Source organism: Lissotriton vulgaris, chromosome 8 (genome assembly GCF_964263255.1).
Source record: "Lissotriton vulgaris chromosome 8, aLisVul1.2, whole genome shotgun sequence".
Lineage (NCBI taxonomy): Eukaryota > Metazoa > Chordata > Amphibia > Caudata > Salamandridae > Lissotriton > Lissotriton vulgaris.
The window spans coordinates 1,009,858,419-1,009,930,507 of NC_141696.1; positions in this window are offsets into that span (position 1 = coordinate 1,009,858,419).

Below are 72,089 nucleotides of genomic sequence, written 5' to 3' on the forward strand. Positions count from 1 at the left end.
GGTCAGCAGGGCCCCACAGCTATGTGTCGTTGGCTCGGGATGCACAGAGTTAGTGACACCAGAGCAGTTTATTGCAGTGTTCAATCACCCCCATAACGAGGATCCTATTTTCCTCCGGACTGCACCACACCTTCTTCTTACTCCTCTCCATGCGTATAATGATATGAACTCTGCCATACACAAATCAAGGCTCAGTTCCAATTGTGTGTCCTACTTGACCGCAGTGTAGGCCGAAGGCAGTAGTCAGCAAGGGACCACAGGCAGGTGTTGTGCGGATGCTATGCACAGAGTTGGTGGCACCATATTGTAGGGAGTACAGTGTTATAAACTGCCATAAAGGGTGTACTCTGCCATTGTGTAATCAAGATTCAGTTCCAAATGTGTGTCCGACTTGGCAGCTGTGTACGCTGGTGGAGTATATCAACGAGAAAGGAGTACTATGGCCCTGTGTCACGGAGGCTGTGATGGTCTGAGGAGGCTACTAAGCTTGCAGGCCTCAGGCTTGTGGCTTGCACCTGCACATGGTGGGCCCTCCTTGACACACGCCAGTATCGGCAGGTGAGCAGTGAGGACTTGGAGCGCAGGGGGGGCAAGAGGGGTTCGGGGACAAAAGTGCAGGTGTGCAGCAGGCGCACAGGATCGCAGGCAACATGGCTCACCGCAACAGCGTCAGCCTCATTGTGGGGTGAGAAGCGCCGCCCTGGCAGAGACGTTGGGCATTCCAGAAGAGAACCACGCCCAGAGCTACATCCTTAATTGAGTGAAAAAATACATTTGTGATGTGTGGTAAATGCACAAGTGCAGAATTATAAGGAAATGCTGCAGCATGACACTGTAAACTGCCGAAGCACAGGGATGCAACATATGTATATTTAAATATGTTGCAAGTCTGTGCTGTCCTCTCCACAGCTGCTTAAACTGCAGCCATGTGGTGACACAGGCCACCTTGCACCATGGTGCAAGGATGTCCGTGTCATGTGGAGATTGTTTTTGTGCACAAAACAATCGGTAAAGTCATTTTCCTCCTTTAATATATTCTGTGCATTGTAGCATATGTTGAAAGTGAAAAAATGAGGAGAAATGAAAACAATTCTCCTTGTTGTGCTTTACTGCACCAATTGCAGGATGGTGCAGCATTCACAAACATGTCCAGATATATGATTTCTGATACATCTGGAAATGTGTCTTGTTCAATGAGTGTTTTGTGCAAACACGCAAAGCTAAACCTATAGAAGGCCTTTTCAACGCAAAGTGGTGTGTATAATGAGATTATATTTACATGGAAAACCAAAGTTATACAAAATGCCTTTCCCTCACCTTGTAAATTAGAAAGAGAGTTACTGGGTAGGCCAATTCTTATTATAGGAGTACATTTCTGTACTGCTAACAGAAAACTAGAAAGAAAGTTAATGGGTAGGCCAATTCCTATTACAGGAGTAAATTTCTGTACTGCTAACAGAAAACAAGATACATTTATTAGAATATATGTTTTAGAAAACTTATACCACATATTTATATATGACTTAAAAAAAGGGATGGAGCCTACTGTCAAATGTGGAAAAACAGTTAGTGATGTGCTTTAAGTTAAATTGTTTTATTTCTTATAATCCTAAATTACCAAGACCTACAAGACCACCATATGTGTCATTGTGTACTATTCCATATATCTTGCAGACAGCAGTTCTAAAGCTGTCCCCTATATCATTCCTGTCTGCACTGGAATTCTCTGGCACAAATCTAGTCCATCCATCTTCCTTTTTTTTAACTGTGCGTAAACACAGTCCTTTGTGCATTTTAAGACTTACTTAAACTTACCTCAACAGTAATACACCTACAAAATGCTACACATTTTATTCACTTGTTTTCTATAATCTAAATTGTGGTACATTTCATATTTTAAAATTAGGATCTATAAAAGAAAAGAAAAATAGTTATAACATGTAATATTATATTTTAACAGCACAGCATAAATTTAACATTTTCCAAAGTAATTTCTTTGCCTTTTTTACTGTTCTCAGAATATATTGAATTTCACTAGAAATAGTGATTTCAATCGTACTCAAAACATAACAGCGGGCAAAAAAAACCAATCAATTAGATTGTTTAAAAAAAACAGCAATCTATCTATAGTAAAATACTGGATAATGCAAATCACACATATATAAAATGAATACTGCTAAGAACATGTTATAACATAAATTTTATAAACACTGTAAATGATGTCAGTTAAAATTATACACCGAGACAATGTGTAACAAAAGGTCCATAATTCAAAGAAATATCTTTCCTTGAGGCCAATTATATTTTTGCTGTCATTTTCATGTAAATTGTCCAATGGTAATCCTGTTAAGTCATAATAATTAATTCCTCAGAGGCTGAATTATCTTGCTAAAACTTTGGCTTTAAAAATATTAGGTAGGAATTTGTTAATTCAAAGGCAAAGGTTGTTTGAAAACCAACTCAGCATCATTACAAAGATTTCAGCCTTTCTCTCTTTTTAGATAGGCCATGTAATGTCCAAATGTTGTTGAAGGACCATCATGGAAAATTATTGCTACTGCTGTAAAAGTCCTTCCTGATATTGATAGTTGTGTAGCTACAAAATGTTTTATTAAAGCGTCCAATTTTCTTCTGTCAGCTGTACAACGTTGCATCATTAAAATTATATATTGTGCATATCTTTGTATAAATATTGTTTATAACATTTCATTTCTGATTTGAATTGGCTACACTCCATGTTTTGATTTGCACCTCTAACTAATTTATTGAAAGACGCTGATTTACTGTCTGGTAATGTCAAATATAGAAATCTTTCAGTGTCTACATTAGTGCTACATGTATACATACAATTTTCACAATAATCATCCCATTCATAACAAAGGCCAAAAAAATTCTCGATGTCTACACCTTCATTTTCCAATACAGTAAGCATATGCATTAGAAATTCCTGAGCATCTTGTTGGATATTTTGGGTAAATTGTGTAGAACCAGAACATACATCTAAAAGGTTACGAACATCAGAAACAGTTTGTATTTTACTTGTATCAGTTCTTAATTTTTTAGAATGTTTTTTCCTTTTTCTTTTTGCTTGCAATCACAACATTATCTTGTTTTTTTCCTTTCTCTACATCTGTACTACAGATATTCTCATACCTTCTTTTTTGACCAACCACACGCTTTTCAAATATAAATATATTGCCCTAATTAGGAGCATATGTTCTTCTTAACCTATTGTGCTCTTTCACACAGTTGGCATCTGCAGTAATCTTAGTATCATCAAAATCAACCAAAAACAAACCAGATAATTTTCTGACTAGCGACAGAGCAACATATGCTAAACCCTCTTTAAACACAGTATTTCCAATGTTCACCAAAGCACTGTCAACACTTAAACCCTGAGATTTATGAATAGTCACTGCACATGCCAGAGAAACTGGAAACTGTTTTCTATGGACATATAATTCTTTAACAAGCAAAAAATGAACTGAACAACGACCAATTTGTTTAACTTCTTCAATCTAATCAAATTTAATTTTTAAGAATTCAATACCATCTTTATTCTGATAATTAACAAAATCCACAACTTTGCCCATTGCTTCATTAACTAAACCTTTTTCTACGTCCAAATTACGCCTTAAAATGACTCAACAGTTTCTACATTCAAATAGTTTCTTTTCTAAACGAGCAGTTTTAGATATTGATTTTTCTAAATAATCCAATTTTGACTTCAATTTTTCTTTCAAAATATTAGTGAGTCTTCATGCTCTATTTTATCTATTACTTCCATTTTTATTATTTCTTCATTTTCCAATTACAAAAGTTGTTCGTTGAATGTAGAACTTACACGCAGTGTTGGCATTAAGCAGATTACAGATTTGTTTTCTGCAATTTTCATGTATATTTTCTCAGAAACTACATTTTCATTTGGAAACAATTTGGAAAGTAATCGACTCTGCAAAGCTTGTTTGCCATGTTCAGTCAGTAGTCCAATTCTTATATCTTGGAGAATAGTTCCATAATCAACATCATTTGATTGTTGCATATTTGTAATGAGTTCTTTGTATTCAAAATATGACCAAATGTTCACATTTCCAACACTACCAAGAGACTTTCTGGTGTGTTCATTCACACGTTTTCTAAATACTGGTTGTCCTTTTACAGGAGTCAGTTGCAGTAAATCTCCAAAAACTATTATATGTTTTCCTCCAAATAACACGTTGTACTCTGTTTTAAGAATTTGCTGCATTCTTAAATGCACAAAAGCAAGCATTAAGTTTGTTACCATGCTTACCTCATCAATAACAAGAAGTTTCATTTTCTTCAAGACTCTTCAAACTTCACAACAAGCTTCTCCAGATAGCTTGTGGTATTCTAATTTGTTTTCATGCTCTACTGGTAGCATTAGTAAACAATGTAAAGTAATTCCTTTAATGTTGTGTGCTGCCAACCCAGTTGGAGCAGTGACAACACAAGACAAATGTGAGTCAGTTGCTTTCTGTAGATAACTTGTAATTACGTTAATTAAAAAACGTTTTCCTGTTCCAGCTTCTCCACTCACGTACATTTGGATAGGTTGAAATGAAGTGCATGAGCACTCTTTGTTTTTATGAAGTAATCTATGGTCAATCTGTTGTTTCACTTGCTCATATATTTGTTTTTGCTCAACATTTAGTTGTTCTTCCACGTTTGCTAAGTTTGTTACATCTTCTTGAGCTTGATGCATTGCTGTTTCCACCTCATTCATGGTGATTGCTGCTTCATTTTCAACAATTGGTTGTCCTAGTGGATCTTGACTCAGTGAAGCAGAACTTTCACTGTCTTGAGAACTGTCTCTAGCAATCTCAGCTGCAATAGTAGCTTCTTGATCAATTTCATTGGTCAACATTTTCATATAATTTGCAACAGCACTGCATTGTATGCTATCTTTACAAGCATTAAAGGAATCTTCATAGCTCTGGAAATCTCCAAGTAAATCCAGTTCTGACGCCATGGTTTGAAGAGTTGTAAAAGGGCTAAATACTAAAGTTCCCTTTTATCCGCAGTGTCACAATTCAGCTTTCTGTGATTAATCAAATTTACTTTCGTTTGTTTCACCAAACAACCTTCAGAACCAATGACTCCATCTGTGTGTGCAGAAAGAGGCAAGAGAGGTACAGGAAGAGGAAAGAGAAGTACAACAAGAAGCAACAGAGATGTTGCGAGAGGGAAGAGGGTTGCAGGAAGAGGGAAGAGAAGTGCAGAAAGAAGCAACTGAGGTGCAGAAAGTCAAGTCAAGTCAAGTCATAAAATTTGTATAGCGCACTACATACCCAGAGGGTTTCAAGGCGCTTAGGAAGGGGAGGAGGATTATTTGTCAAATATCCACGTTTTAAGCTGCTTTCTGAACGCTAGGTGATTCTGGGTGAGGCGAAGGTAGGCGGGGAGTGAGTTCCATGTTTTGGCAGCCAAGTATGAAAAGGATTTGCCTCCCATGGTGGTCTTGTTGATGCGAGGTACAGTGGCGAAGGCTTGGCTGGAAGAGCGAAGTTGGCGGGAGGGGGTGTAGAAGGATAGTCGAGAGTTGAGGCAATCTGGACCGATGTCGTAGAGTGATTTGTGTGCGTGGGTAAGCAGTCGGAAAGTGATCCTCTTATTGACGGGTAGCCAGTGGAGGTCTTTAAGGTGACCAGAGATGTGTTCGTTTCGTGGGATGTCTAATATGAGCCTGGCTGAGGCGTTTTGGATTCGTTGTAGTTTCTTCTGGAGTTTAGCGGTGGTACCTGCGTAGAGGGTGTTTCCGTAGTCCAGTCGGCTCGTGACTAGAGCGTGGGTGACTGTCTTCCTTGTCTCGGAGGGTATCCAGCGAAATGTTTTTCTGAGCATGCGAAGAATGTTAAAGCAGGAAGAGGATACGGCGTTGACTTGTCTGTTCATTGAGAGTGAAGAATCCAGGATGACGCCAAGGTTCCGTGCGTGGTCTGTCGGGGTGGGTGCTTTTCCGAGGGCTTCCGGCCACCAGGAGTCATCCCATGCAGAGGGGGATGAGCCTAAGATGAGCACTTCTGTTTTGTCTGAGTTCAGTTTCAGACGGCTTTGTTTCATCCATTCGGCGACTTCTTTCATTCCTTCGTGTAAGTTAGTTTTGGCGGTGCTGGGGTCCTTGGTGAGAGAAAGGATTAGTTGAGTGTCATCCGCGTAAGAGATGATGTTGAGGTTGTGTTGGCGGGCGATGGTCGCGAGGGGGCTCATGTATACGTTGAAGAGGGTGGGACTGAGTGAGGATCCTTGAGGTACGCCGCAAGAGGCAAGAGAAGTTCAGAAAGAAGCAGCAGAGGTGCATAAATAGGCAGAAGTGCAGAAAGAGGTAATGGGGTACAGAAAGAGAGAAGAGGGGTACAGAAATTTACGAGAGGTCCAGAAAGAAGCAAGAGCAGTACAGTAAGAAACAACAGAGGTGCAGAAGGAGGCAAGGGGGGTACAGAATGAGGCAAAGGAATAGTAGCAGAAAAAGGCAAAAGACTGCAGAAAGAGGCTGGAGGGGTGCAGAAAGAGGCAAGGGGTACATAAACAGGCACTGGAGGTACACAAAGAGGGCAGAAGGTTACAGAAAGAGGCAATAAAGGTATAGTAAGAAGCAAGAGAAGTGCAGAAAGAAGCAACAAATGTGCAGAATGAGGGATGAGGGCACCCCCCCAACTTGTTGCAGACTGGTACTGGTGGTTACTTACTCTGACCAGGCCAGAGCCAGTGCTAGGCTGAAAGACACTTAGAATACAGTGAAAACACCTACAAACACTAGGGCACACTATGGGTTGTGTAACCCCCTGATTGGCATGACCTCCCCTGTAAGGCCCTAGTACGTATTAGGGCACAAGGATTAAAACTACCTCTAATTCCCTAGCATATAAATGATATGCTAGAGAATTAGAGGTTGTTTTAATCCCTCTGCCCTATTATGTACTAGGGCCTTACAGGGGAGGTCATGCCAATCAGGGGGGTATGGTCTGTCTGGTTTTAAGTTTAAACCTATTATAACTGATAAAACCCCACCGGAAGGGAAATAGCCTCCCCAGTGTAAACATATAAACACTGAAAAAACCACCGCACAACCACAAACTGAATGCTATTCAAAGAAAGGAAAAGGAGAGTGAAAGAGTCATTTTTATTTTTTCCTGATGGGCCAATACAATGTAACTATGTTATATGATGTAGCAGTAAGAAATACTGGGCTAACATTATTCTGCTTGAGTTTTGTTGTTTAGGGATGTCAGTAAAATATTGTTTCTTCATCCTTTTTTCAGTTTTGTGGTCTTTGGTCTGAAGATACAGGGGTTAGAAGCATGTTTTAGGTGTTTTTTTATTAATTTTATAAACTGTACAGAATCAGGAAGTATCTATTCATATTTGATTTTTTTGGCTATGTTTCATTGTTTCAACAATAGTAAAAATGTAGGTTTCATAAGAAGCTTTCCCAATATGTACCCTCACATTTACTCACAGTGAATGAGTAAAATCCCTTGATACATCAGCCCCCTTTTCTAGTGACTCAGTATTGATAGTAGGTGAATTGCCAAACACCCCAGGCTTTAAACATTCAATGCTAGGTATAGTGACAGACATATGTGAAAAGAGTGCAGACTGGGATACTGGTAAAAACATGACACCATACTTTTGGAAAACATGCAATGCATTGTCACTTGGAATGCTGCTGCAAAAAGTTCTTACCAAGTTCAACAAAGATTGGAGTGGTATTGTTTGTATTTACCGGATTCGCCTCCTTGAGAGTAAGCTGTGTGACACTTTTAGTGACTTTGGCACTGAAACATGTTCCATGTTAGAGTGCTTGCCACTTGATAAGCAAAGAAATATTGAGGAGAAATTCAGGAACTTTTATTTTACAATGTATGAGAAATAGCCCTTCACCAACCAAGGCATTTGAAGTCAATGAAGCCTCACTGTGGTAATCTGCACAAGTTATGGATCCCTTCCGTAAAGGGAAACTTTCTCCGGAGTTTCAAAAGTGCTGCCTCATTTATGACCGTTTCATTAACTCTGAGAGCATATGCACCCAGTTCAACGCATATGTTGCAGACCCTGTCGCAGAGAATCACAATCTTCAGGTGCATCAGTATTGGCATTGAAAGCAAAGCCAGTGGTCAAAGTTAGCAAATTGTATACTGTCTATTTTGGTGTTGCCTGTCTCAAGTGCCAATGTTGAGAGGGCCTTTTCACAGATGAAAGTTAACATGAGAAGGAAAGAGCGAGGCTGCATGGCCGAAGACTCAATGATGTATTGTATGATGTACTATGATAAGTTTGATTTGTAAAAATAAATTTGGACCTCATATACACTGTACGTAAACTGTCTATATACCATGCACTATCTGTGCAGAAACAAGCAATAATAAAAGCAAAAAGTTCCATAAACACCGGGAAAACACTGTTCCTGTTGTTTTTAATGGCACAAAAATGTGTAACCACTGATAACCACTGTTTTTTTAAGGTATTGAAATCACTGGAAAAACACTGAAAACACCCCACCAGAATTTACCAAAAATAGAAACTGAAAAGTGGAAAGCCTATTTATAATAGGACATGACAATTTAGAGGCCAGCAGCCCTTTTCTGCACTTGCACGTGTGCAGTCCTGAGCCTGAGGTCAGTTTAAAAATAGCCCTGTGTGTGCATAAAGAAGCAAGAGAGGTACAGAAAGAGGAAAGAGAAGTACAACAAGAAGCAACAGAGATGTCGCGAGAGGGAAGAGGGTTGCAGGAAGAGGCAAGAGAAGTGCAGAAAGAAGCAACAGAGGTGCAGAAAGAGGCAAGAGAAGTTCAGAAAGAGGCAGCAGAGGTGCAGAAATAGGCAGAAGTGCAGAAAGAGGGAATGGGGTACAGAAAGAGAGAAGAGGGGCACATAAATTTACAAGAGAGGTGCAGAAAAAAGCAAGAGCTGTGGATTTTTGAAACAACAGAGGTACAGACGGAGGCAAGGGGGTACAGAATGAGGAAAAGGAATAGTAGCAGGAAAAAGCAAAAGACTGCAGAAAGAGGCTGGAGGGGTGCAGAAAGAGGCAAGAGGTACAGCAACAGGCACTGGAGGTGCACAAAGAGGGAAAAAGGTTACAGAAAGAGGCAATAAAGGTACAGTAAGAAGCAAGAGAAGTACAGAAAGAAGCAGTAGGCTGGCAGAAAGGGGGAGAGGGATGCAGAAAGAAGTGAGAGCAGCAGAAAGAAACAAAAGAAATGCAGAAATAAGAAACAGATGTGAAGAAAGAGGCACCGGGTGCAGGGAGAAGGGTGTGAAAGAGGCAAGAGGGGAGCAGAAAAAAGTAAGAGAGGTGCAGAAAAAAAGCAACAGAGATGCTGAAAGGGGGAAGAGGGTTGGAGAAAGAGGCAAGAGAGGTCCAGAAAGAAGCAAGATAGGTACAGAAAGAAACAAATGAAGTGCAGATAGAAGGAACAGAGGTGCAGAGAGAGGCAGGAAATATGCAGAAAGTAGGAAAAAGGGTGCAGAAAGAGGCCAGCGGGGTACAGAAATAGGCAAGGAAAGTACAGAAAGAAGCAACAGAGGTGCAGAATGAGGGAAAAGGAATGCAGAAAGGGGCAAGAGAGGTGCAGAAAGAGGCAACATAGATGCAGAAAGATGGAAGGGGGAATGAGAAAGAGGCAAGAGGGGTACAGAAAGGAGCAAGAAAGTTGCATAAAGAAAAAAAAGAAGTATGCAAGTACCAGAGGTGCAGAAAGAGGCAAGGGGGAGTAGAAAGAGGGAGAAAGGGTACAGAAAGAGGCACAAGGGTTGCGGAAAGAAGGCACAGAGATGCAGAAAGAAGCAAGAGAAGTGCAGAAAAAAGCAACAGAGATGCAGAAAGAGGGATGAGAGTGGAAAACGAGGCAAGAGAAGTACAGAAAGAAGCAACAGAGATGCAAAAAGGGGAAACAGGGGTGGAGAAAGTTGCAAAAAGGGCGCAGAAAGAAGCAAGAGAGGTGCATAAAGAAAAGCAGAAAGAAGGATTAGAGGTGCAGAAAGAGGCAAGAGAGGTGCAGAAAGTAGCAAAGAGGTGCTTGAAGAGGGAAGAGGGGTGGTGAAAGCGACAGGAGAGGTGCAGAAAGAAGCAATAGAAGTGGTGAAAGAGGCAAGAGGAATGAGAAAGAGGCAAGAGGGGTGTAGAAAGAAGCAATCGAGGTGCAAAAAGTAACTAAAAAGTGCTGAAAAAGGAACAGAGGTGCAGAAAGAGGCAAGAGGAGTGCAGAAAAAGAATAGGGGCGAAGAAAGAGGCACATGGGGTACAAAAAGAATCAAGAGAGGTATAGAAAGACACACAATAAGTACAGAAAGAAGCAACAGAGATGCAAAAAGAAGGAAGAGGGGTGGAGAAAGAGACAAGAGATGTGCGGAAAGAAGCAATAGACATGCACACAGGGGGAAGAGGGTGGAGAAAGAGGCAAGCGTGGTGAATAAAGAAGCAGGATAGGTACAGAAAGAAACAAAAGAAATGGTGAAAGAAAGAACAGGTGCAGAAAGAGGCAGAAGGGGTACAGAAAGAGGGAAGAGGGGTACTGAAAGAGGCAAGAGAGATACAGAAAGAGGCAAGAGGGGTGCGCAAAGAAGCAAGTGAGGTGCAGAAAGAGTCAACAGGTACAGAAAGAGGCAAAAGAGTACAGAAAGAAGCAACAGAATTGCAGAAAGAGGCAAGAGAGGGACAGAAATACGCAAGAGTGACTTGCACACCATTAGTGCCAATTTAACACCCACATTTAGCAATAAGTAACATGTGACCATTCTAGATTTACAAAGGACCATCCACCACGCTGGAAAACTTGTTGTTGCATTTTTGGTAATGTTTGAGCCGTTTGAGCTAGAAACAAGGCTTTTTCTGTTCTGATCTGCAGATTTGGCAGCACATGATGAATATGTGGATAATGTGGATAATGTATAATTGTGCAAATGTTGGTGCAGCCAAGCAGTAGCATAATTCCAGTGGTCCTGCTCTTACTGCTGAATAGGTCCAAAGGTTCTCCTCAGTGATTCCTTCATTTTTTTGTCTCATTGAGTTCACAGTTTAGCTTCTATGGAAATGAGGAAGACTAAACCTGAGGTTACCACTCCACAACACAGACTACCATACCACATAATTGCTCTCCATAACACATAATCCCACTCCACATAATTCCTATACACTAAATACCACATACTTTCTATCTATATAACTTCAATACACAACATACCACATAATTCCACTACACTCAACGTATATCCACTCCAGTACAAAAAACATTAGTAAAAAACGATTACATTTACAACGCCAATGGCACTAACTCTTGCAAAGGCGAGACCTATTAAATTACCAATGCTTCTTTAACAGTTAGTCACATTTGCAGAGTGGTGGAGAAAGGGGGCTTGGCCTCCAACCAGCGCTCAGGAATTCCACTGTGTAGGACTTACAGGAGACATCAGGAGGGCTTCTTGGCCCTAAAGTCCCTCAGGAGTAAAGTGGACTTCATCCCCCCAACAAGTACTGAGCTAAGAGGTGCGTTTACAGGTGCTGAAGAAAGGGGGGATGCCTCCGAAAACCTCTTAGCAATCTCGCTGTGTTGGACGTAGTGGAGGTAACAAGAGGGGTAGTTGGCCCCCAAGAACTACCCCTCCTATTACCTCCAGTAAGTCCCACACAGCAGCATTGCTAAGTTCTCATAGCAGGCCACGCCCCCTTTCCCCACATCTCTGCAAATGCACTCCCTGGTGAACTCTTGGATGGGGATTAAAGTCCCCTTTGCTGCTGGGGATCCTTAGGGGCCAACTAGTCTACCTGTTACTTCCAGTAAACCCCACACATTGGGATTGCTGAGAGGTGGTAGCAGGCCACACCCCCTTTCTCCACCAGTCTGCAAACATGCCTCCTGACGCATTCTGGGTTGGGGGATTAAGTCCCCTTGAATCATGAGGGTCCCTAGGGGACAACTAGCCCACCAGAAACCTCCAATAAGCCCCACACAGTTGGATTGCTGAGAGTGGTCAGAGGCCATGCACCCTTTTTACAGCACTCTGTAAACATGCCTCCTGGCACACTGCTGCTCGGGTGATGAAGTACACTTTAATCCAGAGGTCCTCAGGACACAAGAGGATCTCATCACCCCACCAGCAGTGCACCAAGAGGCACGTTTGTAGAGTGGTGTTAAATGGGGCATGGCCTCAGATCACCTTTCAGCAATCCCACTGTGTGGGGATTATTTGAGGTATCTGGTGGCCTAGTTGGCCCCCAGGGACCCTCAGGATTCAAGGGGTCTTAATCCCCCAACTTAGAACATGCCAGGAGGTACGTTTGCAGACTGGTGCAGGGAGGGGGCGAGGCCCTTCGGCGAGATGGCGATTTTTTTCTTTTGCTAGAAGGGGGGCTGTGTAATGCATTTCTTAATTCTTCCAGATTTGTATACTTTTACTTGCCACATCATCTCTTCCTATTGAAAACAACCAATGGGACAGAGTGGTCTGACAAGGTTGGTGATGTCAAAGGGTGTTACCCTAATACTAATCTAGTATAATTGCCGAGATTTTGGAACTGATGATGACTTGCTTTCCTACCTTGCGACACTGACACTGACAATTTAGACTTTCAAGAACAATATGAACTGTGACTTAATACTACGATCTGCTGCTTGCTGCTATGCTACTGTAGTGGAATCTTTTTGGCTGAAAGGGTTTGCATCATGCCACTGTGACACTAACGTTACAGCAAACAAACAGAAACATATTTCCTTTCTTTAATGAACTGGAACTTGTCACTTAGAACAATTGAACTTTCCGAAGAGTTTGTATGAGGCTCAACTGATTACCTAGTGATCTGCATCCATTAGTTGATCAATCTCCATCAGCTGAGGAAGATCAATCCCTACATCTTTGGATCATGCAGAGTATTGTAAATGCTTTATTAAACTCGAATTAGCTTAGTTTAGGATTATATGTTATTCATTTGAAGGCATACTAACACTCTCAGATTTAATCAAAACTATGCTGATTCTGACTCTTTTTTATTGTGGGTAAATTTACTTGGCTGATGAGTTGAAAATAAAATCATATGTAGCAATTATCTTATTCCTGGTCGTCATTTCATAATTGCGTATCCTCCAAATATTCAGTCCTTTTCAGCACAAAAAAATATCCATCAGAGGACCAACTGAGTAAGTGGTAGTCGGAAGACAAAATGAATAAAATTAAACCCTAGACAATATATGAAAGGTGTATGGACTAGCGTGCGTGCTACAACAGTACATTGCAGGGATAATGCAGTGCTGTATAGTGCATGCATGGTAGATGCATTTGCTGGATATGTGTGTGCCTGTGAGTGGCACAATACATAAATGGTATAGCGTTGTGCAGTACATACATGGTAAGTCTATATGTTGTGTGCATGTGTGCCTGTGAGTGGTACAGGAAAAATACAGTGCTATGCAGTGTGTGTGTATTGCAACATTCCCGTAAGCTGGGGGGAAAACACTGGAGAGTGTACACTTCAAAGGGTGCTCTTCGATTCAGAGAGATTTTATGTTATGTTATGTTACGTTAATAACAACTTCTAAAGCGCACAGTCGCCCGTAGGTTTCATGGCGCTAATCGTAAGGAATGTCGCAGCAAATTAACTATGCATAGGTCTGCTCAAACAGCCAGTTCTTCAAGGCTTTCCTGAAGCTCAGGAGGTTGTCACAACTCCTAAGTGCTAGGGGAAGAGAGTTCCAAAATTAAGGAGCGAGGTAAGTGAAGTGGCAGCCTCCTTGCCATTTCCATTTAAAAGAGGGAGTGGTGAGCAAGTGGAAATGGGCCGATCGGAGACTTCATAAGGGTACGTGCTTAATGATCATACTATCATTGAATCTGGGGCTTTTACCGTGATAGCCTTGAAGGCTAAGCAACCAGTCTTAAAAGCAACCCGCTGGGCCATCGGTAGCCAGTGGAGTTTCAGCAGCAAGTGTCTAGCTGAGAGCCATTTTGGCTGTTTGTGAATAGGTCTTCCTGCCTGGTTTTTAACGATTTGCAAGCATCTTAGTAGAAAAGCTGGCAGGCCGAGGTAGATTGAGTTTGAGAAGTCAAGCCACGAAAGTACCAGAGCTATCACCACCTGTATGAGAGCTGAATGAGTCAGCAAATGGGCAATTTTCTTGATTTTACGCAGTTGATGGAAGCTTGAGGAGCTCACCGCTCCCACCTGTCCTCTGAGAGAAAGATCTGCATTGATGGTAACGTCTAGACTTTTCACAGAGGGAGATGGAATTCAGTGGTGACCCCAGTTCCACCGGCCAGTAGTGCAGGCCCCAGCTAATCTCGCTCTTCCCAGGCAGCACTAATTCCATTTTGCCTGGGTTGAGTTTCAGGTGGTTCAGATCCATCCAGCGCTGGATGTGAAGCATGGTGGCCTGGAACTCAGCAGCGAAGTCAGGGGAGTCCAATGGGAATATAAGCTGAAGGTCGTCAGCATAGTTGAAGATGGTGATCTTTCTATTTTTGGATCATGGGCCTCAGATAAAGATTGAACAGCACCGGGGAAAGCGAGAAGCCTTGTGGGACTCAACATGTGGAGGTGAGCTTGGGGGCGTTGAATGTTCCGAGCCTTACAGATTGAGTACGATCAGTGAGGAAAGATTTAATGCAGCTAATTGACTGCTTCCCACGCTTCAGCCGCTCTTATGCCCAGACACGCCTCTAGCTCCTCCTCCTTATGGGCGATTGGCTAAGGCCTAGGGGATGGAGAGCAGGCAAGGGACGTTAGGGCTTAGCGGTGAGTATTTCAAGTTTTAGTTTCAATTCTATGTACAGGAATTTTAAAACAAAGCAAAAAGAGACTGATGCGATTTTAAAAACAGACGCTGGCAGACAGAAAAATGCGCAGCAACACTCAAGATGTTACAAGGAAGGGACATGGACACATCTCAGGAAGCAGATGGAGCTGATAAGGGAATCATTAAGAGTAGTGTTGTGGCCCTGGAATAACCATTTTATACATATACTAGCAGCCTGCCCTAGCGTTGCCTGGGGCAGAAGGGGGCTAGGGGCTGCATTTTTACCCCGGGGCAGAAGGTGGCTGGGGCAGCATGTTGAGCGATGCACCCGCCGACTCCCTCCCGCCCCCCCCCCCGGCCCGCCCCGCCTCCCGCCCGGACTCCAGCAACATCCGATGCAGCCACCGCGGTGCACCCGCTGACTCCCTCCCGCACCCCGCCCCAACAACATCTCCAGCCACGTACCTCTCACTGCTCCTCCGCTTCCCGTCGCTCCTCCCCGCGCTGCCACTGCTCCTCCGGTTCTCGCCGCACCGCAGCTCCTACCGGCGCTGTTGTCCTCCGCTCTTCCTGGTTCTGGTGAACGCCGCTCCTCCACTCACGCAGACGTCGCTCATGTCTTCTGCTCTTCCTGGTTCTGGTGAACGCCGCTCCACCCCTCACGCAGACGTCTCGGCCGGTGCTAGTTGCAAGGGACTACTTTTTTAAATGTATTAATATTTTAAACAACGTTTTATTTTTATTTTTATGTAGCCTATGTCCTTCTGCTTGCCCTGAGGTTTTCTAAGATGTCTTGGGTGTGTAGATTGGCGCTGTGGTTCCCGAGATTACCTTGCCAAAAGGTGCAAGTTCTTTCTTTATAATAGTAGTATAGATCAATGTGTCTGACTTCCAGGTTTGACCTCTAATCACTCCCATGGCCTGTGTTATGGGGCGAACAACTTTAGAGTTGATCCTGCTGAGACAGACTGCTTTCATGAGGAAGAGAGGGCAGATGAGTCAGTCAATCAATGAATCGTTTGTCAAGTGCAGCACTGTCACCCTTAAGGGTATCTAGGTGCTGAGGGTACTGTGTCTCCAGATGTATGACATTACAACGCATGCTTTTACCACGCATGCCTTTACAACGTGGTTTTTACAACGAAAACCTTTACAACGCATAGCGTTTTGGGGTGCTGGATAGTGAATAGTTTAATACTATTCCAACTCTAGTCCCCGTGGACAATAGGGAAGGTGTTGGATAGTATATTAAACTTATTCCCTTTCCTAGAGCGCCCCCAGCGCAATGCGTTGTAATGGTTTTCGTTGTAAGCGTTGCGTCGTAAAGGCACTGCGTGGTAAAAGTTGCGTTGTAAAGGATGTTTCCTGTGTCTCCATTGAGAAGCCAGGTCTTGAGTTTCTTTCTAAAGTCTACCAGGAGAAATGCCAACAACTGGCTAATTTCTTCCATGATAAAATCCGAACAATTCTGGATTCAATTCCCCCCTCGAGCCCGTGTGAAGAAACCGTTCTCTCATACACGACACCTCCCACTTGTCTCTCCACGTGGGGCCAAGTTACTATAGATGAAGTGAGAAATACGCTTAACTCCATGAAGAGCGGTTCCCCTAGGGACCCTGCTCCTCTCCGGATCCTCAAGGAGGTAGCCCCCACAATCATCCCCCCCTCACTCATCTGATCAACGCCTCACTCCAACAAGGAGTTGTACCCCTGAGCTGGAAGACGGCCGTCGTAAAAGCCCTATTGAAGAAACCTTCCCTCGACCCTGAGAATCTGGCGAATTACAGGCCCATTTCCCTACTCCCAGGAGTCAGCAAAATTGCAGAAAAATTAGTCAATAGGATACTCTCGCACTTTCTGGAGGCCAACAATAAACTAAAAAACTCCCAGACGGGCTTCCGACCAGGGCAGGGCACTGACATCGCCCTCCTGGCAGCGGTAGAGGAGGCCAGAGCGCTATTGGATGGGGGAGGATCAGTGGCAGTGATCCTCCTCGACCTCAGTGCGGCGTTCGATACCGTTGACCACCAACTCCTCATTGAAAGACTGAAAAGAGTTGGTTAGGAAGGTACAGCCCTATCCTGGCTTTCATCCTTCCTGGCCCAACGGACCTACCACATCTGGGAGAAGAACGCCCGCTCCTCCGAAATGCCCCTCCAATGTGGTGTGCCCCAGGGCTCCTCCCTGAGCCCCACATTATTTAATATCTATATGTCCACATTGGAGGAGGTTATCACCCCATTCGGAGTGAGCGTCGTCAGCTATGCTGACGACACGCAACTAGTGGTGTCTTTGTCCCACCCCAGGCAACAGACAGCTGATCTATTCAACTGCCTCACGCAGGTCCACCGCTGGATGAATAGATCAGCCCTAAAGCTAAATGGGATGAAAACCGAGGTCCTCCTACTTGGCCCGAAAGGAACCTCACTCTCCACGGACATGTGGCCAGCCTGTCTGGGCCCTCCCCCTGATCCAAAAACAGAGGTAAAACGTCTGGGTGTGTGGATGGACTCCGATCTCTCATTCGCTACACAAGCAAAGAAGGTAGCAGGGACCTGCTTTGGTCTCCTAAAATCTCTGAGGAAAGTCCTGCCCCTCCTACCCCCCAAGTCCCAAAAATTGCTAATCCAAGGCCTCATAATATCGAGACTGGATTATAGCAATGTGATTTATCTGGGCGCTCCTGAAGCGACCCTCAACAAGCTTCAGATAATCCAGAACACCGCTGCCCGGATTATCACAAACACCCCGCCAGAACCCCTGCTAAACCTGCTCTCAAACTCCTCCATTGGCTCCCCAGAAGGGAGCGAGTCAAATTCAAAGCCTTATGCCTTGTCCACAAAACATTGCATAACCAAGGCCCCCCAGTCCTCAGCAACTTCATCACCCCCTATAAAAACACAAGATCCCTCCGTTCAGACGCAGAAAACCTCATCAATACCCCAAGATTCAAGAAAGCCCGATCAGGAGGAAGACGCTTTTCGGTACAAGCTGCTCGCCTCTAGAATTCACTCCCTCGCGACCTGCGACTTGAATCACAATATCTGCGCTTCAGGAAGCAGCTAAAGACTCATCTCTTCCCCTAGTTTTTTTCTAGGCCCTCCCCTCATTCTGAATCTTCATCCCCCCCCCCCTCTTCCTGTTCTCTCTGCCCCTGGCCCACTGGACTGTAGAATTAGGGTTCCTAGCGCTGGGATACCTCTGGGTGACTACGCGCTCTACAAAAATAAATAATAATAATAATAATAATATCAGCGAGAATGCTATCCGGAGGCGGAGGGGAAGAAGCGGCCACCACTGCAACAGTCTTGGTTGTGGTGGGGTGTGTGTGAGGGAGAGTGAGGTGGAACACAGGTTCCTTGAGGTCTGATGATGTTCAGTCGGTGGTTGATGTCATTGGTAGTGAATATTTTTGATGCTGTGTGTGTATCATGAACTGGCCTTTCTTCTGGATGGGGAGCCAGTGGGGTTTTCTAAGGTCTGGAGTGTTGTAGGTCCATTCGGGAAGGTCCAGGATGAGTCTGACTGCAGCTTTCTGTATGGTCTGGAATCTTCTAAGGACCTTGGTGGGGATTCCGGCATATAGAGCATAGACCTTAAGACCCAAGGTTGTATGAAGTTTTTAATGTCACTGTGTAGTACGAGCACCAAGGTCCTGAGGAATTGCTAGTTTAGCATGAAACATGTCGACCTAAACTGAGGGTTGCAGATATCTTTGCCACATACTACCGTAGCATTTATCTCCCCTCCCACCATTTTAATAAAGGGAGTTAGCCACGTTAATAAAATCCCTTGTGGACTAGCCCACCTTTTTTAATTAATCACCCTCTATTCACGACTACACATTCATCTATCCTCTCACACGCATGCACCATATGGCTGGTACAAAAGATCTCCGCTAAAGAGCCCCTTCGCGGGTGCCGGTCGGACATTGCAGCACCAGTCCGACGAGGAGCAGGACCCAAATGATGTAGCATGACACCTAGCTTGCTGGGTGTGTGAGGGTTCTAGTTCCCAAGAGGGAATTCCCCTTTCCCTTCCCTTCCCTCTTGGTTTTTTGCTTCTACTCCACACCACACACTCTCTTTCCCTTCCACCCAGTCCTCCTGGGGAACTGTGTGTACTTTCTTTGTTGCCATTGCCGTAGTCATGTCTGCTGGTGATGAGGGCCTGTGTGACGTATTTTCTGATCTTGATGGGGATCTAGCTGAAGATTCTGCGGATAATGGAGAGGGAGTGGAAGCAATTGGGAGGTGACTGCATTGACTAGTCATTTCATGGTCAGTTGGCTGGTAAAGATGATGCCAAGGTTGCATGCATGATCGGCCAGTGTGGGTCCGAGTTCTGCAGACCACCAGATGTGTTCTCAAATTGAGGTGTTCTTCCCAAAGATAAGGACTTCTGTTTTGTCAGATTTGTGTTTGAGGCAGTTGTCTCTCATTCAATTTGCTACATTGGTCATGCCATTGCAGAAGTTGGTGTTAGCGGTGGAGGGGTCCTTGATGATGGAGAAGATTACCTGAGTTTGTCTGCATAGGATATTATGTTGAGTCTGTGAGCACAGATGATGTCTGCAAGGTGGATCATGTAGATGTTGAACATTGTGGGGCTGTGGGATGACCCTTGTGGTATGCCACATATGATGTCCTTGGGCGTGGAGGTGAAGAAAGGGCAGTTGGATTCTCTGCCTGTGACCTGTAAGGAAGGAGGTGATCCATTTGGGTATTTTGTTGTATGCAAATGTTGTAGAGTTTGTCGATGAGGGTATGGTGGGACACCGTATGAATGCAGCAGAGACGTCAAGCAGGATCAGGGCCACAGTTTCTCCACAATCAATCAGAGTTCTTTTGTCATCTGTGGCAATGATCAGCATGGCCTTAATGCTGTGGATGGCACAAAATCCTGATTATGAGGCATCGAGAAGGTGATTGCATTTCAGGTATTCAGTGAGCTGTTGATTGATGGCTATCTCGAATACTTTGGCTTGGTATAGGAGCAGGGAGATCGTTCATTAGTTTTTGGAGTTCAAGGCTAGTCTGACCTCTGCATGTTTCCAACTTTCTGGGAAGGTCGCTGGGGAGATGCAGGTTTTGATGATGCTGGTGAGCTCCTTGTTGATCTGGTTGGTTCCTAGGTTCGCCAGATGGCAGGGGCAGGGGGTGGTGGGTGCCCCGGAGTGAATGGACAACATGATGGCTGTGGTGGTTCGAGTGGTGAGTGGAGACCAGGTGGCGATCATTCAGCTGGTGTCTGCTGGGAAGTTGATGTTGCTGAGACTGAGCGAGGTGGGTTGGGGTCAAAGTTGGAATATATGGTTGCAATTTTGCTGTGGAAGTAGTCTGAGAGGGTGTTGCAGAGTTCTTGGGAGGGTTGGCTGCTATTCTCTGTGGTTGTCAGGTTGGAGAATTCCTTGACTATTTTGAAGAGCTCCTTCATGCGGTTGGCTGTAGTATCGATGCGGGCAGTGATGACTGCTCCCTTAGTTTCCTTGAAGCGTAGGTGGTGGTTGCTGAGGGCTGCTTTGTGAGAGGCTCTTCCGGAGGGTTCTTAGAGGTGAGCCATATCTTTTCAAGTCAGTAGCCATTGCATTTGGTGGTTTTGAGCTCTGGGGTGTACCAACTTGCTTGTTTTGAGGCTTTTTTGAGATCTTATGTTGCTGGTCTGCATTCATATTTAAATGAAGGACATTCAGGTTTACTTATCACATTAATAGAATCCTTCATTTATGAAAAGCCAGGTTTTCAGGAAAAAGTAGAAAACCTGGCTTTTCCCACCATAATTAGGTGATGGTCAGCTCTTTACTGTAAGAATTCTCTTTAGCGCTGGGAAGCCCCTGGGCAGCAATGCGCTCTATATATCCAATAAATAAATAAGGTAATACATGCACATAAGGCATTAAAATATTGTCAATATATTTTGACCACCTTTCAGTTAGAATTCCATTACTACTGATGATTGGCCTACCAGATGAGAATTAGTGACGTATGCTTGTACTAAAAGATTGGCCAGAGATAGATGTTTACCTTCCTCATATTTAATGATCACCAGTTCAATCCATTTGTCTATCAAGATTTTCAATTCAGTGTTCAAATCCTAATTAAAAATAGTGTATTTCGATTTAATCTGATGTAACATTGACTATCACCTATTTGCTCATCAGCCTCTTCAATATTCTACTCTTTTGACATAATAGCAATATTGCCTTCCTTACCAGTGGGCTTAATACTAATTGTTTCATCTTTGAATAATATATTGAGAGTAGTGAACTCTGATCTAGTTATATTATGTTCACGTTTGTAATAGACTTTTATAATAGACTACTGTACTATTCTCAAACGGCTTCATATGAGCCTCCCAAATGAGATTCCTCAAATGCAGTAATTAATGAATCATTACATGAAAGTTACAGTCACTGTTTATTGACCCATTCTTCCAAATCGTTGATTCTCTTCAGAGATTGATACAAATGTGAGATACTATGTTCTACTACTTGCAATTCTAACACGATTGACAAATTATTGATAGTAATATTACTTTCAGGAGATACAGCATTCGATGATTTAGTAAGCAATGGCCTGGAATAGTAATATTTTTTCAATTGTTTATTCCATGTAAATGCAAACAGGTCTATGTGGTGAGAGGCCACATTAATATCACTGCTCTTTTTTAGAGTTTTATATAGCACAAACTGGAACCGAGACATGGGGTATCAGAGCGCTTTACATGCGTACCAGTTTCATTACAGATGGACACATTCGTTTTTGTGGGGAGATTAAGTGATTTGTCCAGAATCACAAGATATTGAGCGTTGTTGACGAGACTCAAACCCGGTTCCCCTGCTTCGATTTCAACCCCTCTAACTGTGAGGCTTCATCCTCTCCCACTGTTAAAGCAAAATGATTGATCTTTTTTACATAGGTTAAGAAACTACATGGCAAATTTATCACTACTAATAAGTCATCATCACAAATAATATCTATTGATTAGCTACATGCTGGTTTTGATATAGTGATCTTAGTGTATCACTTAAAGATGTCATAGTTTGATCCATTATTTTTTTATTTTAATACAGATAGCATTTTTTCATGGAAAGTACAAAGTCTCCACACGTCATAATCCTAAATACGTGATTAAACGCTTTCGTAAACTGAACTCATCTTGATATTTAGCTGCAATATTGTGCATCTTAACATACAAATCCATAATCATTTATCCTGTTGTAATGAGTACATTTCTTTGTGATTTCTTTTATTTTTTCAATCATAATTTGCCCCTCAAGTTTAGCGTGCTTCATCAATCCGCAGAGTAAACATGTGGAGGAATATTTTCCATCAACTTCCCATAGTTTTAATAGAGCCAAATTTACTTCTGCATTGGTGGGAAAAACAGAAATTCACAAATCTCTTGGACTAATGTCATGATCTACAACGTTCTGAAGAGAGACTTGTCCCATCATTTGTTGATGTCTTTATATTTTAATTTTATTAATTCTTGAAGAAGCACAATCTCAGGGGTTCACCTATTCCGATGCTGACAACAGACCATACATTCCCTGCAATCCTGTCTTTGCTGAAACGTGCTGCAATAGGAAACATGATCTCTTTTCCCTTGTTAACAGGTTAGTTATCCTGAGTGTGCATTCTGCATGATATCACTACATGAAAACCGGGCTCAAAATGTGTAATGAACATTTCAAACTTGGAAAGCCAAGGACTTTGATTTAAGATGAGTAGGTTAGCCCAAGACTGAGTCTTCTGACTCACACTGAAGATTGTGATAGGGTTCTTGACAGAGTATATTGCAAATTGTTATTATCTCTCTCCCAAATGGGGCTAGCACTGGGCAATCAATGTATGAAAGGGATCAAAGCTGCTTGCAATTTTTTTGGGAGACTACAAAAGTGTGACTGTAATAGCATATCCCCCACTCGAGGAATCTTCCCCTGCTGGAATTGTATTGGATCAATTTCCTAATCTTTGGAATTGTAACTTGATTCACTGTTGGGTGGGTACATACCTCTTGGAGGTCAAAGCTAATTGACTGATTCAGGTGAGCAAAAAAACTATTTTGTTTTCAATTTCATGATCCATTTAGATCCTTTTCTGACTTGGGTCTTTTTTTTACAAAGGGTTCTCTTCCGCATCAATGCTGGGCCTGGCAAGCTGTCATATGTTCACTGAGCTGGATACTGGCTTGATATCCCTACACGCTTGTCCCAAGTGGATCTGTCAAAGAAAGAAGAAGTGAGCAAGACAGCATAACTTATTCTTCCATCAGATTGAGCACTGTAAAATGCCCCATCACTCACTCAGATGTAGCCAAACCCTTCAGAAGAACTATAGGTAAAGCAGCAAGCAATGTCAGAGAACAACAGTGGTTTCACACATTACAGTCTACAACATTCAGTTTTCCCTCTAGCAATAATGATTGCGAGTCAGCAATGCAGATATAGATACTAACTCTACAGCCTAGAAACTAGCATCTTAAGGCAAGACAGGAGATAGTGCTGACAGGAGACACTGGAGTCTAAACAGCACATTAATGCAATCTCCTCTAGAAATAAAAATTGAATTTAGGACAAAAGAGATGAAATGCCTCAGAAAAGGAAGACATGCTTTCAGGTACATGTTTCTACCTTGAAGTGCTCTTATAACACTATTGCTGGTCTTGATCTTTCCTCTGAGGGCAGCCATGTATGTAATTCTTATCCTCACAATGCAATTTCCACCTCCTTGTTCACCAAAACTGTCAAAGTCTTTCTCTAAGGAGAGAAGTTTTGCCCCGGACTTGCTGCATAGGGGTCGTGGTGCGTACATTATACAAAGTATTTTGGCGGACTTGTAGGCATCTACCTGCAAAGATAGTTGCAGTATTCTTTAACCATGCTTCCACGATGAGATGATCTGCCATATCCAATCACCAATTTAACGTAAAAGTTCACAATATTCAAGCAAATAGGGACAATTATATTACATGAGTGTCAAGTTGCTTGGAACAAAAAAAATCAGCATTCTATGTCACTTAAGTGAGAGTCAAAGCAACTCACTTATATCTTTTATTATGCTCCGATCTGCTTTACTGCCAATAGAGTTTTCTTGTTTAGTTGGTTGCCTCTCTGGAAGCTATCTCAATCAATCAGTAGTTGTTAAGTACTGCTTATTACCCCAGGGGTATCCAGGTGCTAAGGTGCAGTGAGCATCCGTCAAAACACCAGGTCAAGGGTCCTTTCCTGAACTCGGGTGAGGGGGATTTTCGAAGGTGGAGTGGGAGGTCATTCCAGGACTTGGCGGTGAGGAAGGAGGTAGAGTTGCTCCCACTTTGGCTCCTCCAACAGGCAGATAAGGTGTGCAAGGGTAAGGGAGGCGGATTTGAAAAAACAAAAACCTGCAGAGGAATGCGGGTCATACAGGCCGATATCTTTGATTAATGCAGATGCGAAAGCGTTTGCTAAGATTCTAGCAAACCGTCTGGCTCCCCCTATGCCAGAACTTGTTAACATGCAACAGCACGGGTTTGTTATGGGCAGAGACACCACGGCCCACGTCAATATGGCCATTACGGCCTTTGATATAGCCAATACTAACTACACCCCATTCGGTATGATTCTTCTTGATGCTGAAAAAGCGTTTGACCCAGTGGGGTGGGAGTACCTATGGGCTGTGCTTGATGCATTTGGTATTAAGGGTAGATACCTTGGCTGGATCCAGTCATTATATGATCACCCAATGGCCACGATTAATTATGCGGACAAAAGCTCTGCATCTTTTTCAATAGAAAGAGGAACGAGGCAGGGGTGCCCTTTGTCGCCCCTGCTATTTGCTCTGTCATTGGAACCCTTTCTTAATGCTCTGTTAATATCTAGCGATATTATTTCTTTCAATCACAAGGGAAACAGCTTAAAAATAACCGCGTATGCGGATGATATTGCTGTATTTACTACTGATGTATCTAAAGCTGTTCCGGCTTTAACTAAAGAGGCAGAAAGATTCAGTAACGTATCCGGCTATAAACTAAACGCTAAAAAAACTCAGGTGGTTGCAAACTATAACCCAGTAGGAATAGTATCGGGTATATGTAAGAACGCTACCTATCTTGGTGTCAGGATATCGGCCAAGTTAGAAGACGTAATAACCCTCAATTATGACTTGCTTCTTAAAGAAACAGCTGCATCTTTAAAAAAATGGCACAAGATTCCATTAAGTCTTGTAGGTCGCCTTAACTTAATAAAAATGAAAATACTACCTAAAGTTCTTTACCTATATAGATCAATCCCTTTGCGTCTTAATACTGTTTTTTTTTTAAATCTCGATGGTATATGTAGTAGCTTTATTTGGGGCTATAAAAAAGCGCGAAGAGCTCTTAAATCAGCTGAAACTCTCAATTGATAAAGGGGGTTTAAATTTTCCTGACTTCAGACTTTACTTTTTTTCCTCTTTTATTGGCCGTTTGTGGAGTTTACTATGTACTGAAAACCCTTTCTTCTATCATAAGTTTATGTTAGGTCAAGATAGTAATCAATTTCTTTCTAGAGTAAACGACCCTAACTATTTCAAAAGAGTTAAGTTTAAGACTGCTAGACACGCCGCCCAAATTTGGAAACAATTACTGGCACATGAGAAAATCTCTTTTTTTAATGCAGAATTAAGATTATGGGAAAACCCTGGATTACCTGGAATTTTTTCGGATGGGGCAAGAATAGCTTGGACAAGCCACGGCATAATCACACTGGGGGATATGTATGGCACTAACGTTTTTTTAGGATTTGAAGCACTAAAAAACATATATAAACTGAATGATGGAATGTACTTCAAGTATATGCAAATTCATGATTTTATCATTCACAAGATGAAAGTGAGGGAAGTTCAACAATCAGACATTCTTAAATGTGTGTACTCAAAACGGACTAAGTCACTTATCAGTGAAGGTTATTATAACTTGAACAAAGATAAAAAAGATGATTGTGGTAAATTGGCTCTTAAATGGTCCGATCGACTGGGAGTTTACATTTCCGCCAAACAGATCTCTACTACACTCACTCAAATCAATAGAGTGGTGCATTCTTCTAACATTAGGCTTCAAGCATATCGTACGGTTTGTCAACTTTATTACACCCCAGAAAGGATTGCTAGCTTGGCTCTAGAAAATCAGGCTAATGAGCGCACCAGGTGCTCTAAATGTTTATTAGAAGCTGCAAATATAGAGCATATGCTTTTTTCTTGTCCCGCTTTAACTAACTTTTGGAAAGGACTAGAAATGATACTTAATAAGAATTTGCTTGTTTTTCCACCATTATCTGCTCATCTGATTTTATTAGATATCCAGGATGAGAACAGTCCAAACAGGGACCTTATTTCAATTATTTTTGCTTGTGCCAGACTAACTATTGCCAGATCTTGGATATTGCCAGATCCTCCTCATACAATGGAGTGGTGGAGTCTAGTAAAGGAAATTTACACAATGGAGATTGCTCTGGCGAGACTAAGGGGTCTTAACTCTTTGAAGAAAAAAGTGAAAATCTGGATTCATTTATTTGGATAAGATTTGGGGAAGATGTTGGTTGGCTATCAGAGACATTTTTGCAAACTGAAAGATCATTGTTTTTTATGTTGTAAATGATGTGTTAACTGGTGTTACCTACTTCTGTTTGTACATATTTTGTTTCTCTTTACCTCTTGCAATATCAATAAAGAGATTTAAAATAAAAAAAATAAAAAAAAATTTAAAAAAAGGGTAAGGGAGGCGGATCAGAGTTTTCTGGTTGGTTGGTGGAAGGTCAATCTAGAAGGCAAATCAGTTATTTTTAAACTGTAGTTATTCTATATATTAAAAGATTTGAATATAAAAAAGCACAAAAAAAACACCCTGAATGCTGGTAAAAATGTGAATTGTCAATATACGTCGGAAGTCAATGTCCACAAAAGGCAATGTGTTGGGTGCCTCAGCGTTCTAAAATGTCACTGTTCACTTTCAGTATCTGGTCCACTTCCACATCAGTAACAGTAGTGTTTGCATCTGATTCAAAATATAGGTAAATTAATGATATGCGGATAAACACTGAACAGAAGGGAAAGATAAAACGCAAAGACAGCAAAGAATGCTTAAGACACATGCAGTTGTTGCAGAAAGAAAATACATAAGAATTGACAAGTCAAACTAAGGAATATAGGGGCTTATTTACAAGGCCCTAGTGCCACTTTTGAGCCATTTTTAACATGGGAAAATTGACGCAACAGTGGGGAAAAGGGCTTGTAAATCCGCCCCATAGTTAGCTAACATTGTCACAAAATAAAAATTAAAGTCCCTTGATCGGTCCCAAAAACTAGGCGCTGCCTGTTCAACAGTACTAGGTACAAATGGAGAACCTCAGCCACACTCTCCACTTTACAGATAGAAAGGCAGATAACCAGTTGGTGCAGAGATCAATGTAACAATTTCACAGTCTCAAGATGGATATCATTATCGCTTGGAGAGAGTCTAAGGCACTACGGCAGATACTGTAGCAAAAACGTATTGGGCCAACCCAGTGCTTGTTTTTGTTACAATTATAAAAAATACTACATTACAGAAGCTTATTTCTGAAGCAAGAATTGGCTATCACAAGCAAAATTACCTGATGGAGTCAAATATTTTGAAAAGCAGGCAGAATATCGCTGTGAAGGCCTTATTGAACAATGTCACCACTGCCTAGGTTAGGAGGCATAAACAAAGTTTGATTACACTGCAAATCATTTAGAAACATCGCTGTGACTCACGGGGCAAAAGATCTCCTTTTATGGCTGGGAAGACAAGCCACTTTCTGCCAGTGTCGAGCATCCAAAATTGTAGACCCACTGAAAAATCCTAGGAGTTTAATTTCCCTCTAAGTTACGGTAGTAATGCAAAAGTGCTGTGGTCGACAGAGTATTGAAGGGACAGCAAGGGCGCGAAGATAACGCAGATGTTCACTATATTCCAAAAGTGATGGATGCCAAGTTTAATAGGCACCAGCAGGAAAATATTATATCACTTACTTGGGTTTCTTCATGGGTATGTGAAGATTTATTAGATCACCTTGAAAAGTAAAACACATACATAATGCCATGTTTTGCTCTTCAGTCAGTTTCAGCAGTATTGATATGACATCTGGTCTAAAATATTATAAATGTGCGGGAATGCAAAAATAATGGCCCAAAGTAATAATCACAGAGCTTTTAGTCACTGTCCCTAATATATGAGGGAATTGGGTCTTGGAGGGAGGTACCATATTCGGTGTCCAAAAAGATCACACTCCACGTGAAAGGTCTATGTCATGACATAAGCCTTTCTCTTGGAATGCAATCTTGTTGGACGGGAAGGGCTCCCAAAGCGCTAACCTCATAGTGGTGAAAAGCTCCTGCCTTTATTAAGAGTTAAGCAGCATGAGCGCAATGGTGAAAGCATACCGTATAGTGATTAGTAGGAGTGAACAGGTCCTTGTTAACCTTTGTCACTGAAATGTGGCCTACAAGTTTTGCTCCTGTGTCTTTAATTCACCCCTTGACCTAAATCGGGCTGTTGTGAGCAACCCTGGGAGTAGCACTTTGCTTCGCCCACGGAGTGGACGTAGTGTTGCCTACTACGCCATTTGCGAAGTAGGCGTAGCAGGCAATACTACGCCCACCCCGTGGGCGTAGCGAAGTTGCCCGCCACCCGCCTCCCTCACGCCCTCCCTAAATACTTAAATAACATTTTAGAAATGATTTCAAACCACTTACCTTGTCCGCCGTGTCCCCGGGGCTCCCTCTCGGCATTGCGCGATTCGCGCCACCGTCTTGGATAGTAATGCACATGCGCCGCCAGCCGGGAGGGAGGTGGGTGGCACGTAGTGGGACTATGCGAAGTGCGTAGGTGGACGTAGTGTCTCGCCCACTTCGCGTAGCTTCGCGAAGCCCCACTACGCCCAGGGTTAGTTGAGAGGTGCTGTGCCTTAAAGGTGTGGTGTTTCTGCGCTGGGTGTATCTGTGTCTGGACAGAGTAGAATACAGGGATAATGCAATACTGTGCTGTGTGTGCATGATAAATGCATGTTCTGGGTGTATATGTTCCTGTGAGTGGTGCAATAAATGAGGGATGTAGTGCTGGACAGTGTTTGCATGGTAAATGCAAATGCTGAATGTGTGTGCCTGTGAGTGGTACAATACATGAAGGGTATAGCACTGTGTTATACATGCATGGTAAGTGGAATCACTTACATAATAACAATCCTGCAAATATCGAGTAACACTAATATCGAAAATGCAATATTGTTAGCAGAAATATTGACTCCTTATACTTAATTATTAACATCACTAATATTGAACACACAAATATCACTTACAACAAAATCAATGATATATATATTGATAACAAAAATATCAGAGACACATACTGCTGCCCATAAACATGTAAAATGTAAAAAATATCCATTGACACAATATTTTCACAAATATAGGTAGTACATGCATCCAAAAATACAATTTTGATTTAAAACAATTACCTCAAATAAACCCACACTTCATTAAAATAAAAATATGTAACATTAACCAATAATTAAACAAACACCTACAACAGGCATGTACCTAAAATACATATAGTTAAACATAACAAAACTATTATTATTAACTACAAACATACAAGCAAATTCATTAATATTACATTATATATATATATTCACTGAAAAAAACATGTTATAGTTAGGGATTAGCATTTAAAAAACCTTAGAAATTCACTGAAAAAAACATAGGTTTTAGGGCTGTTATAGTTAGGTGGACATTTCACTCGTACAAAACCATTGAAATTCTACCATTACAGTTAGTTCTGCTAACAATAACTCACGTGCCCGCAATCCACTGTTGATGATATCACATATCACATCATTCATGACATGGTCAGTGACATCACTGATGACATCACTGATGACATCTCAAATTGGACTTTACCTGTGCCCTCCCCCCTTGGAGCCTTGATGGGCAGCAACATTGGGCTGGAGAGGGGGAAGGAGTGAGGGCTCCTGACAAGACGGCGGAGCACTGTGGAAGGTTATAGCTCAGACAAGACGAGAGGACGGCCATCAGTGCGAGACCTAAGTGGGAAGAGGACTGAGTGGAGTCGCAGTAGAAGACATGGGCTGGAGCGAACGGCGAGAGGAATCATCAGGTGGCCAATACAGGTGCGGAGTGGTCCGCGCCACTGGAAATTGGTCAGGTGCCCGACCATTACTGTATATGTGATGTGCCCCGTGGGACTCTGCAACAAAGGGGACGCAGTGGCTATCGAAGGTAGACCCTGACTGAATCGCGCCACTGGGCGGGGGCCTCGGAGGCCTAGCTGACAATCGGCCGGAATCAAGAGCTGGAGAAGGAGCAGTTGCGGAGACAGGTGAGGAGCAGAATGCAAATCTGGCTGGGGTGGACTCCCGGAAGGGGACGCGGAGTGCCTACGGACAGTAAAACTGCCACGCCTGCACTGGTTGAAGAGCGGGGACCCGCCAAAAGGTCGTACTTTGAGGGATCATGGGTAAGCCTAGAGGAAAACGGGTGGGTGCACCGACGGAACAAGAAGAGGAGATGACTTCTGGAGCAGATCTCAAGGGAACACAAGTGCAATCGGAGGGGATGCTCCAGCAGCAGGTCGATCAAATACTAAAGACCATAATGGATACCAGGGAGGACATGCAGTTGGATATTACAGATGTGACACAGGGATTGGGGCTGCTCCGGGTGGACCATGCCAAACTGGCACCAATGGAAGCAACGCCCCTGGGGACCACGGGGGAAGTGGCAAGGCCAGCCTGTGGGGCAGTGGGAACAGGACGATAGCCCGGTGTTGACACATGGGCGAGAATAGGTGTAATCTGGGCTGTAATGTTTGCTCTGCCAACATTGTGAAGAAAAGGGCCTGTGCATTGTGCAGGCTCCAACAAAGGCAAGTGAAAGGGAGAGCTGTTTCTGGAAACAATCACAAGCCTGTTGGATATTTAGATGCGTATTCATTAGCCACCTGTTAAACTGTATGGGCCCGATTCACAGAATGAACTTACTACTTTTGGCATTCACAGAATGCACTTACTACTTTTGGTATTCACAGAATGAACGTACTCATTTCGGTATTCACAGAAGTTAGGACTACTAACTTTAGGACTCCTAAATGCCTTCAGTGAATACCGAAAGTCTTAAAATTAGGATTTTTCTCAATTTAGTAGTAGTAAAGTTAGGACTACTAACTTTAAGAGGCCTAAATGCCTTCTGTGAATACCGAAAGTCTTAAAATTAGGATTTTTCTCAATTTAGTAGTAGTAAAGTTAGGACTACTAACTTTAGGATGCCTAAATGCCTTCTGTGAATACCGAAAGTCTTACAATTACGATTTTTCTAAATTTAGTAGTAGTAAAGTTAGGAGTCCTAACTTTACTACTACTAAATTGAGAAAAATCCTAATTTTAAGACTTTCAGTATTCACAGAAGGCATTTAGGCGTCCTAAAGTTAGGAGTCCTAACTTTACTACTACTAAATTGAGAAAAATCCTACTTTTAAGACTTTCGGTATTCACAGAAGGCATTTAGGAGTCCTAAAGTTAGTAGTCCTAACTTCTGTGAATACCGAAATGAGTACGTTCATTCTGTGAATACCAAAAGTAGTAAGTGCATTCTGTGAATGCCAAAAGTAGTAAGTTCATTCTGTGAATCGGGCCCTATGTTTTCCTCATCTGCTTCTGTATGCATATGCTTTTAATCCTGGATACTGGATATACACTTGTCTACTAATTTGCAAAACTATATCAGTTGTGTAGCGCCTTAACACCCTTCATAGTGTCGAGAACAACAAAACTGTGAATAAATAGAACTGTGTTTTCGGCTTCAGGCCTCAAGCAGGACCAGCCGGTGTGAGAGAAGCAACGATCCACACTGCACAAACCTGCCTGATGTCCTGAGCTCAAACAGTCACATGGTCTCTATTTCCTTGTCACCCTGTGATTTTTGCCAGCCTTTGTCATTAGTAGTCTTCACTGCTGACATTGCTTGTTTGCGGCTGCAGGATTCTGACAGCTCTACCAATTGTTTTTCCCGATGTTGTTACTATTTAATAACCCTGGGCGTAGTTCGCGAAGTAGCGCTACGCGTAGCTACGCGAAGTGTACTTCGCACTATGCAAGCTACACGTAGCACTACGGGAACTGCGAAGTGGCCCGTTCGCACTGTGCAAGATGCAGTTTTCAATGATTGCACAGTGCGGACAAGTATCTGGCACTGTGCAATCATTGAAAACGGCATCTTGCACAGTGTGAGCTGTAGTTTTCTGCCGCTCGAGTAGATTTTTACTCGAGCGGCAACTTTCTCAACGCAGACTGGTAGTTTCTCATTGCGAGCGATCGCGAGCATAGGCGACCACTCGCAATGAAAAACATGACCTCCTGGCATTGAGAATCTCACCGGGAGGTTTATTTTCCACTCTAGCGATCGGCAACTTGATGTTGCTGATCGCGAATGAGGAAAAAGTCTGGCCAGGATGTCATTTTGCTTGCTTGCGGTCGCTACCTTGACGTTGAGGACCGCGAGCATGCAAAAAATGACCGCTGCACTACACTACGCGTGTTTGCACTATGCTACGTGCAATTCGCGCAGTGCGAAGTAGTGGAAACTTTGCATAGTATGCGAACGTAGCGTAGTACCTTGCCCAGGGTTTCTTTTTAAACAAACCCAATTCAGAGTAAAACAATGAAGCTTTCTCTGGGCCCAGCGTGTGCTGATTGGTTAATTTCCTTGAAGTGAGGACATATTCCATGGCTAAAACAACTAAAAGACTCTCTGAAGTAAAAATCCCACAGGATGAGAGATGGGTCAGTTCCTATGGTGTTGTGTGATGTTTAAAGCGGGTATTTGCAAGGATTGTCCAAGGCCTTTGGCCTGGCTTCTATTGTCACAGGTAATACAAACATTTTGTCAGGCGCACAATGTGCTCTGTTTGACACAGTTTAATGGCACCCACCACGTCCAGCAGCAGACAGGCCAACCGTGCTGCCACAGTTAGTGCTGTTGTTCCATACCCGTTGGGCCGCCCACTGCCTGTAGAGATACAGTGACACTTCCATAAGCCATTCATGCACTGCCTATTGTGAGAATAGAATAACGTCCATTGGCGACCACTGCACTATATGTGTCAGAGCTCCCACATTGCCTGCTTGGTTGATGAGGTGGAGATTATTATTGCACTTGCAATCCTCGATTTATACAGCCAATCCCAATTGTAATACACAAGGGAACCTTTGCCGGAAATGAGACAAAGATACAGCTTGTTGTCTTTCAGAAGGCCTTCGAGAATTAAAGGGTTCACCGGTCCAAGAAAGCTGACAAACATGCATGACAGGCACCAAGATCCTGCAGATAGATCAGTGGGTTAATGCGGACGACATTGTGCATAATCTCGAGCTCACGGGATTGACTGAGAATGAATATCACGTTAGGTGCCGAAAAGGGTCACCTTCGTGCTTTCCTGTCTGTACAAATGTGGCCGAATAGTGCAGAGTGGGCACCAGATGAAATACAACCTCACTTTTATTAGAAGAACTGCCCAGCGTATATCATAGCTGTGTAAAGAGACGTCCTCGAATACATGTGTTTATAGCCCTCTGCTTTTATAGCACCTTGATCTAGAAACGAGTTAGTGCTGGAAGTCAATCGGCAACACACAATTCAGTTTGGGATGTGCACCATTTAACTAGTAATAACAATAATAATAGTTATATTTGTTATTAAGATCACTTACAGTCCGTTTAGATACTGCCACCACATCGCATACAGTTTGAATGCTTGACTATTCTTCTTACTATGACACTGTATCATAAACATGCCCTTAAATGTGCATACAACCCGGCTGCACTGAAGATGAATGGGGGGGGCCGTGTAGGTGGAAAACGTGCAGGTTTATATGATTTGTGTTATGGAAATAATTTGTATCACACAAACATCTAACAGTGTCTTGGAAAGAGTGACGACACGAGAGTGTCACATCGCTCGTATGCTCACGTTTATGTATGTTGTGAAAAAACGTCCTAGGTACTAAAAAGGCATTCTTTTTCATTCTACAAGGCGCTCTATTAAAGATGGCCTACATAGGGGTAATATAGATAGCAATAATTCGGATTTCTAGCAGCTTTTCACATCAGCAAATACAGTGAATGTCTAATTGAATATGACGGAAGACAGAGGCAGAAGAGTCACATATAAAGCGACTCACTGTGTGTAAATATTGTGACTGTAATATGTGTACAGACCGCGCTTTTTCAACAATCAGGCTGCGTCTTTCAATCGCTTCCAGCATTTTTTTTTAGATTGATCTGTTGCACAATTTAAATGCATTTCCGTTGAAAATGAGGGGAATTGTGAAATACATTTGTGCTCCTCTTTACTTATATATTTTGTACTGGAATACATATCATAGTTTGAAATATTAGATCGTTTAACGTACACAAACAATACTTACCCAGTTTGTGTGGGCGAACGAGAGTATGTTTTAACAAATCTATCTGGAGGCACGCGCACCAAACATGTTATTTATTCCCATGCCATAGCACGAATGATACTTGCAATAGATTTCGATGGCAATGAGTAGCCACGGGTTTTACCTACGTTTATTGTGAAATATTATGTATCACACTTAAAACGGGCTCAGATAAGAATGTGTTCGGTCTTGTAAAATGTTCTTATGTTTTGTAAACAAAACATAAAATGAATGTGTCAAACGGAAAACTCTGTGGGGCAGATTTACAATAACTGGCGCATCCCCAGGGATGTGCCAGTTATTGTGCGCCACAGCTCCGCCACCTATGGTGCACTGCATTTACAATGCGGCGCACCTTGAGGCAAAAATCGCACAGATGCGTGACGCATCTGTGCCGTAAAGGCGGCGCATTGCTGGAGTTGCGTCGCAAGTGCGACGCAGCTCCAGCAATGCTCTGGGGGGCCCTTTCTGCCCAATGCTGCGTCAAGCCGTACGCCTGCTTCAAGCAGGCGCAAGGTTTTGGCGCAGCATTGGCCTAAAACTGCCTGTGTGATATCTTGTAGATTTCACACAGGCACTTTCGTGAGGCGCACTTGCCCCGGAACGCCCACACTGCGCCGGAACGCCCACATGTGGCGCAGGGCTTTACAACGTGACGCATCTGCCTAGATGCGTCACGTTGTAAATGGGTCGCAGAGATGCACAACGTTTACGCCGCCGTTGCGTGATGCAACGGCAGCTTAAACGTGGCGCAAGTCCAACATAAATCTGCCCCTGTGTCCTTTGTGTGTGTGCCGACCTCCCTTGACGTAAATAACAGCTGCAATTGTCCATGTGGGTATATTCAGCACATATACGTGCCGTCTAAGTGAATGTGTCGCACTAGTCAGTGATACCCCTCTTGCTTGCTCAGGGTACACCACTCTAGCCCTTTCTAGAAGCACCGTCTATGTTCATGTACCTCTGTGTGCCAGGGCATCACTCACGTGTCCCTTTTGTGCTCGCCTCTCTCTCTTGATATAGGTGGCGAACGCCCACTCCTCTCGTTACGCTCATGCCTCCCTCTGATAACAATCTTCCCTAACAACTTTCATGTATGCCCCTGGATCTCCATATAAACAGCGTAAGTATAATTTTCCGCCTGAGGGTGTACTTCACTCTCTGGGTATTCACAGAACAGGCCTCTGGCTGTATATACTCACTATTTTCCTTGAGTGCCTGCATGAACTCTAGCTCTCTCTTGATGGACACGTTTTAAACCTATCTTGCCCTCTGGGCTTGTGCTCCGCTTTCGGCACGTACACAAAACCTATCTGTCCAAGTACCCTATTATTTATCCTTAATGTGTATACGGCGCGTGCCTTGCCATTCCTCAAGTATGCCCCCAGCTCCCTATGTGAACACAGCAGAAGTCCCTCTTCGCCTCCTGGTATGCGCCCCGCTCTCGGCGGGTATACATAGCACATTTTCTACTATCTCACCCCTGGAATGTACACACACACTGCATGCCCTACCACTCAGCATCCAGTCTTTTGTTTTCACTGCACAGGTCTCCCTCTCTATAGATATCTGTTCCATTCACAGGGTATACACATACATGACCTAGTGCCTCGCTCTTGGAGTATACAAACAAGCTGCATGTCCTACCACTCCCTGCGCATGTCACTATCTTTGGTGTACAGTGCCCAAGCCCCTCGCCCCCTGCATTACATGCATGCATGCATGCCACACTCTGTGTATGCACAGCAGTACTCACAGTTGAAGTTGGGCATCTTGGGCAGCATCATGCCGGTGGTGAAGTCCCTCAGCCACTGGTCCAGTCAGAAGGTGCCGGCGTTGATCTTATCAACGAAGCGCGGGAGTCCGCGCTTCGTTTAAAATCCGCGCTTCGTTTAAAAAAAAAAAAAGGCCAGAATTTGCACTGGGTGCGCAAATCTCGCCAGTTTTAAAAAAAAAATGCTTTTTTTGACCGTGGCAGGCCTAGGAGGTCAGGGTGCTTCTACCCTGCCCTCTTTTTTGTGTTTTGTGTTTTGTGTTTTACTAGTTTCTTGTGCCTTTTTTCTACTGAAGCACAAGATGGCTGCCAACGCTTCCTGGTTTGGAGTGTTGACAGACAATTAGCATACAGCTTGTCATCGGGAGGGTGCGTGGATCCTGTGCGGCCATAGATATATATGTGACTTTACTTTTGATTTTCTCAGGAACTACTGAACAGATTTACACCATTTAACTAAAAGGCACGACTCTGAACCAAGAGCTACCTTTTAGCCAAATTTGGTGTAATTCCGTTCAGCAGTTCGGGCTGTAGCTCAGACTTCAGGTTCCTATGGAAAATTGCATGGGGAAAATATGTTTTGGGACCCCCCTTTTTTCTTGGTCCCCGCTTGATGAATCTCCCAGAGACTTTCAGGATAGGAGCGTACCAGAAAGGGCCATAAGTTTTGAAAATTCGCGAAGATTTGTTAACCCACGTCAAAGTTATTCTAAATAGAATGTTGCGGATTTCCTATGGATAATAGGTCCTAACTATTACTACCTACTGGCGAAAAATCACTGAAAAATCCTTAGGTTTCAGGGTAGTTATAGTTAGCTGGACATTTCACTCGTACAAAACCATTGAAATTGCTCTGTTATAGTTAGTTCTGCTAACTATAACTTGTGCGCCCGCAATCCAGTGCTGATTGTGTCACATATTACATCATTCATGACATGGACTGTTACATCACTGATGACATCTCAAATGACATCACTGATGACATCATCTAGTGAATGTGGTTTGGTTTGATGTATAAATATGTACTATATAAATATAGCAATCTGCATTGAAGAATGAGTGGATGTATAAGTATCATCGGGAGGGTGCGTGGATCCTGTGCGGCCATAGATATATATGTGATTTTACTTTTGATTTTCTCAGGAAGTACTGAACAGATTTACACCATTTAACTAAAAGGCACGACTCTGATCCAAGAGCTACCTTTTAGCTAAATTTAGTGTAATTCCGTTCAGCAGTTCGGGCTGTAGCTGAGACTTCAGGTTCCTATGGAAAATTGCATGGGGAAAGCATGTTTTGGGACCCCCCTTTTTTCTTGGCCCCCGCTTGATGAATCTCCCAGAGACTTTCAGGATAGGAGTGGATCAGAAAGGGCCATAAGTTTTGAAAATTCGCGAAGATTTGTCAACCGGCGACAAAGTTATTCCAAATAGAATGTTGCGGATTTCCTATGGATAATAGGTCCTAACTATAACTACTTACTGGCGAAAAATCACTGAAAAATCCATAGGTTTCAGGGTCGTTATAGTTAGCTGGACATTTCACTCATACAAAACCATTGAAATTCCTCTGTTATAGTTAGTTCTGCTAACTATAACTTGTGCGCCCGCAATCCAGTGCTGATTATGTCACATATTACATCATTCATGACATGGACTGTTACATCACTGATGACATCTCAAATGACATCACTGATGACATAATCTAGTGAATGTGGTTTGGTTCGATGTTTAATTATGTATTATATATATATAGCAATCTGCATTGAAGAATGAGTGGATGTATAAGTGTCATCGGGAGGGTGCGTGGATCCTGTGCGGCCATAGATATATATGTGATTTTACTTTTGATTTTCTCAGGAACTAATGAACAGATTTACACCATTTAACTAAAAGGCACAACTCTGATCCAAGAGCTACCTTTTAGTCTGCTAACTATAACTTGTGTGCCCGCAATCCAGTGCTGATTATTTCACATATTACATAATTCATGACATGGACTGTTAAATGTAATAATAGTTATATGTACTTTTTTATACTGATTTTCTACAGATTCTTGACTGTTTATTGTTACATATTTTAGTTTTTAAATTACATTCTATATTTTTATTATAAATGGAAAAAAGTTTTCAAAAAATATTGAAACTGAAATATTGTTTTTTTTTGCTTTATATTTTTATTTTAATATATTTATATTATTTTATTTAATTTATTTACCAAATTTTTTTGGGAAGTCGCTCACCCAAAGCGTACCTTTCATGATCGGTGCACGGATACTAGCAGCCAGTTTTTGAAATGTTGTGAAGGATCCATGTACAGTAAGCGACAGGTGCGTATTTTCTGTGATGAGCATGATTGCTATGCGACCGGTACACGACTCCAGCTTACGCGCATTTGCAACATATGCCAATTACTCTACGTGACGCTTGTACGGTGACGAGTTCCGCGTGACGTCATATATGTATTGAACGCTGCGGGTGCGCTTCTCCCGCATATTTCTTTTGTCTAAAATGATAGACATATATGTCTTTAATGAGTTCCAAAGCCTAGCCTCTAGATAGCGGAAGGAACGCCCTCCCGCTCTGCAGCATTTGAACCGTGGAACTTAAGCCAGATTTTGACCCAATGACCTCAAAGAACGAGAGGGGACATAGGGGGTGAGAAGATGCTCTAGGATCTGGGGAGAGGACAGTTTAAGAATCTTGAAGGAAAGACATAGAGTCTTAAACTCAATCCTTTGAGCCATGGGCAGCCAATGGAATTTCCGGATTGTTTTCTTCGCAGAACAGAACCTAGGTAGGCACACCAGGGATCTGGCCGCCGCATTCTGTATGCGCTGCATCCGGATAACTTCCGCCTGATTGGCCCCCAACAGGAGCAAGCTCGCATAATCAAGCCGCGAGAGTATGGTGGCCTGGATTATCAACTGTCTAGTGGGGGCATCAAAGAATTTCAGGATTGGCCTGAGCCCACGCAAAATACCAAAACAAGTAGCAGCCACTTTTTTAGTGTGTCCGCAGAAACTGAGGGCGGGGTCTAACCAGACACCCAAGTTTTTAACCTCTGGTACCGGGATGGGAGCTGAACCCATCTCTGGAGGCCACCACTGAGCGCCCCAGAGGTTGCTATACTTACCAACAATAAGGACCTCCGTTTTCTTGGCATTAAGCTGTAAGCAGATAGCAGTCATCCAGCCAGCCACTGCTGTCAAACCCTCCCTGAACCTAGAGGCCTCAGAGTCGGAGTCCCCACTGAGTGCAACCGCCAGCTGAGTATCGTCAGCATAAGAAACCATAGTCAGGCCCCACTGCTTGGCGACCGCAGCCAGCGGCTGCACATACAGATTGAACAACGTGGGGTTAAGTGCCGACCCCTGAGGCACTCCCTGCTCGATGAAATAGGGTTTAGACTCAAATGGAGGTGTAGCGACCCAAAATGACCGACCTGCTAGAAATGACCGAAACCATTCAAGTGCTAGATCAGAGACACCTGCTTATCCCAGACGCTGCAGCAATATCGCGTGTGAGACCATGTCAAATGCGGCACTGAGGTCGAGTAACACCAGCGCCGCAGTTTGACCATAGTCGAGCACGGAGCGCAGATGTTCCGTCATAGCAAGGAGAGCAGTCTCTGTGCTATGACCTGCCCATGCATTCTGGGAGGAATCCAGGATATTGGCAGTCTGAAGGTGTTTAGTCAGGATTCCATTGGCATGAGCCTCCACAACCTTCGCGTGGGAGAAGAGAAATCGGACGATAATTCTCCAGTTTGAGAGGGTCCAACGAGGGTTTCTTCAAGATAGGAGTGACATAGGTTTGTTTCCACTTAGTTGGTACTGTCCCTGAAGAGAACGAAAAACTCCAAAAAAATAACAAAATCGTTCCATAAAATACAAACAAAATATGAAAAAAGAAGAAAAAAAGTTCTTCTCAATACTAACTTCTCTGTTTAAAGAAAGCACTATATTTGTATGTTAATGTGTGAAAGTTTGGTTGAATGTATGTGTATAGCTTAATTGACTGAAAGAATGCATTAGTAGTGTATGGTGAATGAATAAGTGCAGAACTATAAGGAAGTGCTGCAGCGTGAAAATGTTTGCTCTTTAGCTGCACTTTGCTGTGGTACTTCTGAAGCACAGGGATGCAAAATATGTACATAAATATGTTGCAACTCTATGCTTCACTCTGCACTGCTGCACAAACTGCAGACATACAGTGACACAGGCATCCTTGCACCATGGTGCAAACATGTCTATGTCATGAAGAGATTGTTTTTGTGCAGGAAGGGACACCTTCCTGCAAAAAAGCAATCAGTAAAGGTATTTTCCTCTTTCAATGTATGCTGTGCACTGCAGCATACATTGAAAGAAAAAAAATTAGGAGAAATGAATGCAATTCTCCTTGTTGTGCCTTGCTACACCAACTGGAGGATGCTGCAGCATTCACTCACATCTCCAGATTTATGATAAATCTGGAGATGTCTTCTTCTATGAGTGTTGTGTGGAAACACCCACAGCAACACCTATCGAACGCCCTTTCAATGCAAAGTGGTGTGTATGAAGAGGTTGTATTTACAAAGTGAAGAAAATGTAATGTAATGTAATGATGTCTTGTAAAGAGCATGAATCACCCCACATGGGGTATCTCCGCGCTGTAGACTGCTGGGACTGCTGGGGAACCCGTCCTGTGAGATGGTCCCTACTGGGTATTTCCAAGGTGAAACCAGGCATCCACTGCGTATGTGGGGGGCCGTTGTGGAGATGAGGCAAGCTAATACCCAGAGTTGCTGAGTGTGATCCCTGGTTAGATTAGGCACTGAGGTGAGAATTATCGAGTCCACTGACCCTGGTCCACAACCCTGCCGCGTAGGGAATTGAACCCTGGTTCTGGGCCGTCCTCTCATTCCGGGTCTGCCACCTCTAACCAGTGAGCCACACCACTCCAGAGGATGCCTTTTCCTCTCCTTGTGAATATGAAGGAGTGTCTGGCGCCATCACTATGTTACAAAAAGTGAGATATTGTTGGTACAGGATGCTTCTAAATCTGCCCCATAAGTGCTTAGTTATTGGCAGACTATTACAATAAAAACATACTGCAAGTTGATAGATAGCAAAATTGCATGAGAGTGGCAGAAGGTAAGCACAGAGATATCTCTTCAAAGTTGCTAAAAAAAGATGGATTGAAATAGTTACGGTCCTTCAATAGTTACAATGGGAAATGTTTTGAAACAATCACATTTTTTTTTTCAGATCAAATGGTATACTATGACAGAGAGATTCCAAAATGACATAGATATAAACTTGGTATTTTGAAGAGTGTATTAATACTTTGTAGCTTCTTGCAGGTCTGCATACGTAGTATATAAAGAAATTGATTTGTACTAGGGCTAGTGACTAGGCCAATCCTTAAATATATGACTAATAACTAGAGCAATTTCAGTACTGCAAAGAGAGTGCAAGATAAATGTATAAGCACTTAGGTTTTAGTAAAGTGATAAGATAGATACGTATTGCTGCATGAATGGACAAGTGGTTGAGACAGACAAAAGGTTTCCTAGACTGCTTAGTTATTAACTGAATATATAAAAGAGTATATCAACCCTATATTGGTGATTAGTAGTTTGCATACATACTGCACAGAATATTGTAGCTGTATTAGGTTTTCTGCTTAGGCCATTCCTTTTATACTTGACTAGTTAATTAAATAATATCATTGTTGTATAGAGAATACATGATTCCAGTAAGCACCACTGCCCTGTGTTGAAGAGAAGTGGTCTAGGCCGTGCCCCTTTTTAATCTGTGTGCAACACAGTTCTGTAGTGTCAGTCAGTCAGTCAGTCAAAGTACTTTATTTCGTCAATTCAATATCATAAAAAGAAGGTGAAAGCATACAATACATTCAAAATACACATTAAAAACAATTACAATTCATGTATTAAAAATATCCCACAGAATTCATAAAATTGCTAAAAAATTCATTTAACATAAATATAACTACCATGTTACATTACTCTGTTGAAAACCCAATATATACAGTACTAACAAATTTAATCAATTACAGTTTATCATTCTCTTGTTCCTAACCCTAACAGCACCCATCAAATAACTAGCGACATGAAAAATAATCCTGGGGCTGTTAAGTAATTGCAGATATAGGAGAGCGGGCATTACTTGTAAGAACCCTGCCTCCTTAAGGATAGGAACAAGGAACTTGGTCCTTATTGCCGTGTAGTTACCACAGAACATCAGGAAATGCATGGTGTCATGCGTTGAAAAATTATCGCAGGAACACGGTGGTGCCTTTTCAGGACTACACCATTCAGGAAAGTGACCTAAGTTCAAGTGAATCATATTAACCCCTTCCATGCTGGTGACGAACCCCAGCCGTCATGCACTACAGTGCTCGTGTGCTGATGACGGCTGGGGTTCGTCATGGCCCGCCCGTGTTCTGCCGGTTGCAGCACACGGGGAAAATCGCGGCCGCACGGAAGGGGTTAAAACCGAAGTGTGTCAAAAGAAACCTGTGGAAAGGACGATTGACTAAAACAAGGTAAAGTTCAGGTCCTGGGGGATTGGCGACAATAAGGTTGCTCCTTACAGTGGGTTTTCTAAGCTCAATTTCCTCTCTGTTTAACATCAGTATTTGTAACATAGCCCCCTTTATTTGTGATATGTCTTTACGAGTTATTTTATCAGGTGAGAGAAAGAGCTCAGGTCTACCTAGTTTGTGAAACCAATGTTTGACATAAGACAGCCACTTAATTTTATTTACATTCTCTAATGAGAGGCAATCTTTAATGATAACATGGTTCAAAGAGAGTTCTTCATTCAGCCAAGTCTTAAACCAGGATATTAAGGGGGCCACTCTGATCGCATCTGTGATAAAACTGACCCCTAACTCTGAGTGGATCGTGTAAGATGGGGTAGACTGTGGTACTGATAAAATTGTTCTCATAAATTTATTTTCAGTGACTTGTAGACAGTCTATTGCACTGTACCCCCAAATTGAACACCCATATGTGGCTACAGTCAAGCATTTTGCTTTATAAATTTTCTACTGAAATTCATGATTGCTGAGGAGGTTCTAGCAAAGGCCACATTTCTGTTTTTAATCTGTGGTCCCCAGTTCCCATTCTCCTCAAAAGTAATCCCCAGATACGGGAATGTAGGGACTCTACAGATTTCCTCCTTGCCACAAAAGAACGTTTTCAGATTTGTCTTTCTTTTGCCTCTTCCCGTAATCATAATTTGAGATTTCTTTACATGAATTTTAAGATCCAGGGACATCATAAAAAGACCAAAAGCATCCAACAAACGTTGGAGGCCTACACCGCTCCGTGCTAGAAGGACAGCGTCATCCGCATACAGGAGAACCGGAATACCAAGTTCCCCTATATGCGGAATATCGGACGCGGCCTCCCTAAGCACTGGCTCAGGGGCACTTATATAAACCGTAAACTAAAGTGGGCCATGATGCATCCTTTCCTGACCCCCCTTTCAGATTTGAAATGACTAGAACAGCGCCCCTCTGTAATCACCCTGACTGAGGTTAAAAGATCGGAATGTAGATCAGCTAAAAAATTTACCAAAACAGGGTCAAGACCTAGGTCAATTAAAATCATCCAAGGTTTTATGCGGTTTACAAGGTCGAATGCTGAGGACAGGTCCATAAACCCCAGGTATAGGGACCTATCCTTAGCCTTAGTATATTTATCCCCCAGCAATTGTAAATTAAGGCACTGATCCAAAGTACCTCTTTTGGATCTGAATCCATATTGGGCATTTGACAAAATACCTTTATCGTCAATCCACTCCTGTAATTTATGCAAGATAACCCGACCCAAAACCTTAACAGAGTAATCTATTAAAGATATTGGTCGGTAACAGGCTGGGTCTACCCTATTACCTTTTTAAAAAACTGGAACAATAATGGATTCTTTCCAAGATGCTGGGATATTATCATGATTTAACGCGTTAAAAACCTTACTTAGGATCTTCCACCACAACTTTGGGGCATATTTAAAAATGTCGGCAGGGACCCCATCGGGGCCTGGAGCCTTGTTTTTCAGGGTTTGATCTATCGCTCTTTCGACTTCTTGCACATTAAAGTTAACACAAGAACCCTCCTTTCTGTAAGTAAACTCATTTAGACAATCCTGTTGTGCCGTGTTAGCATATATGCTTCCAAAATGTTTGATCCATGCCTCGTCGGGTATGTTGGACTCAAGAGGGCGAATATCCTCGTTTGAGGAAAATGGCTGGTTTACAACTTACCAGAACTGACTACTATTTTTTAATGTCATGGGATCAAGTAGCTTTGACCAGGCAATTTCTTTTAACTCGTTCTTCCTAGTGTGTATTGTGTTCTTGTAACATACTCTCAACTTAGCTATTAGGGCGCGGTCTTTAGGACTAGTCTTCAAGGCCCTAAGTAAATCGGCATGGGCCTTAGAGCACGCATGATCAAACCATCTCTTCACATGAGGTTTGGAGGGCCCTTTTGCCCCAGTTAAACTTTGATTGATTTGTTTACAGATATTATCAAACGCCACAATTACTTGAGTGTCTAATGCCCCCGAATCAAGGCAGATAGCTACATCGCCCTCCGCCCTAACCAGAACTTCCTCGACAATGATTTCAGGATTTATATTCGACCACTTTAACCTACGGCCTTGGTCTGTAGGGGTCATGTTTCAGCCACCCTTATTAGACAATAATTTCATAGTTAAAAAATCCCTGGACGATACCTCCATCACGACTGGGTTATGGTCACTGAAGGCGGAAACCACTGTTTTATACCTTAACACTTTACCTAGTATAAAACAGGACATAAAGATAAAATCAATAATTGTACCATCACCAAATCCTTTAAAAGTAGGGACTCTATCTTCACTCTTACCGCATCCAGATTCATAAAGATTCCACACCGCCAAAAAATCCTCAAGTGCCTCCCCTCTTTTTGAGTGTTCAAAGTGCGTAACTGTAGAACAGGGGGGCCCTCTCCTACTGAGTTAGCACAAGGCTGGTTACAGGGGTGGATATTAAAGTCTCCTAAAAGAATTATCTCGAAACAATTTACCTTGGCTCTATAGACCGACAAAAAATTATCAATGTAATCTAGATTATGTCTGGTACTTTCATTAGCATTTACGTTGTAAAAGTTAATAAACAAAATATTTGGTGAATCAGGGGTATTCAATTCAATGATGAAACAGTTTTCACAACCTGAATCAAGCTGGGTTAACACTCCTTTTAAGTCAAGTTTGAACAAATTTAGTAATCCTCCTTTTAATCGACCTGCCACGCTACTTGTGGCCGGAATAGAAAAATGACTATAACCATCCAGGGAGAAGCTATTAATTGTGTCCCAAGTCTCCTGAAATGCCAAGATGTCAAAAGATTTCAAAAAGTCAATCCATATTTCGTTTTCACCTTTGGCCCTAATCCCAGCAATGTTCCAAGTCATGATTCTGCAGGACTGTGGGTTAGACTTGGGGTTGTTTACAAGTCAATCATTTTCCTCCAAAGATGCCAAGGGCGCAAACCGATTACAAAGTGGAAGAATTTGTTCGGCTTGAAAATTTGGCCTACACAAAGCATAACAATAGGAGTCCATTGCCGATGGAGTTTGATGACGAGGATATGCACACAAGCCAGCGCTCTGTATAAAAGGAGATGGTGGTGGGTTCTGTTGAGCAACATGGGATTTAGGGATGTTACTAAGATGGTTATAGAAATACCCAAGAGGGCGTGCACAAATAAAATCTTCTGTAATTGGCAAGGAGGCCGCCCTCAGAAGAACGGTAGCTACATGCTGTGGGTGCCTAAAGTTTACAATAATGCAGTCTCCCTTGGTTGTTTTTCTAGAGTTGCCAATCCAGCCCACTCTGCGTGTCGATATAATGTCATTTCGAAATATAAGAGGAAAACCACAGTATTTACTCAGCCATGCCAATACTTTATGATTCAGAGAATCCGTCGTTTCCCCCCTTACATCATTCAACTGTGAATCTATACCAGGAACGTTTGTTAGCACTACTATATAAGGAGCGCAATCTGGTGGTAAGTTAACTAGGGGTCTTTGCCTGCACTCCCTCCACCCTGAGTTATTCACTGCAACAGTAGGGACAGGGTTAGCTTTCAGGATAGGAGGAGGAATAGGTTGATTACTCGGGGGCTGTGCAGGTGTTACAACTGGGGCGGTGTTTGTTAAATTATGACTCCCAGTACAAGAACTTGAGGCCCCCTCATTTACCGCAGTGCCCGTGTTAGTGTTCCTGTCTGCTTTGGATGAAGATAAATGTGCGGACAGAAGGACACCCAACCTAGAAACCTCTTTTGACACCTGATCCATTTTATCCTCAACCCCTTTACTGGAAACTGCAGGGCCCTTGGTTTCTTTGGAGCTAACATTAGGTTTTTGAGGGTTTATCTCTGCGGTGGCTAGGTGGGAAGTTAAAAGGGTGCCCAATTTGGATACCTCTTTAGTGACCTGTACAACTCTGTCTGCCAGGGGTCTAAGCATAGTCTCCATTTTCTGTGCAAACATATTAATCAAGGAGTTGAATTGTTCACTATTCAATTTAAACGTACCCTCCTCATTTAAACTATCCGGCAGATCTCCCCCTTCATCAGCCGGAGTAGTAGCCATCCTCTTAGCTCTCTTGTGCCCTCCACGTTTACTTTGTGTACCTCTACAGGATCTCACTTTCCTTTGTGCCAGCAGGGGAGCCGGGGAGGATTCCGGGGATGCTAGAGGCAACGGTTGAATGGAGGAAGACAAAGAGTTATCTAATAGAACCACAGCAGGAACTAAACTAACAGGTGTATCTGTATCTGCATCTATTTGAGTACTTGGAGAGCCTCCTGAAACAAGGTCACAAGACTCTACAGGCGCAGGACCATTAGTGGGTGAAACTGGTGGGCTGACTTGGCCTAATGACATACGACGTGCTGTGTTGATCTTGCTCACCACTTTTACCATGTAATTATCTAGTGGCCCAGACAGAGATGGAGTCTTACAAGAACGCAGTTTAGCCATGACAAACCGGCTCAATTTAGCGGTCAGTAATCCCACTCAACAATTTGCACTCACGGTTCTAAGAAGTCCCAGGAAAATAGTACCAAGGTCCGTGGCCCAGCCTGGCCTCCTTTGGCCTCTGACGGTCGCAGACGGCCCGCCCTTGTCCCGGCGCGTGCCTGCGCTCGTCCCGCGGGACGAGGGACTGGCCCTGCCTTTATGCACCTCCTGGCGCTGGTCAGGGCATCACTGGTGGTGGGAGGGACCCGGCGGAGCCAAGCCCAGCCGGGGAACAGGCGGAGCTACGCCCGGTCCTTTGCTGCTGGTGCTGCGGTCAATGCTGGAAACCGACAAAGAAACCCCCAGTTCTGTAGTGCTTACTGGACATACGTTTTGGGCTAGTTGGACTCTTAGAACCCTTAGGATTCAAAGTGACTTATTCTCCCAACATAAAAAGGTTATAGGGTGTGTTTACACAGTGGTGAAAAAAGGATCGGCCTGATGTGACATGTGCAAACACACCCTATGGCGTGTTTTAAGTTGAGGAATTAAGTCTCCTTTATTCCTGAAAGTCCCTGGGTCCTACTAGCCCACCATGTCCCTCTATTAAACATCATAGAGCGGCGTTGCAGAGAGGTGATTCGAGGCCATGCCCCATTTTACACCTCTCTACAATGCAACTCTCTGGCACTTCCTGCACATATCTTATGGGTCAGTTAGCCCCCAGGGACTCTCAGGATTCAATAGGACTTTATCCCCTAACTTAAAATGCCCACAGAGCATGTTTGCTCACATATCGATCAGTCCTTCCCCCCTTTCTTCTCCAATTTGAAAACACAGCCCATGTGGCGTTTTAATACTTAGTTAATCTTACCTGGACAGTAGTCGATATGAAAAAATGCTAAAAATTCTTTTCGGTTGTTTTTTATAATTTATATTTCTGAAAATTCCACATTTAAGAATTAATATCTGTTATTATATATCATATTTTATTTTTTACAACACAACATAATTTAAACATTATATGAAATATTTTGTTTGCCTTTTTTGCTGTTGTCAGAATATATTGAATTTCCCTACAAACAGTGATTTCAATGTTACTCATCACATAACAGTGGGCAAAAAAAACAATCAATAAGATTGTTTACAAAAAAAACAAATGTGTGTAAAAAATATTTTCAATATACTCAACAATTTCTCACAATTCCATATAAACAACGGGCCATATTATCAAGAAAGGGTGATACATTATTGCCGCGTTTATTGGCAGGAAACTGCAGCTAAAGCAACGATAATGGACTCGATAATATGCCCTTGTGAATTCCCATAGAAGCCCAGGTTCTAGTGTTAACCTGGGCTTCTATGGGAATTCACAAGGGCATATTATCAAGCCTATTATCGCTGCTTTAGCAGCAGTTTCCTTCTGATAAAAGCGGCGATAATGTATCGCCCTTTCTTAATAATATGGCCCCTCATCCTCAATAACATACAATATAATACAAATCACATATATATTAAATGCTTTCTTCTAAGAAAATGTTCTTACTTCAATTTCAAAGAACTGAATGAATAATTAAATGAACAATTCTTTATTATTTTCATATACTTTAAATGATGTTCTTTAAAAATATATGCTGTGAGAATGTCCAAGAAAAAGTTCTTAATTTAAATGTATACCTTTCCTCTAGGCCAAATTGTATTCCTGAAATCGTTTATACTGAAGTTGTCCAATAGTAATCGTTTTAATACTTTTTAACATATTCTTAATAGGCCGAGTTATGTTCTTAAAACTTTGGCTTTAAAAATATTAGGTAGGAATTTGGTAATTCGCTAGGCAAACATTGTTTAAAAACCAATTGAGCATTATTACAATATGTCCATCCTTTATTACATTTTAAATAGACAGTGTAATGTCAAGATGTTGTAGAAGGACCATCATTGAAAATAATTGCTACTGCTACAAAAGTTCTTCCTGATATAGATAGTTGACTTGCTACAAAATGTTTAATTAAAGTTTCCAATTTTCTTCCATCAGCTCTAAAATGATGTATCATTAAAATGATATATTGTCCAAATCTTTGATAAATAATGTTGATAACAGTTCTGATTTGCATTGGCTAAACTCCATGTTTTGGTTTGCTGCTTTAACTAGTAGTTTGTTGAAAGGCACCCCCTTCAAAGACTGTTTTACAGTCTGGAAATGTCAAATTTATACATCTTTCAGTATCTATGTTAGTGCTACATGTAAACATACAATTTTCACATTCATGTTCCCATTTATAATGAAGGCCAAAAAGATTTTCAATTTCTATTCCTTCATTTTCCAATACTGAAAGCATATACATTAGAAATTCCTCAGCATCTTGTTGAATATTCTGCGTAAATTGTGTAGAACTAGAACATATGTCCAAAACATTACGAATATCAGAAACACTTTGTATTTTCCTTTTTATCGGTTCTCAATCTTTCATAAATACAATGCAGCAAGGAACAAAATATTTTTTCATGATTTTCCATAATTTGCTGTTGCAAACTTTCTAGAAAAAAACAACATTGACCACTACAGTAGCATAGCAGGTGATACCTGAACTATTTTCTAACTGATACCCAACATTCTCTTCAATAGTGTCATTTTATTTTTTTGCTTGCAATCTCAACATTATCTTGATTATTTTCTTTCTCCATAACTTCACTACAGATATTCTCATATCTTCTTTTTTGACCTACTACAAGCCATTGAAATACAGGATATTCGCCTAAATTGGGAGCATACACTCTTCTTAACCGATTGTACTCTTTTACACAGTTTGCATCTGCATTTATCTTTGTCTCATAAAAACAATTAAATACAATCCACATCAAGTTCTGACTCAGGACAAAGCAACATATGCCATACCTCTTTAAATATGGTACTTCCTATGTTCACCAAAGCACTGTCTACACTTAAACCTTGAGATTTATGAATAGTCACTGCATGTGCCAGAGAAAGAGGAATCAGTTTTCCACAAAAAATATAAATCTTTAACAAGCAAAAAACAAACTAAGCAATGACTACTTTGTTTTGCTTCTTTAATTATTATTTGATCAAATTTGGGGGCATATTATCAAGCCCACGATAAAAGCGTTAGCGACTTTTTAAAGTCGCTACCGCATTTTTTTATTATAGCACTTTCTCAATACATCTTTAACCGGAGTTAAAAACGTATTCTTGACTTCATCTATCGCCCTCTCGCTGGGGGACAATAGATAACGCTAAAGGGATGCAGGGTGGGCGTTCCCACGTCCAACCACATGTAGAATGTGGTTGGAGGTGGTAACACCCTATTATCAAGGCAGGCATTGGGAGTAGGAGACCTGCGATAAACTCGTTTATCGCAGGTCTCCATACGCCTGCTTTGATCAGGTGTTAGGCATTGTTAACATGTTGGTGTGGATCATAAAGCTGAATCCACCCCCATAATATCAAGGCACACATTAGCGCGTGACAACATGTTCCCTATTGCCGACTATTGCTGGATTTAATATCGCCTACGTGTTGCGCATTGATAATAACGCGCTATCACTGCGATAGCCGGCGTTAGGGAAATGTCTGATGTGCGTTTTTTAACGCACACCTTGATAACATGCCCCTTGATTTTTAAAACTTCAATTCCATCTCTATTTTGATAATTAACAAAATCAACAACTTTACCCATCACTCCATTTATTAAACCTCTTTCCACATCCAAGTTACGTCGTAAACTTACCCGACAATTTGCACATATATATAAATTATTTTTTAAACCAGCAGTTTTAGATATAGATTTTTCTAAAGAATCCAATTTTGTTTTCATTTTTTCCGTCAAAACAATAGTGATTCCTTCATGCTGTATTTTATCAATGGCTTCCATTTTTATTATTTGTTCATTTTCTAGCTTCAAAAGTTGTTCATTGAATATAGAACACTTGCGCAGTGTTGGCATTAAGCAGATTATACATTTATTTTCTGCAATTTTCATATATATTTTTTCAGGAACTATATTTTCATTGGGAAACGAGTTTGTAAGTAGTCGACTTTGCAAAGCTTGTTTGTCATGTTCTGTCAGTACTCCAATTCTTATATTTTGAAGAATAGTCCCATAATCAACATAATTTGCCTGTAACATATTTGTAATGAGTTCTTTGTATTTAAAATATTGCCAAGTGTTAACGTTTCCAACCTTTCCCAAAGACTTTCTGGTGTCTTCAAGCACAAGTGTTTTAAATACTGATTGTCCTTTTATGGGAGTAAGTTGCTGTAGATCTCCCAAAACTATGACATGTTTTTCTCTAAATAAGACATTGTACTCTGTTTTAAGAATGTGCTGCATTCTTAAATGCACAAAAGCAAGCATTAAGTTTGAGACCATGCTTACCTTATCAATAATTAGAAGTTTCATTTTCTTCAATACTCTTGAAACTTCACAACAAGCTTCTCCAGATAGCTTGTGGTATTCCAATTTGTTTTCATGCACTACTGGTAGCATAGTAAACAATGTAAAGTAATTCCTTTAATGGTGTGTGCTGCCAACCCAGTTGGAGCAGTGACAACACAAGACAAATGAAAGTCAGTTGTTTTCAGTAGATAACTTGCAATTACTTTAATTTAAAAACTATTTCCAGTTCCAGCTTCTCCACTGTAGATAACTGGTCAAAACTTTAATTAAGAAACTTTTTCCTGTTCCGGCTTGACCACTGACATACATTTGGATAGGTTGAAATGATGTGCATGTGCATTCTTTCTTTTCATGAAGAAATTCATGGTCAATCTGTTGTCTCACTTGCTGATATATTTTTTTCTGTTCAACTTTTAGTTCTTCCAAGTTTCCTAAGTCCATAATATATTCTTGAGCTTGATGCATTGCTGTTTCTACTTTATTCATCGCGATTGCCACTTCATTTTCAAGAACTGGTTGTCCTAGTGGATCTTGACTCAGTGGATCAGAACTTTGACTGTCTTGGGAACTGTCTCTAGCAATCTCAGCTGCAATAGTAGCTTATTGATCAATTTCATTGTTCAACATTTTTAGATAATTAGAAAAATGCAAAAACTGTACATTCTATGGTATCTTTACAAGCAGTGAAGGAATCTTCATAGCTCTGAAAATGTCCAAGTAATTTCAATTCTTTACGCCACGGCTTGAAGAGTTGCAAACGTGCTAAATAGTAAAATTCCCTTTTGTCTTGAGTATCACAGCTCAGTTTTCTGTGATTAATCAAATTTCCTTTCCTTTGTTTCACCAAACATCCTTCGGAACCAATCACTGCATAGTTTCCGTCATTTATTTTTTCTGTAGTATTCCGTTTAAAAGTTTAGTATTGCAGCACTTCATAGAGAAGTATGTTTTCAAGATGATGACTTCTATTTGGATAATATGTGCCCAACATGTTTGTTTTGACAATATCTGTACTTTCTGGATCTTTTTCTGCTAAATTTTCGATTTCTTGTACAGATTTAAGAACTCAAATTCGTGTTGCAGCAAGACCTAGACTCACCCAAATGATTCCTCTAGATTTTTAGTATAAACTTGCGGATGATAACCAATCTGAGCATTCATACGCTCCAATTTCTTGATGGGATAACATCTTTAAACTGAAACTGTATAATTTCTTACTAAGACTCTTCTTGTGAGAAATTTCTTTCCACATTTCTTTTAACTCCGTCTTTTCAGATTTTGTCATATAAGCTGTCACATACTGGGCAACGAAAAACCAAAGGGGATGATGGACAGAGCGTTGACAATACAAACACTCACCCCCAGTCAACTGATCTGGGTTTAATCCATCACTGTTCTTTAGCTCTCTCCGCCACCCCAGTTACTGAGTAACAGCAATGGAATTATCCGCTAGATACTGAATATCCATATTAGCATTCCACATTGAGAAAATAACTGGATTATAATCATTGATATGCTTTGATTCTTCACTTCTTCTCAAATTGTATGTATTTTTGGGAGATTTTCTAGTGATGTTATGTCTCATAGCTGACATAAAACTGTTTACTCTTCATTTGGATATTACAGGACGTGGAAATCCAAAACAATATTTGGTATAAAAAATGTCCTTAGACTTGCACTTTCGTCGACAGTATTTTCCACATTGATGACTTTGGATTCGTAAAACTTGTTTACCTTAAAGTTTTTTCATCTATTATTTTTGGTATAGCACATGTCGCATATTCTTCAACAAAAGACAAAACAGTGTCATCCAAATCAATTCTGAATTTAGGTGAATCCTTAATCCACAAAAAACAGCATATGTATATGAGGAGCACCTCTAGCTTGATACTCCTTTCTCACAAAAATTCCACAACTTCTCCAAGAGGAGGATTCTTTTTATTGCAGATAAAAGACATCATAGCTTCAAACCTATGATTGAAATATCTGCATACATTAACAGGATCCAAAGAGCACAATTCTCAGGTGTCTTGTATTCAATATTTTTTAGATTTGAATTTGCCTCTTGAAGAAATTCATGTAAATCCTCCCGAGAGTATTCAGCACAGCTTAGGGTAAGAAACTACATAGGAGTTCCTAAGTTCCTTAGCATACATTTAAGTTCTCCATGACGACGATACCAATATTCATTAGTACCACACCGACATGCCATCAAATTAATCAGCTGAGATTCAAAATGATCATCTCTCTGATGTACTTTATCCATAAATTCCTTTGCTGAAACATTTTGAAGATTTACTCCTGTTTTCAATATGTGGTTGACTGCATATGAAAGTCCAGACAAGTCACTCTCAAACAAAAGATGAAATATATAAGGGATACATTGTCGAAATCTTGGATCTTCTTATACAAATTTGTTGTTCGACATTCAGATGCAGGAATCTGCACTGATCATTCATCATATCGTCCACCTTTTCCAGTTGGAAACAGCTGCGGAAAAAAACAAGCTTCCAAACCTTTCTCCGATACACTCATGGGAGTACCCTTTGCTTTTTTCATTTAGAATAATTCAATAGTATTCCCCAAAACTTCTTTCGAATGAAGTGGATGCACACTATAATGTTCATAGATTTCTTCACTTTTGGACATCTCTACTTTTTCAATTTGACCAGTTGACGTTTCAGAATTATCTCCTAAAAGTATTTCTTCTTCTTCCACATACATATTTTTGTAGCAAACATTGTTTTTTTATCAGATATTGCAAAGAAAAAGGGCACAGCTCTCCGGGCACCGGAGGAGCTGCGAGCAGATGAGCAACAATTATAGAAAAGCAATCCATACAATAAAGTAGAGTAGAGTAGCAACCCCGAGTCCCCCCTCCCGTCTCCCACCAACTCCCCCCACCCGGATCCCACCCTAACCCCCTGCACAGTGTCAAGATTGTCCAAAACGTAAATCATGTTAAGAAATATTCTGTGTATACTCCTTTTCACCTAGGATCTAAACCTAAATGTCCTGCATCAACATCTTGTTGCACCGGCGCTTCTAGCCACAGTCCTCTGTAGTCTGCCCATCTCTTCCAAATTTTATAATGTTTTCTGGGGCAGCCCCTAGCCACGAAGACTGGATGCTCCAGTCCCATATAGAAATCCAGGCCCTTTTTCCCCACTCCCACGAGGGGGGCCCTGGGGTCTTTTCAGGCTCGAGCCGCATCTCTCTTGGCCAGCGTGAGGCCCAGCAACAGCAGGTGCTGTTTATAAATATTGCCCCCCACTTGTTCCATGACATGCAGAAGGCCCAGCTGTGAGGACCGGGGAAGCTCCCAGCCCAACACCTCAGACAGACAATCCCACACCCTAGTCCAGAACCTCATCAGCACAGCGCATGACCACACCGTATGCATAAATGTACCGATCTCTCAACCACACCTCAGGCAATCAGGGGACGCAATCAGGCCAGCCTTCCATAACAGTCCCCTAGTGTAGTAGGCTTCATGCAGGTACTTGAATTGAATAAACCGCAGATGTACAGCAATAGCTGCCCCCCCTTGGGGCCTAAAAGGCATCCCTCCAATCTTCCTCCTCTAGCTCGCCTATATCTCCCTCCCATCTGGTCCGCAGCTTATCTAGTGAAGAGGAGCAATGCGTGACCAGTGTCTGGTAGACACAGGATATTTTCTTGTCTTCCAATTCCCCCATAAACACCTTTGCTTCAGGGGGCTAAACTCAGGCAATGAGTCCAGGCCGTCCAAGGCGGGTGCTATGGCGTGCTGGAACTGCAAATATTTAAAGAACTGGGTTCGGGGCATGTCATATTCTTCTCTCAACTCCTGAAACGATTTAAGGGTTTTGCCCTTCAGGACATGTCCCAGCGCCGATATCCCAATCGCGTCCCAGCCACGGAATCCCTGCAAAGATGCCAGCGCCGGGAACCGTCCATTCTACCACAGTGGGGTTTCCTCCGTCAGTCTGTTCCACCACCCCATACGGTGTAGTGCCTGATGCCATATCCGAAAGACCACCTGAGTAACAACCGGAAGTCTTTTTCTCTTAGCCGCCGAATATAGTATAATGTGTAATGTGTCTGGATCCATCATGTATCTCTCAAGGGCGTACGCTGGGTCGCCCCGGTCCACATACCACCATTTATTCAGTATCAGTAGGTGGGATGCCTGATAGTAGGACAAAGCATCTGACGTCGCCAAACCACCACAATATGTGGAAAGGAAGCAAGTACGGAGCGCAACTCTTGCCGCACCCCCGGCCCAGAGAAACTGACCCAGCGCCAAATCAACCTGTTTAAACCACTGCGGGGAGATAGGATAGGGGTGGTTTTGCAATTGGTATAGTAGACGCGGGAGAGCCATCATCTTGAATATGGCCGAACGGCCATATATGTTCAGGGGCATACGGGACCATGTTTTCATGTCAGATCGGACTCGGTCCCAGACAGGCACAACAGTACGCGCCCAGGAGACCCCAGGTAAGTCCGTCAGGAATACGCCCAAATATTTAAGGCCTCCGGCCACCTCCTGCAGTGCCGACGCCCAGGACCCCAGTTCCATGTGCTCTCTCAATGTCCACAGCGTGGATTTCCGCAAGTTTAAATGGAGGCCTGATACTTCTCCGAATATACGCATTATTTCAAGGACCCTCGGCCCGATCTATTCAGACCTGTGAGAAAGAAGAGGACATCGTCGGCATAGAGCGCAATTCTATCAGATGGTCCCGCTTCCCACTCTATGCCTTGCATTTGTGGGTCTATTCATATCCACGCTGCCAATGGCTCCATGGCAAGGGCAAACAGATATGGCGACAAGGGGCATCCGTGTATAGCAATTGCAGATAAGATAGAAACTGGGGCCGGAGGTTCAGGCGGGACAGGAGTACACGGAGGTAGACCCAACTTAAAGAGTCAAAGGCCCTATCTATGTCGGCCAGTAGGAGTGCCGCCCGGACTCCAGCGGCCCAGACCACTTCCAACACCACCTGTGCGCGTCTAATATTGTGTCTCGTCGCCCTGTGGGGCATAAACCCGGCTTGGTCCGGGTGGACAAGGTATGTGATGTAGGGGAGAAGGCGATTGGCCAGTGCCTTCACCAATATTTTCGCCTCAACATTCAGGAGTGATATTAGCCTATATGATTCGTGGTGTTCAGGGGGCCTCCCTGGTTTACAAAAGACCACAATTTCAGCATGTTGCCAGTCTGCCGGCAATCGGCCACCCTCCCTGGCTGCCTCCAGTGCCCTCTTATAGTACATCCCTAACTGGTGCTGGAATTTTTGAAAGAATTCACATGGGACCCCATTGGGTCCGGGGGCCTTCCCAGCATTTAGCTCACGGAGGGCTGTGCCCAGCTCCTCAGCCGACAGTGAGGGTTCAAGGCGATTACGTCCCTCATCTGAGATTGCTCGCGGCGGGAAGTCCACAAGGAATTTGTTGATGTCCTCTGCCGGGAGAGACTCCCGGGGGTATACTGAGCCGCATAATATCGTGCAAAGCTGTCCGCTAGGTCCGTTGGGGCTTTCATGGATTCCCCTGCCCCATCTCGAAGTCCCAGCAGGGACTGCGCCTGAAAGGTGCCTTGGCAAAGCCTATACAGCATTGTGCTGGACTTATCGCCCCACTGGTATATTCTGCTCTGTGTCGCTAGCCATAACTGTCGAGCCTCGTCAAGTAGCAGAGAGGCGTACGACGGCTGCGTCAGTAGCAACTGTCCGACGTCCTCAGCATCCCCCGCCTCACGGCATCGCTCCTCCAGGTCTCGGACCTGACCCGCTGTCCCTACTATATCCTCCCTGCGCGTCCTACGGGTCGCCGCACACCAGGCTATATACATTCCGTGGAGCGTGGGTTTTAGAGCCTCCCAAAGGATTATGTCATCAGTGTCGGACCTATTGTTGTCCTCCCAATAATGAGCTATTGCCTCCGTCATATGTGTTTGATAACTGTCTTGTTGCAGGTGCCATGTGGAGAGGCGCCACCTAAATGGCTGCCGCCTTCCATCTAGATGTAAGTCCACCGTAGTCGGGTAGTGATCCGACAGACCACGCGGCAATATGGACGTTGAGTCTACCCTTCCAATCCAGGTGCGGGGGACAAACAGGTAATCTATCCTAGAGAAGGATTTATGTACTGCAAAGACGTAGGTATATTCACAACTGTGGGTATGTTGATAGCGCCATGTGTCGACCCAGCCCATCCCTCTCACCATGTCACCTAATTTAGTGGGTGTGTCCGCTAGCATTCCACCTCCTGGCCTATGCAGGTCCATTCGCCCATTCATTACATCATTCAAGTCACCGCCGACTACAGCCATCACGTTTGGGATCTCAGCCCATATACCAAACAGCCTATCTATGAGGGACCCCTGTAATGGGGGCGGGGCATACATACTACCAAAAACTACCGGCTCACCACCGATCATTCCTTTAACAAAAATAAATCTGCCCTGCGCATCAACCCATTGCTTCTCATGAACATAGGACAGCCTGCGATGTATCAAGACTGCTACACCCCTGGATCACCTCACAAATCCAGCATCATATACCTGCTGGTAGCCGCAACGTTGCATGCTAAGGGTTTTTGTGCCCAGGAGATGTGTCTCCTACAAAAGTAGGATATCTGCCTTTTCTTTCTTCCCTAGCTGCAAGACTGGGCCCGCTTTATTTTATCGAGCCATGAGCCCAGCTTACTACACTGTTAACCGCCATCTATGGGCCGGAAGATAAGTGACCCAGGTGTCAGGGACCGTGCACACAAACAATGTGGTAATAGGACTTGAATGGACACTGGGCTGTTGAAAACTACCCCTACCCCTCCAACCCCCCCTCAACTCCCTCCCCCCCACCAACCTTCTCCTTGACAGCCTCCCTACTCTACGTCTGCCCCAGGCCTTCCCACAACTCCCCCACCACCCCCCCTCCCCATACCTCAGCAACATTGAAGTACCTGTCGCGGCATAGATTATCTCCAGTCCACAATGGGGGGCTGGAGACCTACTATCCACATGAACTACCCACTACAATCCCAACTTACCCCCTACCAACGAAAAACAGGGGATGTGTCCGCCCTCCCTGCAGCATCCCCAACCCAATCATACATCCTATAGTTATAGGTCTACTATCAGTCAAAATCTCTGATGGTGAATCCCAAAGTTTCTCTTTGCCCATGATGTGAGCACTCCCCTCCTGCCACCCTTGGGGGCCTTACGCCAGAAATCCGCAGAGTGTCACAGGGCCTCATGCCTCCGGAGTCTGAGTGTCAGTGGCATTGACTGCCTCCGCCGCCTCCTCACCGAGGGGAGGGCGCTTCTTAGGTCTCGTTCTCCAATTGCTCCTGCTCCGCGACCGTCGGGGAGTCCTTGGGGGCCCGGCTGTGGAGGATGAGTCAGAGTCCCGTCCCAGAGGGGTATGCACCCTGACCCTAACTGTCTCATCAGTCCAGGTGAAGACCTCTTCTGGAGTGTTAAAGAATAGGGTCCGGGACTGATAAATCACTCGTAGACGAGCCGGATAGAGCAAGGCATATTGAATATTAATGTCTCTCAAACGTGCCGTAGCCGCGGTAAAGGACTGCCATTGTTGCTGCACCAGCCTAGTGTTGTCCTGGAATATTAGGATTTTGTGGTTCTTGTATAGTAGGGGCTCCTTAGCTCGCGCTTGTTTCAGGATAGTGTCCCGGTCATGGTAGTTAAGCAGTTTGGCTATTACCGGTCGTGGGCGGGCGCCCGCCGGCGGCTTTTGGCCAAGTGCTCGATGTGCCCACTCAATTACAAAGCATCGCGAGAGGGATTCCGGCGGGAGCCATCCCTCCAACCAATGGGTCAGGAAGGCCTCCTTGTTGCCCTTCTCACAGCCCTACGGGAATCCTACAAACCTCAAGTTGTTTTGCCAAGCCCGCCCTTCCGCATCCTCAGCCCGGAGGGCAAGACCCTTTTGAATCCCCTCCATTTTGGCAACTTTCTACTTTAGGGTCGCCACGTCATCCTCTACACTGGAGATTCTGGTCTAAGTCTCCGTGATGCGGGCAACTGCATTCCGCAAGTCCTGGCGCAGCAAAGTAACATCTGCCCCCACTGCCCCACTTTTAGCATCCAGCATGTCTCTAGATTGTGTTATTGCCGCTATTAGTGCCGCGTTGTCTGGTCCTGGCGCCTGATGACCCCCGAGGAACCCGCCCCTCTATTCGGACCTGTAAACTTGTCGATCGGTCCTTGTTTCGCAGCTCCGCCACTGTTCCCACCCCTCGTCATGGTAGTCTGTGAATATGAGTTCAAGGCCCGAACCTGCAGCGGGGGTGCCGGGTGGCCACAGTCGCTACACCAGATGGGGACCGCTGTTAGGGCCACTCCTGTCCTCCCTGGCCCAATGGGGTTTCGGGTTTTGTATTTTTTCCCCTTTTTACTCAGGTGGCATGTACGTTTACTGGCAATGCCTCATCACCCCGCCTTGACGTATCATCGCCTCCCATCCACTGTCGCAGTATCCGGCAGCTCTTCCCCCGCGCCTGATGCACACCCTGCCTCGGTCCAAACACCCCCCCGGGGGTTCGTTCACTCCTTTGCAAATGTCTTTTCCTGCGATCTTCAAAAAAGCCCTGTACGGTGGACTAACCTCAGGTCGATGGCGACACAGCCTACCTCCACCTCGGTTGTCGCAATGCCGCTGCCAGGCCGCCGCCGCCCGGGGCCCAGACCCCGATGCACAACCACTCTCGACCCTAGAGACTCACCCCGCGGTCCGCTCCAGCTGCCGAATGAGGGGAGTCTCGTGGCTCACTGCATTCGGTGCGTAGTGCTGCACGGGTCCCGCCCGGGCCCCAGAGAGATCTGTCATCTGTCGGCAGGTGGGGGTAAATACAGCCAGAGGCCCCCCGGCACTCCCAGCCCACTCTACCGCCACGGTCTGATATAACCGCGGAGCGTGGACAGCCAGGGCACAGCTTCAGAGGGAGACCCCCTTCTCCCCTCAGGGCCGCTCACCTCTCATTGCCAACTTGCCCTGTGTCAGTCGGAGCCCCGGGTCCTCGGCAATGGTGAGGCTCTACTGCTGCTTTGGCCACGCACTGTTGGCCCACTGAATCTCGTTTTTGTGAGCCCTTTCCACTGGAAATATAGGTGAGCACTCCGCTTCCTGCCGGCCCCGGCGCGGCCGCACTGCCACCCGGGTCCACCAAACTCGAAGTCCCGGCTTCGGTGCGCGGTGTAGGCCTCACTGCCCCGGGGCCCGGGCCGCCGCCGTCCTTGCGTCGAATCCGCCCAAATTGCTGTCGGGGCTCGCCTGTCAGCTCCGATGTCGATTCACCCCATTAGGACGCCTTCGGGTCGGGGTGATGCTTAATATTCAGCCAGATAATTTATTGGCGGGACGGAGCTCTTTCAGGCTACGTCCGCCATGCTTGCCGTCTTGGCCATGCCCTGTTTTTTTATCAGATATAATGTTGCCTTTTGCACTTTCCTAACATCCACTAATGCCAGATTTTCTTACTCTTAGTAGGAACACCATTAATTAGAATAACTAGTGGCTCACTTTCTACTTTCTCTACACCAATAGTTTCAATATTTTTGAACTCTTCCTTTTAATCCTCTCTGTAAATCTGTAGGAGGCAATTTATCTGTTTTAGGCTCCATGCGAACAATAGCCTGAAATGGGTGCACATATTGAGTCAGAATAGACTCATAACTATTTACATCTATCAGTTCTGGAGGAATAGTTACCAACTCTAGACTATTATGGACAGCTCTAGCGGGCATTTTATTCTCGTCTTTTTTTTTATAACAATATTTACAAATATGCTGATCAGAACCCAAATCAAAACAATTCTCCACCAACAAATAAGTTGCACATTCCTTCCACTTATCATTATTTCCTCTTTAACTTTTTAAATACAGATCAACAGTCCAAGTCTGATTTTTATAGTGAGTTCGCTGGCAAAAAATACAAGAATAAGATGGGTTTTGACTCATTGAATGGATTAGTACATGGTGCTGGATGGCTGATTGGAGGAGCGCATGGGGAGTGACAGGGGGATTACTGGAGTGTATAATGGGTAATTGAAGGTGTGAATGTCAAGTGTGTAGGTAGTAAGAGGACTGCATACATATTGGAGAGGGGTTTGTAGCAGTCCATGTGCTAAGGCCTGGGTCACCGCTTAAGTACTTGGGTACTGCCTTAATGATTAGAGTACTGCAGAGAGAGTGCCTGGATGAATTTATACGTGGTTGGGTTTTGAATGATGCAGTGAATGCATTAGCACATGGTGCTGAATCGTTGACTGGAGGAAAGCATGGGGAGTGACAGGGTGTTTGCTGGAGTGTATGGGTACAACCTGAGTGATTGAAAGTGTGAAAGACAAGTGTGTAGGTGTTTAGAGGACTGCATGCATAGTGGACAGGGGTTTGTAGCAGTGCATGTGTAAAGGCCTGGGCCACTGCATGACTACTTGGGTACTGACTCAATGATTAGAGTACTGCAAGTATAGTGCCTGGGTGAATTTATAAGTGTTTGGGTTTTGACACAGTGAATGGTGCTGGATGACTGATTGGAGTAGTGCAATTACAAAGACTCACTAGTCTGGAAGGGGTCAGGTGACTGCATACATTCTATACAGTTCACTACAGCACTGCTAGTATGAAAGCCTGAATCATTCTGCGAATCCATAAGCAGTAACTGACTTCTAGTACTACTAAAACTTGACAACAGGATAGGTTTTCAAGCAGTTATGTGTTATCAAAAAGATGAAGTAACCACATGCTTCTGTCAGAATGTTTTTTTTGTCCTCATTTAACAAAAAAGCTCAAAAGTTTAGATAAATATAGCCGGTTTATTCAGAATAAAACTGCAAGCCACTATTCGAAGTTGAGTGAAAAATAGAAAACACTCAGTTACTTCTCAAGAAAGGGGGGTTAAAATAGCACCCGGGTATTTATCTATACACAGCAGTTTATAGTAGAAAAAACCAACCTCCTCCACTTTATAGGCCACTCCCACCTAGCCTTAGCTAGTCTTCTGTCCTTTAAGCCATGCAAGCCATTTGTAATCATTCGACCGGAGAGAAAACAAATATCCTGGCACAGAGAACACACAATAAAAAGAAAGAAAACAGCCGAGGACAATATAGGGCAGTATAAAGCAGTATAAAATTCTTCCTAACTAGAGGAAAAGGATATATCCCATAGGTCCCAATATCTTGTTTTTTTACCCCTTTTACTTGCTCTGTCAAGAGTAGGAATATGTTGAACTGAGCTTATCCATTCTGATTTGGAGGGTGGGAAAGGAAGGACCCATTTAATGCAAAGCTTGCGTCGTGCCAAGAGGATTAAAACAAAAAGAAGTGCCCTCTGGTCCCTTGAATGAACCGGATTTTCGTCTCATTTACATCTACCCCAAAAATCACTGTTGATGTGGTTAACCCCACCATTCCACCCAAGATTTCAGAAATGATACTACTCACATGATCCCAGAAGAGCTTGATCGAAGGACATTTCCAAAACATATGTACCTCGTTTACATTGATGTCACCACACTTTGGGCACTTCCTTGCCATTCCGCTCCCCAATTTTGAAAGTTTCGAGGGTGTCCAATAAGCCTCATGGACAGTAAAAAGATGATTTATTTTCAGTGGGGCAACTTTCACACATGACCAAAGAGTAGACAAGGATACTTGCCCGAGAGTGTCGAGGTCTTCATCCGGTATGTCCTTCTTCCAGCTTTCTGTGTAGGGGATCACTTTGTTGTCTCCAGTCTCAATCAAAAGCCAATACCATGCTACCACTTCCTTTCGCGTTGATCTTGTGGCAATTAGTTTTATGACCTCCCCATCTCCTTCTAATTCCTTTCTAATTGATCTTGACCAGCCAAGGATTTGCACGTACTTAAACCTTGAGACGGTGTTATTTGTTAAGGCAGAAAAACACTGCCATGGAATTAGGTCTTTATCCACTATCAGCTCTCCCCATTTAGCTATCCTGGGTCTGCGTAGTGGTAAAGTCAAAATATCTTGCAAGCATGCCGGGGTACCCGGGGAGTCCCATATAGGTGATTCCTGATTGTAGTACGGTATATCCAGTAACAACCTTGTTTGAACCCAAACTTTTAGAGCAGCAGTGAGAGTCTTCAGCCTCACCTTTTTATAAAATTTTGGGTGGCCAAATTTTAAAAGGCTTGAAGATTAAAAGGCTTAGTTAAGGCTACAAAAAGAGTCTGGGAGTTATTAAGGAGTTGGCGAAAGCCTTTAAGATGGAGAGCACAGTAGTAGAGATAGATATCCGGAGTAGCTATGCCACCATTAAATTTCTTTCTCCTGAGTTTCCTTTCTGAAATTCTAGGGGTCTTCCTTCCCCCAACTAAATGAGGAGAAGATCCCTTGTGCTTTCTTAAACCAGGTTCTGTAGAATTCTAAGCGGATAGTGTTGAAAAGGAAGGTAAACCTTGGTAAGATCGACATTTTTAATAGATTAGATCTGCCTTTAATTGACAAAATAAATTTCTCCCATGCCTGCATATGCTGTTCTACACTGTGAAAGGGTATTCTAAAAATGTATTGAGCAATCTTATCAATATCTTTAGTTATTTGAACCCCAAGATATCTTATTTGTGTTTTTTAAAGTGTGCTCTTATAGGGGGAGCTCCACAGCATCAGCTCGGTTTTCTGCTGGTTTATAGAGTAGCCTGATACCGTCCCGAAATGTTTTAACTGTGCCCAAATATCTGGAAGCGCTTGTTCCAAGTCTCCTGTCAGGATCATTAAATCATCTGCATAGAGCCCTATCTTTTTCTCCCAACCCATACAAATAAAAGGTGGAATATCTTGACATGATCTTAATTTGCAGGCCAAGGGCTCTATATAGAGATTGAAAAGGAGAGGCGATAGGGGGCAGCCTTGTCTGGTCCCTCGGAAGACCCGGAATTGCTTTGTTAGATTCCCATTAACAAGTATCCTTGCTGAGGGATCTTTATAGAGAGCTTTAACTGCCGCTACAAAGCTACCTCCCAATTTAAAGCGGTTAATTACTTCGATTAGAGAGGGCCAGCTGACCCTATCGAAGGCCTTGACTGCGTAGAATGTTAAAACTGCCAGTGGAGTATGGAAAACATTTGCCAAATCTATCGCCCCTATTAGGTCCTGTGTTAGTTCTTTCAGTTGCCTTCCTTTTACAAAGCCCTTTTGATCAGGATGTATTATTAAGCCTGCTACTTTGTCGAGTCTTTTTGTAAGGATTTAGGTGTAGATTTTATGATCACTATTTAAAAGTAAGATGGGTCTATAAGATTAGCTGTTTTGCGGGTTTTTATTTGGCTTCAAAATTAACGTGATGGTTGCCTCATTCCACGATAATGGTATTTTCTGCGCTTCTTGAAACAAGGAGTTAAAAAGTTGACATAGAAATGGTACCAGTTCAACTTTCAAAGCAATAAAAATTTCGTTAGGGATGGCATCTGGACCTGCAGCTTCCCCCTTTTTTAATGTTTAAATTATTTGTGCCACTTCTTCTATCGTGATCTGGTGGTTCAGCTTTTCCCTGTGTAAAAAAGGTACAATGGGAAGTTTGACCCCTTGAAAAAAGATTTCCAGCATCTCTTGTGAGGGGCTTAAATCTTCACAATATAAATCTGAGAAGAAATTTACAAAAGCTTCTTCAATATCAATGTCTTTTTCTAGGATGCTCGCAGTGTTTGGACATTTAAGGCTCCTCACACTATTTCTGACCAGGTCCGATTTGGTTTTCCACGCCAAAAATGTTCCACACCCATCGCCGTAGTCATGTTGTGCGAGTCTACTTGCCTTCCATTTTTTCTTATTTATTGCCTCTAAAAAGTCTGTTAACTCATTTTTAGCCGGAGATAATTGTTGCAGAGTAAACAGGTCAGTTGGTACTTGTTCTACAATTAATAATATCTGGGCAATTTTAGCTTCTATTTTTCCAATCTCCTCTCTTGATTTTTTATTGTATATGACAGATTGTAAGATTAGTAAACCCCTTAAAAAGGCCTTATAGGAGTCCCAAACAGTGGTAAGAGCTGCTGAGCGTTTGCTGAAAACAAAAAACTCTGCTGTAGCGGTTTTTAGTGTATTGATAACTGTGTATTCAAGCAGTATAACCCGGTTCAAAGTCCATCTGCGAGGGGTAGCATGCTGTTGTATTGTAATTTCTAATGAAATTGCTGCATGGTCAGATAAATGTTCTAGTAAATGGGTAATTTTAATCATATCCCTGCAGGTAATACGGTCCACCAAGAAAAAATCAATTCTTGAATGGTGACCGTGTTTCTTATTTTTGTAAGTATACTTACCCCCTATCAGTCCTGACCCATGCATTTTTCCCCCATACATCTATGAGACCCTCTTCTGTCATTAGTTGTTTGAGTAATTTATGGGTTTTTGGGGTTGCCCCTACAGCTCTTTTAGAAGTAGAGTCTTTAGTAGGATTTAATACTAATTTAAAATCCCCTCCTATAATGATTTGATCGTTTACATCAGCTATTTGGAGAAACAAGGATTGAAGATGGGACGGATCATCTAAGTTCGGGCCATAATAGCTAGCAAGAGTTACCCAAGCGACTCTAATCTTTGCCCTAACCACTACCCATCTGCCGTGGGGATCTGCTACCACTTTCCCTATGGTTACCCAATTGCTCTTCCTGAAAATAATAGCTACACCTTTTACCGGGACCGTTTGTGTTGAGGAGAAGCAGTGTTCAATCAATTATGATTTTTAAGTATTGCTGCCCACTCTTCTTTAAGGAGGTGCGACTCTTGAATAAAAATAACATCATGACTAGTAAGACGCAGGTATTCTAAAAATGTTCTTCTTCTAGCCGGCAATCTAAGCCCATTCACGTTCCAGGATTAAATCCTTAACCCTTCAGAGCTACTCATGGATTACAGAAAACAGAGACCGCTTCCGTGCAACGGTACTTTGGCCATGACATCTCATATTTCTCAGCACACTTTTGAAAATGAGGAATTTTTAATTTTTTTCCTACAATGCACCCCCACCCAGTGAAACAATTTTTTTTAATGTTATTTATGTTTTGGTGCATACCCTTAAAACCTCCCCCCTTTCCTCCCTGGGGAACCCTCCCTTTTCTCTAGAGGCGTACTAGGCACCTCTCTCCTTTGGCCTCTCCTCTCTCCAGGTCCTACAGTGAAATTACATATCAGTTAAATTTTGTGTCTTAGTTTGACGAGCTTTTAATCTGCATAATCCAGGAGCTAACTTCTTCTGGATCTTTGAAATGGAACATCTTGTTCTTCCACATAACCTTCAGGGAGGCAGGGAATTGGAGTTTAGCGGTAGCCCCTAGGTTTTTTAACTCCTGAATCTGCTTTCCCAATTCCCATTGCCTGTCCTGGGTGGTACGTGAGATGACTGAACTAATACAAAAAGACCAATTTGCCTTGTTATATTCCTCCTTTTTCAAACCCTGTGAAAGAATATCTTCTTTTAAAGAGTAAAATTTTAAGTTCACCAATATTTTCCTTGGCATTTTCTTACCCGGCCGTCTGTTAAAAGGGTCTCAGTGGACTCTCTGGATATCATCTTGCAGGGTCGATTTATCAATTTCAGGGTGAGTGTCGCATAGGAGATCTATTATGAAGGATCTTTTGTCTCCACCTTCAAGGTCCTCTGGGATATTTAAAATCCTAAGGTTGTTTCTCCTAGCGTTATTTTCAAGACTCTCTAGTTTATCAGCTAAGAGTTTGTCTTTCATTTTTAGCCTCTTAATCTCCCCTGTATTTTCTGTTACTTGTTTTGTGAGGTTCTCCACTCTTGCTTCCACTGCCTCAACTCGACCCAAAACATCATTTAGTCTAGTTTCCAAAGTCTTGCAAGTTCCTTGAATCTTTAGTTGGTTAGTTTCAGAAATTGAGAATTTATCTTTTATCTCTGAAATCATATTTAAGAGCAAATTCTCTGTCTTAGTAGTAGAGCCTGTTTCTAACTCTGGTAGATCTCAGCCTTGGGCTGGGGGGTTGATTACTGAGATATCAGGCATAGCGTTGAAACTCTGAGGAGTAGCTGGAGATACAGAGATAGTGGCGCCTAGTGCAGTTTTTTACTTCTGCCCTGCTCCCAAACTTTGATTGATTTGTGGCGGGACCACGTTGTCTTCTAGCCCTGCTAAGACGGAGAAGCTGTTTTCCAATGGTATCAAAACTTCACTTTGCTCTATGACTCCCGATTCCCTTGCAGCACTCATATCTCCAGAGGGTCTTATATTCAGATTCAGATTCGTACTAACTGAACTTGTCTGTGTATTTTGAGGTTTTTTGGCCAAGGCTTGTACCTTAAAATAGGTGCGAAGGGAGGGAGTAACACGGGAACTCACAAAACTAACAGGCTTAGACTGTTTAGACTGTTTTTTCCTATTCCCTCTGACAGACTTACACCCCTCAGTGGGGGTCACTTTCTCCTTTTGTATGACTTTTGGGATAAGGTCTCCTTGAGTACTCTCAATAGGGGACAGTTCTTTGCCCCAAATGCCTCTACTCTGCACTGTGTACCTGTAGCGCTGTTTTTTAAAAGTTGTCGCTTTCCTCTCCCACCATTTAATCCAGAGATTTCCACCGCTTCTGAAGGGCTCTCTCTCTGCCAGCAATGGAGTGGGGACCCCAGGGTCGACCTCACCACCTTTGGTGGCCTTCGTGGTACTACAATCCCCTTTCAACAACCATGCCCCTTCTTTCTCCCCCTTACCGGTTGCATCGGAGAGAGGCTCTCATCTCCTGACACACTGCTCCTGTTGTCTGTGTGTTTTGCGGGGGCTGAAAGTATGAGAGGACTTCCAGCGCTGGGAAATCCAATCCTGGCTGCTGCCCTATGTCCTCCCGCTAGCTGTGAAGCTGCCTCCGCCCAGGTCCCACCTCGCGGAGGTGGAACGTTACTTCCAGGAGCCACTGCTGCGAAAATGACCACAACACCAGGGGACCAGCAAAGACCCCACGCCACAGAGGCATTCGGAGCAAAACAAACAGAGTTACAGGGAAAAACAGAACAAACAGAGCCCCAGAGCCACACGACCGCTGAAAAAACGCCGAGAGCGCTGAAAACGCGAGCAGCGAAACCACACCTTTGAAAGATGGCACAGCCACGAGCAAAGGGAAGTCCAATAGGTACAGAGACAAACCGGCAAATTGTACTTAAGTGGGTAAGATGGGGACATAAAGTTAACCCCTGGTAAAATATACAGGCCTCATAATAGCTCGTATCGGCTCCTCATAGTGTGTAGACGCTCATTTTGTGCTACTTTCCCGTTGACGAGAAGAGAAAGAGAGCCATGACCGCTCAGCAACCACTGACGGCCGCCATGATCTCCTAATGTCAGAATGGTTGCAAAAGTGGACACAGACTCACAGTGTGATTCTAGACAAGCAAAATGATTCCCTGGAATTTTTCAGAAGAGACTCACGAGTCTGGAAAGGGTGAGGTGACTGCATTCATTCTACACATTTCACTACAGCACTGCTAGCCTGAATGCCTGAATCATTCTGCGAATGCATAAGCAGTGACTGGGTTCTAATACTACTAAAACTTGACAACAGGATAGGTTTTTACGCAGTTATGTATCAGGATAGAAATGAAGTACCCACATGCTTCTGTCAGAATTCTTGCACAAGTGGACACAGACTCACAGTATGATTCTAGACAAGCAAAACTATTCCCCGGACTTTAGCAGAAAAGCCTCAATAGTCTGGAAGAGGATAGGTGACTCCATTCATTGTACACGTTTCACTAAAGCACTGCTAGTGTGAATGCCTTACTCATTCTGTGAATGAATAAGCAATGACTGGATTCCAATACTACCGAAACTTGACAACAGGATATGTTTTTAAGCAGTTATGAGTCAACAAAGACATAAAGTAACCACATGCTTCTGTCACAATGGTTGCACAAGTGGACAACCACTTACGATACGGTCAACCATAAAATACTTCTGGACCGCCTCCTCGATATGGGAATATCAGGAGAAGCCCTGGAGTGGTTCAGGTCTTTTTATCTGACCGAACCTTCCAGGTCTTTGAAGGCACATCGTTCTCTTCGAGTAAGCCTCTGGGATGTGGGGTTCCGCAGGGCTCTTCATTGAGCCCTACGCTCTTTAATGCCTACATGAGACCGCTGGCTGGAATAGTACGTCCGCACGGTATTAACATCATTACCTATGCGGATGATACCCAGCTAGTGGTCTCTCTCGCACAAAGAAATAACCCATTACCGCAGTCCAACCTAACAACTTGTCTCGAGCACGTCAAGAGCTGGATGACTAAATCATGTCTGAAGCTCAACGATGATAAAACTGAGATAATGCTCCTAGGCCCTCCAACTCTTTCCACCTTGGAGTTGTCATGGCCTTTGAGCATGGGCACAGCCCCCACCCCTAGAGATTACATCAAAAGCCTGGGGGTGTGGATAGATAAATCGTTGACCTTCGACATGCAGGCAACCAAAGTCTCTGCGACCTGTTTTGGCCTCCTATGGATGGTAAAAAAATCCTTCCACTTCTTCCCTTTGAGGCCAGACAGATAGTCATACAGGGCTTAATTCAATCTCGCCTAGATTTTAACAATGCTCTGAACCTTGGGGCACCGGAGTACACCCTTCAAAAACTGCAACACACTCAGAATTGTGCAGCTCGCACCTTACTTGGTACCCCCCGTAGAACTTCAATACAACCTGGCATAAGAGCATTGCACTGGCTCCCCATTAAAGAGAGAGTTACATTTAAATCTCTGTGCATTGCACATCAGGCCTACTGGAAATCAGGCCCAGAGATCAGCCACCCCTTGGTATCGCCATACGAACCCACCAAAGCTCTCCGATCTTCACACGCCTTCCAAGCCCAAATCCCAAGGATTCACAGAGCGAGGGCCGGAGGTCGATCCTTCGCATATAAAGCCCCGAAAATATGGAACACCTTACCAATTCATCTTAGAGCAGACTCTAATCTACTAAGCTTTCGCAAGAAGCTTAAAACTTTCTTTTGAATCAATAGAGTTGGCTCACCCCACTTCTTTTTTTCAGAGCACTGATGGTAGTTTTAGCGCCTGGACGCCTAAGGGCAGCTGTTAGCGCTCAATAAAAACGATTTTCATTTCATTTCATTTCACACAGACTCACAGTGTGATTCTAGACAAGCAAGACTATTCCATGGACTTTAGCAGGAGATACTCACTAGTCTGGAAGGGGTTAGGTGACTGCATACATACTACACATTACACAACAGCACTGCTAGTGTCAATGCCTGAATCATTCTGCGAATCCATAAGCAATGACTGAGTTCTAATACTACTGAAACCTGACAACAGGGTAGGATTTTAAGCAGTTATGTGTCAGCAAAGACATGAAGTAACCACATGCTTCTATCACAATGGTTGTACAAGTGCATATAGACTCACGGTGTGATTCTAGACAAGCAAGACTATTCTATGGATTTTAGCAAAAGAGATGCACTAGTCTGGAATGGGTTAGGTGACTGCATACATTCTACACATTTCACAAGAGCATTGCTAGTGTAAATGCCTGAATCATTCTGTGAATCCATAAGCAGTGACTGGATTCTAATACTACTGAAACTTACCAACAGGATAGATTTTTTAGAAGTTATGTGTCAGAAAAGACATGAATTAACCACATGCTTCTGTCACAATGGTTGCACAATTGCACACTGACTCACAGTGTGATTCTAGACAACCAAGACTATACCCCGGAGGTTAGCGGAAGAGACTCAATAGTCTGGAAAGGATTAGATGACTGCATAAATTCTACGCATTTCACGACAACACTGCTAGTCTCAATGCCTGAATCATTCTGCAAATCCATAAGCAATGACTGGATTCTAACACTACTGAAACTTGACAACAGGATAGGTTTTTAAGCAGTTATGTGTCAGGAAAGAGATGAAGTAATCACATGCTTCTGTCAGAATTCTTGCTCAAGTGGACACGGACTCACAGTGTGATTCTAGACAAGCAAGACTATTCCCTGGACTTTAGCAGGAGAGATTCACTCGTCTGGAAGGGGTGTAGGTGACTGCATACATTCTACACATTTCACTACAGCACTGCTAGTGTCAATGCCTGACTCATTCTGCGAATGTATACGCAATGACTGGGTTCTAATACAACTGAAACTTGGCAACAGGATAGGTTTTTAATCAGTTATGTGTCAGTAAAGACATGAAATAACCACATGTTTCTGTCACAATGGTTTCACAAGTGCACACAGACTCACAGTGTGATTCTAGACAAGCAAGACTATTCCCTGGACTTTAGCAGGAGAGACTCACTAGTCTGGAAGGGGTGTAGGTGACTGCATACATTCTACAAATTTCACTACAGCACTGCTAGTGTCAATGCCTGAATCATTCTGTGAATCCATAAGCCGTGACTAGGTTCTAATACTACTGAACCGTAACAACAGGAAAGCTTTTGAAGCACTTATGTGTCAGCAAAGACATGAAGCAACCTCATGCTTCCGTCACAATGGTTACACAAAAGCACACAGACTCACAGTGTGATTCTAGACAAGCAAGACTATTCCCTGGACTTTAGCAGAAGAGGCGCACTAGTAAGGAAGGGGTTAGGTGACTGCCTACATTCTACACATTTCACAACAGACCTGCTAGTGTCAATGTCTGAATC